Source organism: Manihot esculenta, chromosome 18, assembly GCF_001659605.2.
Source record: "Manihot esculenta cultivar AM560-2 chromosome 18, M.esculenta_v8, whole genome shotgun sequence".
Taxonomy (NCBI): Eukaryota; Viridiplantae; Streptophyta; class Magnoliopsida; order Malpighiales; family Euphorbiaceae; genus Manihot; species Manihot esculenta.
The window spans coordinates 32,918,190-32,979,053 of record NC_035178.2 but is presented as its reverse complement, the minus strand read 5'-3'; the positions used below and the strand labels follow the sequence as shown (position 1 = coordinate 32,979,053).

Genomic DNA, 60,864 nt, shown 5'->3' with positions numbered 1-60,864 from the left:
CCGTAGAGGTAATGCCGCCACAATTTAAGTGCAAAGATAACTGCTGCCATCTCTAGGTCATGGGTAGGGTAATTCAACTCGTGCTTCTTCAACTGTCTAGAAGCATAAGCTATTACTCTATCACCCTGCATCAATACACAACCCAATCCCACTCGAGATGCATCACAGAATACTGTGAAGTCCTCATTACTCACAGGCAGAGCTAACACTGGTGCTGTTGTCAATCTCCTCTTGAGCTCCTCAAAGCTCTCTTCACATTGGTCTGACCATATAAACTTCTGGTTCTTCTGAGTCAATTTGGTCATAGGAGCTGCTATCTTTGAGAAGTTCTGAACGAACCTCCTGTAGTAACCTGCCAGTCCCAGAAAGCTTTTAATCTCAGTCACTGTCGTGGGTCTGGGCCAGTTAGCTACAGCCTCTATCTTCTTGGGGTCTACCTCAATACCCTCTGCTGATACCACATGTCCCAAGAAGGCAATGCTCCGTAACCAAAACTCACACTTTGAGAACTTGGCATATAAACCATGCTCTCTCAGTGTCTGCAAAACTATCCTCAGATGCTGGGCATGCTCCTCTGCATCTCTGGAATACACTAAGATATCATCGATAAACACAATGACAAAGTGATCCAGAAACTCACTGAATACCCTGTTCATGAGATCCATAAATGCTGCAGGGGCGTTAGTCAACCCGAACGGCATCACTAAGAACTCATAATGCCCATATCTGGTCCGAAAAGCTGTTTTAGGCACATCTGCCTCTCTGACTCTCAACTGATGATACCCAGATCTCAGATCTATTTTCGAGAAACAACCTGCTCCAGCTAGCTGGTCAAATAGATCATCAATCCGTGGTAAGGGATACCTATTCTTGATAGTGACCTTGTTCAACTGTCTGTAGTCGATACAAAGTCTGAGGGATCCATCCTTCTTTCTGACAAAGAGCACTGGAGCACCCCAAGGTGAGGTACTAGGGCGGATGAAACCCTTATCTACCAAGTCCTGCAACTGTGCTTTCAACTCTGTTAACTCAGCTGGCGCCATCCTGTAGGGAGGTATAGAGATAGGTCTGGTACCTGGCAATAATTCAATTTCAAACCCTATCTCCCTATCAGGTGGTAGTCCTGGCAAATCGTCTGGGAACACATCGAGAAATTCTCGGACTACTGGTACTGTGGCTGGTTCCCTCACCTGACTGTCTAGCTCTCTCACATGAGCTAGAAACCCCTGACAACCCCTCCTAAGCAAACGACGAGCCTGAAGGGCTGAAATCATACCTCTGGGTGTACCTCTCCTGTCTCCTCGGAAGACACACTCTGACCCATCCTGGTCTCTGAGACTCACTAGCTTCTCTCGACAGTCCAATGTAGCACTATATGTAGATAACCAATCCATCCCTAGAATGACATCAAAATCTGTCAAGTCTAGAACCACAAGGTCAGCTGGAAGGCATCTACCCTCTATGAATACTGGACTGAAACGACAGACTGACACTGCCACTGATGGGTCACATCTAGGTCCACTGACCCAGAGAGGATACTCTAACTCAGAACTGATCAAACCCAATCGCTCTATGGCTCTCGAAGCAATAAAGGAATGAGAAGCACCGGGGTCCATCAAAGCATACACATCAGAACACCCAATGATGAGATTACCTGACACCACTGTGTTCGACGTGTTAGCCTCCTCTTGTGTCACTGTGAAAATCCGTGCTGGGGCTACCGGATTTCCACCTCGGGAACCTGCTGCTGAAGTAGAGGCTACCCCTCTCCCTCTACCTCTGCCACTAGTCTGAGGTATGACTGGAGCTACTGGCCGTACAACTGGCTGTACCACACTGCCTGAACTCATCTGCTGGGATGGTATAAAAGTCATCTGCGGACAATCCCGAGCAATATGCCCTTCTTGTCCACATCGAAAACAAGCTGTAGATCCCAACCGACAAACTCCGCCATGTGGTTTTCCGCATCGTCTGCAGACTGAAGCTGTGCCAGAGCTTGAGCCACTACCTATTCCCAGACCTGACTTGACTTTATTCCAGAACCCTTTCCTTGTTCCTCTCGCTCTATCCCATCTCTTACTGCCTGTAGAACCTGAACTGGGGGCCTTAGAACCCGAAGCTTGTGCCTGTGACTGTTTCTGAATATTGGCACTAGCTTCCATTTTTCTGGCTGCGTCTACTATCGTATGGAAACTCTCCTTTTCCGCTGGAAGAATCAAGGAAGCATACCTGGGATGCAGTCTCATAGTATATCTCCTTGCTTTCTTCTGATCAGTATCATAGGCTTGACCCACGTACTGAAGCAGATCCAGGAACTTATCTGTGAATTCATCAACACTCATTTCATCTGTCTGTCGCAACTGTTCAAATTCAATTACTTTCATCTCCCTCGAACTATCAGGAAAAGCCCACCCTGCAAACTCATTGGCGAACTCTCCCCATGACATGCTGTCCATTCTAGGCTCCACATAATTCTTAAACCATTCTCTGGCTTTCTTGCATTTTATTGTGAAACCTGCCATCTCAATGGCTCTCCTATCATCTGCTCCCAATTCACTGGTGATCATCCTAACTGCTCTGAGGTAATCAAATGGATCATCTCCTGTGTTGTATTTAGGAGCATCCAATTTCAAATACTCCGTCATGTGGACTTTACCTCCAGATGAGCTAGGTTCATGTCTGTCAACAGCAGGGGCTACTGGTTCTGGTGGTGGTACTGGGTCATTTGGCTCTAGGTGTGCTGCACTTGGACGGGTAGGGGAAGATGGATACATAGGATATGGTGGATAATAGTGAGGATATGGCATATATGGTATGTATGTAGGATATGGGTCAAAACGAGAGTATTCCGACATACCCTCCATCGGATACTCTGGCTCCTGAAACAAGGATGGATAGCCAAAATCTGAGGCCTGAACACCTCCCTGCGACTCTCCCATACCTTCCTCAAAACTGCCTATACCCATGCTATCATCTCTAGACTGATCAATTTCCATAGCTTCTCTCTCTTCCTCTGATCTACCTCCCCTAGCTGTACCTCTTCTGCTCTCGTCTACAGACCTTCTAGGGTCTATCGACGTACCTTCCCTGCTAGATCTCTGAGACCTTGCCCTTGGCAATGCAGGAGGACGAGCAGCTGGTCTCTCATTCTCTGGTGGGACTCCAGTCAATCGAGCTGACCGACGAGTTCCTCGCATCTTTCCTCTGGAAACACAACATATAACATACCACTTAGCACATAAACATCACATATCACTCATACACATGCAACACTCATGGTATATCATAGCAGATAGGACTCAAGATCCTATCCTAGTGGACATGATTTCCTATTGTGCTTGACCACTTCTAACCTGTCTGAGCCCAACACTGTCTCTATAGGTCCGATCATGTGAACCTAGGGCTCTGATACCAATCTGTAACGACCCCAAAAAGGACCGTCACCGGCGCTAGGATTCAGGTCGGCTTAAGGCCGCCAGAACCCGTAGCAAGCCTGCTATACTCTTTGTGTACCTGTAAACCTCATACATGATCATATATTTGAAAATAAAACTCTTTTCTGAACCAAGGCTTAACCTGTGCATGCACTATCTCTGTACTCTGTACTCATGTACTCTGTACTCTGTATCCCTGACTAGAGCTTGCTCTAGATGGATTTATTATACCTGTTAAGCCTGGTTTTCACATGCAGGAAAACATATATACATATACAGATCATGTACAACACATACATCACTAGGTCAAGCAACAACTATTACATCTCTTTAATATTACATGTCCATTCTAAGCTATTACAGATCTCTTTACTTTTTCTGTACTCTGCTGGACTGTCCCTTCCTATACCCTGTACACTGAATACTGAACCTGCAAAACTGGGGTTAAGGGAGTGGGATGAGCTCTATAGCCCAGTGAGTAGAACAGTAAAACATCTCAGTAAAATATGATCTCATGAAATGCATCATATCACAGACAAGCCACACCAAGAGTAAACCTGTCACCACATAGTCCCAGTAACTCTGTGCCAGGGCGTAGAATCGAGCACCTGGTCTTCCTGTCATATATGTATATGTGTATATAACACCTGTGAACTTACCATTGCCAGGGCGTAGTCAAAGGCTCCTGGACTTTGCTATATACCTGCCAGGGCGTAGTCAAAGGCTCCTGGTCTTTGCTATACGTGCCAGGGCGTAGTCAAAGGCTCCTGGTCTTCCTGTCTGTGACTATTGGATCATTCAGCATTTACTCACATCATCAAATAACAATGCAATGCAACATTTTCGTGAATACTAATGCAATCAACCTATGGCATAAACATGATGCATGAGATATGCTAAAAGCAGTTTGTGATTCAATTAAAAGTCATAAGTTTAGTTCCACTCACCTCTGGCTATCTGGATTGACTGACTCTGCAGGCTCTGAAACTCTGGAGCAGTACTCACTGCTGCTCTCTCTGGTTCCTCTGGTCTGTACCTATACAGATGGACTCAAATGAGGGACCAAACTAACTTATCAATACCTCTATTAAACTCTCCAAGAATCCCCTGAAACTCACTTAACTATCCATGCAAAGCATGCAAAAGAAAGCTGGACAGGACACTTTCGGCGGCAGGTTCGGCGGCCGAATGTCCTCTCCAGAGACGAAACTCAAGCACCTTCGGCGGCACCTTCGGCGGCCGAATCCCCCAAACAGAGCCGAACATGCAAAAACACTCGGGGGCAAGCTGTGGCAGCCTACGCTACCATGCAAGAGGTTCGGCGGCCGAATGAACTTTCGGCTGCCGAACCTGAGTTCATCCCGAACTCAGCTTCAACGGCAAAACATCTCCTCCTTCCCTTCAAGCTCTCCATACATGCATATACCAACTTCTCAACACACATATACATAAGTATATGATCACAGGGGTCCAAAACTATCTAATAACCCCAATCAACAAAACAAACATAACATATAAACATGTATACATGCATAACTCATCAAACCTATCATTAAGAACCTAAACATGCCTTTCCTTCCATACATCCCCCTAAAACCTTCAGAAAACATATTCAAGAACATCACTTACCTCCTGTAGTAAGAAGCTACACACTCTAAAATGGATCACCTCCTCTCACACTCTCAAACTCTCAAACGCGTAACTTTTGTTTCTCTCAACTCTCAACACCTTTGCAAGCACCTCAAGCTTCTGTATGATCACCCAAAACATGTACAGGTGAGTCATAGAGACGTGGCCATTCCATGGCAAGAATCTGAGGCCAACACTTGTCAAAAACCATGACTCAGCTCACCAGCCAACTCATTGTCGGCTGCCCAATCACATGCAAGACCATGCAACATTCGGGGGCCGAACTTCCCTTCGGAAGCCAAACACTTTCGGCGGCCGAACTTACTTTCGGCGGCCGAACTTGGCTCAACTGCCTTAGGTCATTGCAACTCAAAACTCACTTCCCTTAACCTTCAAACATTTAAACACATCATAACACCTAGTAAAACATAAATCCTACCCTTTTTAGAATTCCGACACCCCGGATTTCACCAGACAACAGGAATTCCGGTGCCGGATTCTAGTCGGGTATTACAATACCAGAGGTATGTGGATCGGGAAGAAAGATCTTCTCATTCCGGTGAGGGTCCCGAAGGTGAAAAGGGGGGTGATATCAAGATATACCGTGAGAATGAGGTTTTTATGTTGGACGGGGTAATGCTAGACTCTAGGCTAGCGGTACCAAGATCCTTAAAAGCTATTCATGGGAAAGGAAGAAAAGCGTACCTTGAAGATAAAAGCAGGGAAGTGAAGATGGCAGTATGTACGAAGAACAGAGGAAAGCTAGAAGTGGAAAAAGACAGAGAGGATTCGAAAATCAAAATGACAATAAGGTGAAAGGGTGTTATGAGGCAAGCTGTACATAAACAGGCGCGGTCATAATGATTCTTGGTATTTACCCTCTCATCAGTTGGGCAATAACTGACGAGAAGGTAAAGGGGCAATTAATGACCACTAGATTTCTTCACCCCGGTCTAAGGCCAGGCCCATTAGGACAGCCCATAATCTGAAGGTTTCTAAGTTTCCTCCAAGAGTCAGGTCCATCCCGCTCAGCTTAAAGACCAGGCTCCAGTCAGATTCTTCAACCAGGCCGGCCCAGCTCTTTCGGCCCAATGAACAGATCCCCTCTGGGCCTAGTCTTAACCTTATATTCCGGCCCAACTCGGAACCAGGAAGGAATTCAGCCCATTTGTCCCTCCGCATGCGTGCCCGTGGAGAATTAGGGGCCGTTACGTATGGGGCAGAGATCTGATTTCCTCGTACGTCCATATCAACGTGGTAGGGACAGGTGGCCCAGTGATAGCCAGTCTGTTATACGTCATTAGCAGACGGAGGAAACAGATAAAAGGGGAGATACTCCCCTCTAGGTCTAAGTTTTTTCTCAAGCTTACAGAACCCTTGTAAAACCCTATTTTTTTGGATCTCAGATCATTAAGAACTACTATGATTTAATATTGTAGACACATTTCATACATCAAATATTAAATCAGGACATTTGTGATGAAAGGATATTAATTACACTGATAAATCATGTACTGAAAGGTTAGGTCAAACCACTTTTGACATTCTGAAAGTTTTGACATATTGTTAGATAATGTTCTTATCATTAAATTAATTAATTAGTTAATTATATTTATTGCCAATTTAGAACATAATGGGTCACACACATAAAGAATTACAAGAGAAAATAAAACGAGAAGTTAAATCAAGTGGGATTCGATTGCATATAAATTGGTATTGGAATAAAATTATATTTGAAAGAATTACGATTTTGATCTAATTAATTAAGTAGGAATTTAATGTGTGGTATATGGTGGATATGGATTGGACAGGTAACTCGGCTTGAGTTAATCTCGCTTGGAGCCCAGTCCTTATAAAAATGGATAGTCGGGGTGGATCGGTTTGAGTTGAACTCGTTATCCCTCGCATTAGGAATTAAGAGAAATCGGCTTGAATTAATCTCGCTGGACTTATTGAATTATGAGAGTTGCGGTCGGAGTCAACTCCCATATATATATAATGTATGATGGATGCGTGCGTGAGTGCATGTGTGGCTCCTTATTATTTTTATTGTATACATTTTAGTATACTTTTAACTCTAAAACTCGACAGTGATCATAGGATTTAATACTTAGAAAGTGAGTATTATTCTTCTATACTAATATATTTTTGTGATATTGAGTTTTTTTTAGAGAGTTGAGCTCCCTATGGTATTATTACTATTTTATGATTATTTGAAAATGTTATGGATTGTGAGGGTGAACTGAGCTCCCTAGATTTTTATTCACATATAGATGGAGTGAGTTTTTTCTCTCGGTTGGTATGTTCAATTTAAGGCGGAACTCTATCCGTTTAATTTCTTGATTTTAAATTTTTTTTAAATTAAATTTTTGGTTTGACGTGATTTGAAACTTATTACGGGTTCTGAAGCCTTATGCTAGGCCAAGTCCTAGTGCCATTGAATTATAATAGATAGATTATTTTATTGTTATAATTTAACAATGAATTTTAATAAAAAAATTATTTTATTAATAGAATTAAATTTATAAACTAAATTGTTTTTCATTAAAATGGCCTGGGCTAAATTGTGGGTTTTTTTAACCTCAAAAATTATATTATAAATTACTCTAAACCGTTGTTTATAAAAATTTATTTTAATTTAAATATTACTAAAAAATAATCAAAAACAGGTTTATTATTTAGTGTTTTTAGAATTAATTAATTATATTAAAATAATTTTTAATTAAAATTTTAACTTGTTTATTTAAGAAAGTACTATTCTTAAGAATATTGAATAGAACCTAATTAGTGATGAAGAAGAAACTCCCTATGTCTTTGTTTTTTAATAAAAAAAGTATTGAAAACCATATAAAAAACCCCAATGGATTTTTCAAACTTGAGAAAATTCCTCCTTTCTTCAACTATAAAAAAATCCATCACCCCAACTATATTCATTTTTCAGTTTTAACATAAATAATTTACTTTTCAATTACTCCATTCATTCTATAATTTTTATTTATTTCTTAGTTGTCATAAAATTATTATCTTTTTTTACACTATAAAAATATATAGATGAATTATTATAATTCTATTTAATTTAATCATATTTTAATAAATTTCTCAAAATATTTATTAGTACATAATAAAATTTAATATGGATTAATTAAAAAATTAATAAAAATTATTTTTTTAAATGTATATAAAAAAATAAAATAAACAAAAAATTATAAAATGGAGACATATTTTAATTTAGGCCAAAACCTTGCAATGACATGAACGCCACAAATTAAATCTAAAAATCGATGATAGATAATATTGGTGATTTTTTTAATGGAAAAATTACTATTTTTTTAAATAAAAATTATTACTTTTGTAGTTATTATAATTTAAGAAAGCTAATTCATTCTTGAAAAATACATTAAAAATTATAAAAAAATTATTAATTAATCTCTTACTCAATTTTATCAGTTAAGTGTTAGAGAAAAATAATTTTTTAAAATTTAAAAAATATTTTACTATATTTTTTAAAATTAAAGAATTACATAATGAATTTTTTCACACCATAATAATTAAATAATATTTTGATGAAGTTTGTTTTGAATTTGAACAAGTTAGGGAAGACTAATTTCAATAAGTTTGTTTTAAACGAGTAATATGCTTGTTTAATTATGCATTACAACTCTTAATACACCATTAATTAACTCATCACTTATATTAGTACATTTCATTAAAGAGAAATAAAATATTAATATAAGAAAATTAATGAAAATTTTAATTTGTTATTTATAAAACCTATACAGAAGATTTCTACGAAAATATTAGATTTTAATCAAATTAATTATATAAAATTCTATTATCAACGAAAGAAATTATTCACATTGAATTATATGAATTAAAGTATCGTATACTTGATTTGCATTATATAATTTTAATAAAAAATTAAATTATTTTATATTTCCATAATTTAATATCTTAATTTTAGGCTTAAATGCAGCAAAGCCCAATGCTATATGATGCTTTCTTCTTCAGGAAGACCAGAAGCCGTATTAAGCAGTTGAATTTGTTCGTCCTCTCTGTGCCCTACTGCTAGGAAACATAAAGATTCAAAGATGGCTTCTTGGGGTTTGTTGTTTGGTTTTGCTCTTGCTTGTTAATTTTTGTTTACTTGTTATACTTAGTAATTGTATTGGGTGAGGGTGACTTCTTTCTCAAGTTTCTAATTTTGATGTATTTTTGTGAAGGGGCTTCAATACCATGTGGAGGATCCTTTACTCAGAGATGTGAAAACCCTCCAAGAAGGTTTCGAATTACAAAGGTCCTTATACTTTTTATTTAATTAACTATTCAAGGGTTTCACTTATTTGTAAGTATTCATGCATTAGATAGATAATTTCAGTCATTAACGCATTTTTAGTTATGTGGGTGTGAAAACCACAAGGTTTTCTGTCGAATTTGTAATTGGATTTAAAAAAAAAAAAAAAAAATCTCTTTTAGTTGTAAAGGTTTGAGTTTATGTGATATTGTAATGCATCATTGCGTGCGTGGATGCAGGCAACTTTGATGAAAAGAGTACAATGGTACCTTGTCGAGGGTTGGACTTCTGTGGAGTGCAGAATTGGGGACAAACAGCCAGTTTACTTATGTTCATTGAACCAAGGTTCAGTTTCCCTTGAGGTTGAATTTGAGGAGTCTGAAGATATCATTTTCAGAGCTAGAGGTTATCGAGGAGTTCGTCTTTCTGGTTATTATGTTAGTCAAAGTACTGAAACGTATCCTTTATATTCTCTTTTACTGTTTTAAAGTTAACACATATTCATCAAGTACAATTTAAATGGCATCTTCTGGGAGTTTGGTTTCTTTTACTGTTATGCAATCATTCAGTGACTTATGTGAAGTAAAAGCTGCTGAAGATGCTAGAAGCTATTACAATGCTCTCAGGCCATGCAAATGCATGGAAACTTGTACAAACGGAGGTATGTTTTGCTTAATTGGACTTAATTTTAAGTAGTAGATGTTGAATTTTCCTATCCGAGGCATACTTATTGAAGCAAGAATTTTTGTGGCGTTTGTTTATTGACTTGTACTTCAGCTGTTTGAAGTTAGTTTTCTCTCCTTGTCCTTTTCTTTGGTTTAGATTCAGCTTTTCTTTTCAGCAATACACATGTATTTATTTGAGTTAGTATATATTACCTGCTTTTTTGTCCTTTAATAGATTATGAGGAATACTATTACTGTGGTTGATTGGGTAATGCTGAATGATTGTAATTACACAGGACAATTTGTTAGTTGTCAAAATAGTGGAACTCCATTATGCTAACAGTGCCAACACTTGGGAATTTAAGTGGAATTTTTTTTTTATATTATTGATCTCTTAGAGGCACAAATTTTGTCAATTTATATGCATGGTTAAAGTATAACACCATTAATTAACTTTAAAGTGTTAAAGTGCTAAAGTGCAGATCCTTAGAATATAAGAGATTAGAGGTCTTTTTTTATGTGAAACTTTGTAGAGATTATGTATACCTGTCACTTTTGGAACCCTACAAGTTTCAGATCAATAAATTGGAAGAATAAAGATAACAATAAGTAAGAATAAAAAGCAATAAAAAACAGAGACAAGGTGTTTCAAAGAGAACTCAGGGATAGAGAAATAAGATATTATTGAGCAACCTTGCAGATACTTCTAAAGGATTGCAATTGAAAGTTGATTTTCCTCCAAAACTGTAACTACCTACTAACAACCTTTCTACAGTCAAACTAGTCAATCCTCAAGTCTTAATTTCCTGTCCTTCATCATTCGTCTTAGATATTGGAGCTGAAGCAGAATCTTTTTGAATAAATGATTGCTGATAGGTGTGCCAATCCTCCTTTATTTCCGCAACAGTCATATCCTTCAGAGACCCGAATATTCCCTTGTCCTTCTTTTGCTCTTTAGGCCTTCTAGAATAAACCTTAAAAGGCCTTCCAGATTTTCCAACTTCATTTTGGGCCTCCCTACACATTTGTTCTCTCTGAGACTGCTGCACTTTGACATTAGAACTGAAATATAACAGGACATTGAGTTCTGTATAAGCTCCTTTGAATCTACAAAATAATAAATGAGTCCTATCCTGCTTCTCAGCTTTGCTAAAAGGCCTTATGCACATCATGTATGTTAGAGAGATTGTCCTTTCTGGAACACGGAAATTTCAAAAATTTCAAAGTTCATCAATTCTTTATGAATTCATAACAATTAATTAAACTAATTACCTCACTATTTATAGAGTTCTTGAGTTGTAGGAACACGTGAGCATCTTCCTGTGGCCAATCTTGCTTTGTATCATCACTAGGGAGATTGCAATTAAGATGGCCATCCTTACTGATGTTATGTAGATAAATTTGCATTGTCTTAATCCACTCCAGATAGTTTGAGGCATAGAGTTTGAGCTTGTGTTTTGTGATTTCAGTTATCACAGGAATAATATCTGGAAGAATAAACTTTGCTTCACCCTTGCTCAGTCATGATGTATCACAACAAAAACTCAAAATTAAAAAATAGTCCCCAAGTAAGAGAAACAAATCTGAATTAGATTGAATCAAGAGATTTGAAATACCTCAGGATCTAAATATGAGAAAACAACCAAGAAAGAGATGGATAAACCCAAAATAGACCAAAGGGCTGAAATAACGCCACCAAAGCTTTGCTGGAAAAGGAAGAACAGGCGCTAGAAGATGCTGGATAACTGCACACATGCTGGAGCTTGGTGTTGGAGGGGAAACAGTACGGCAGTGCATGTGGCTCACATATGCATCGTCTGGTTGCTGAATTTTGACAGGTAGCCAATCTTCCGCTGGGTTTTCCAATGATGAGACTGTAATAAAATAAACTCACTGTAGATCGGTGATAGTGAAATGGCAGCCAAGGAAGAGAATAAAACCAAAAAAGAAAAAAAAAAAATTCTAGATCTGGTATTCAGCTTTTACCATGTGAGGAGAATATATTTTTTCATATATTTTAGAGAGTAAAATACAAGTATATTATATACAATTGTTCCTATTTATTTAGGAGTATAATCCTATGATCATGCAACTAACAAGAAGTATAATGAACCTATATTTACAGATTTGACTTTTCCTTAATAATAAGCATCTTAGGGAGGGCATTGCCAATAAGATAGAAGGTTTGGGACAACAATTTAACATTGTTGAGAGAATGATTGATGTTGAAAGGGATGAAGCACTTGAACAGGATGTGGAGAATTCAGAATCACCTGGTCATTTTTAATTATCCTTGAAGCTACATGTTCAAAATCTCTCTTTTTATTTTACAAGGTCCCACAAAGATGGGCTTACTGGTATTTTCACTTGGTTTAAGAAAATGTAGATAATATAGTCAAAACAATAAATTTTGCTTACTTGTTTTCTAATATATTCTCCTCTCCTGTTGTTCCATTAAACTTTAAATAATTCAAGTGACTAAACTATTTCTTGAGACTCACAAATTTTGTTTTTTCAATGCATATTAAATAGGTGCATATTAGTAAACTACTAATAAACTGCTATCTCAAAGAAGAAAGTGATCTATAATTTAGGACAGATTAAAAAGGAAAGTAAGCTTATCTTTGTGGGATGGAGTGAGTATTAAATTTAGTTTTATTTTTGTGATTGAGTAATATATTCAAGTTTCTTTGTTTGACATGTTCAAATTTGCATTTCAGCTATGTTAGAGTTAGAAAATGATAAGGTTGAGAGCACCAAGCATCTTGAAAATGGCACTGACAACAATGTAGAAGGATCGAGATCATGTAATATTCAGAAAGGTGAAGCAGTTATCCAAGATGCTAAGATTCAAAAGTACTTGATCATCATTTGTTATTCTTAGAAGCTACCTTTTAAATAAATATAATTTTTTACATAAATAACTCTTTTTTTTTTTAATATGGAAATATGGATAAGTTTATCATTTGAATTTTTGAAATTGGCATTTCCGTTACAGATGAGATATGTGAAGGTGAGGTTGTGCATAGCAAGCATCTTGAGGACATTGCTAGTGATATGGAAGGTTAGCAAAAGCAATTTAACATTTGTTTATATAACATGTGCTGTTGAAAAAGATTGATTTTTCCAAGCCCAAGATGCTAAGATTTCAGAACTTGGTCTTCTTTAACTTCCTTCAAAGCTACAATTTGAAAAAATCTCTTTATTTATATATATATATATATATATTCTATTCTTTTGTCATTTGATAAGTTTGATTTTAAATTGATGTTTTAGCTATACTTGCACTAGAGAATGATAAGGTTGCAAGCATTAAGCATCTTGAGGATGGGCTTAGTAATATAGAAGGTTCTCAGCAAAAAAATTGATATTGTTGAAGGAACAAGTGATTTTCAAAAAGATGGAAGTAGTTGCACGAGATGCTAAGATTCAAAACTGCCTTATCAGTATTTGCTATATTTGATGCTACGTTATGAAAACTTATGTTTTCTATTTTTATACTAAATTTAAATTTAGTTTTATGCGAGTAACATGTATAAAATTTGATCATTTGATATATTTGTAATTGATATTTTAGTCATTGTCGAACTTGAAAGTGTGAAGGTTGCAACCGTCAAGCATCTTGAGGATGACATTGCTGGTAATATAATGTTCTTAGCAATTAAATATTTTTTGAAAGAATATATGATGTTAAAAAAGATGAGACTTAGTTTAATGTGTTGAGGTTTCATAATAGCTTGGTTATCATTCATTGTCTTTTGAAGCTACATTTTTAAAACAATTTTTCTGTTTTTATTTTTTTTATTAAATTTGTTGCAATTTTTATTTTTTGAATTGAAATGTAGAACTGAATGATAGGCTTGAGTCAAGCTCGACCAACAATAGGTAAAAGCCTGAAATTAACCAATTAGTTGGTCCATGTCCCTTATAAGTCCCGTCAAAATTTTGTATTCTTTAGATGTGTGATTCTTGACACTCCCTCTCTACTAGCAACCAATTTGGTAGACGCTTGAAACCGAGAAATTGACTTGAACTAAATTGAAATTGCAACTAGGACCTGCTCTGATACTATATTACAATTTTGAATTGAAATATATAGATAGCTTGAGAAGTGTCCAAGAGTGAGAACATGCTAACTTGGGCTTGGACCAACCGTAGCTAAAAGGCTAGAACTAACCAATTAGTTATTTGGCTCATGTCCCTTGGGAGCCCTTTAGATATTTTGTATTCTTTAGATGAGGATTCTTGACAAAAATTATATTATTGATGTGTGTTAGAGATTTCACAATGTATCCCATTTTATATGATTGAAATGGATGTTCCAGCTATAGTTGAGGCTGGAGATGGCTTCTTCACAAAAGCGGCAGCAGATTTATAAAATTGTAAGGTTGTGTCATGAGGATGACTAGTGAGAAGGACAATACTAGTAGTGCTGAAGGTTCTCAACAACCATTTAGTACTGTTGGGAGATCATGTGATAAAGCTGTTGCCCAAGATGCTGAGATTTCAAAACCAATTGGTTGTGGTTATTTATCCATTGGAACTGCATTTTTTCAATAAAAAAATCACTTTTTTTTTCAATAAGTTGATTTTCTGGATAAAACTTGTATGGACAAATTTCATTTTTGATATTTTGGAAATTGACATTTCAAATATAGTTAGAGTTGAGAAAATGAAATGGTTATGCACAACAAATTTCTTGAGGAGGCATTGCCGCTAATAATAAGGAATATTTGCAGAAATGATTTGTCGTTACTAGTAGAACATGGGATGATCATGAGTTGTCCAGGCTATTGAAATTTCAGAACTACTTGATCATTTTCACTCTCATTGCATTTCTAACAGAAAATCTCTTCTATTTTTTTTGTGTTAAATTTATATCCACTCTATTTGAGTATATAATACTTGTTTTTTTTTTGTTGTTGTTGTTTTGACCTGTCTGAAATCAACATTCAGATACAGCTGGGTTAAGAAATAATGAGGTGGATTGTGTGCATCATCTTGAGGAGGATATCGTGAGTGATGTGGAAGGTTCTGAGCAGCAAATTGCCATTGTTGAGAGGACATGTGATGTTCAAATTGATGAAGCCGTCCAAGATGCTGATATTCTTGGAAGGTCGGGAGAGGAGTTTTGCAATGAAGATTAGTTTACTGTTTTGCCAAATGCCAACCCTGATAGGTAGGCATTTGCATATGGGTGGATTAGTTTTTTATATTTTTATTTTGTGCCGCTTTTGTTGTCGATCTATTTTAGGAATCTTCTTAATGTCATGTCAAAACATTTTCAACTTATTTGAGAATCCCATCACAAATTTGGTTGACATATATAAAAAAAAGAAAAGGCAGTTTCAATGCTTGAAACTTCAAGTCTCGCCAGCTCTGCGACAGTTTTGTTTGGGTCTATATTTGTGGATTTGCATTTATATGTTGTTGATTGGTTGACAGATATGATGCCGACCCTATATGATAGACAGAAAAAACAGTGTCCTTTTTCGATGCCTAAGGCAAATTTGGCAAAATGGAGAATTACTATAAAGTCCCTGAGTTTTTAATAAATTTACCACTTCATTCCTATTTCAAGCTTGCTTAATTAAAACGTCCCAGTGCTTTGTTAAATCAAACTCTTAAATCTTTTTGTTAAAAGAAACTGTTAGTCATTTAATTACTATTTATCCTGTTCTGCACAAGTTGTTTCCTTTTTAGAATTGTTCTAGAGTTTCTTCTAGTTTTCTCTTTTCCTACTGCTTCTTTGCTATTGCCACAGCACAAGTGTACACCAGAAACTCATACAACGCCATAAATCTGATTTTCTTTTTTGTTAATCTCAATTTGTTGGTTTATTCTTACTTTTTTGGTATGATTTCCAGTATTTCAATTCATTGTTACTCTGCCAACTCTATCTTACATCAATACAGTAAAGGAGACTAACATATATATAATATGTACATATATTGCGACGGCCCTGCAACACCTTCTCTTCTCTTCTCTTCTCCTCTTCTTACTTCCGAGAGAAAACTTCTCCAATTTGAGGAAGAGTTTGTCTGCCAATAATCCTTCCCCTCACTTCATCAAACTCAATAATCATTGAGTCCAGCCAAGAATTTAAAACTCCTTGTATTTTCCACTCATAATCATTGAACAAATTCAGGTCTTGCCAAAGTCTCTTAAAGATATTTAGATACCTTGTTGGGTTTCACCAATTTTTTGCCGCAATATGCATGTAAATTTAAGATTGGTTGCCCAAGTCTCAACAACAGTGTGGCTGAATTTGTTTTTTGGGAGAAAATAGGTGAAGGACAAGACTGAAGGGCTAAAAAGTACCAAGTCTGATACCATGTACTCAATAATGAATTAGAATCAAAGTTGTATGATTCTGTAATATATTTTAAACTGATTTACAATGAAGGTATTTATAGGATTTACACGGAATTAAAAAAAAAAAAAAAAAATAGAAGGGGATAATCTTCTCCTAGTTTCTAGGAATTGACAAATCTCCTAAATCATGTATAATTACTAAATCATTCTAATGTCAACAACTAGCAAATCTCAGCAAATTATTCAATTCAAAACAAATCAATTCAAATTTATGGCGTGAATCTTAAATATACTTAATTTTACAATTTAATATTATATTTTAATGATTCAAATATATAGACAATTATAACTAAATTGCTTCTATAATAAAAATCAAGTTCACTTGATTTAATCAATTATTTATATAGAATTGTGACACCTTATATTTTTAAAATTTAATATTTCATTATTTTTGCCATAAAAAAGTATATATAAATTTTTTTCTTAATTATTTGTTTTTTTACTATCCATTCTTTTTTATTTCCCACTTTTTTCTTTTTTTAGTTAATTTAATCAAATTTAAATGAATTTCAACATATATATAATTATAACAATTATCTACAATTCGACATGTATAATTATAACTATTATTTATAATTCGAGAATTTATACCATATAATATAAAACTATATAATACAGAAAATATATATTATTTTACTATAAAAAATATTTTTAATTATATATTTATTAAAATGTCTATTGAAAAAAAATTAAAATTTATTACTTTTCACATTTATATCGTAAGTTTAAAATCTTTAACGACTCTTTTATGTTTACCTCAATTTCAGCCATTAAGTTCCATCAATTTTTACAAAAAATTTTTTAGTCCATGCTATATAGGATTATTTTTAATGCTTATTAAATAAAAAAAATTAAATAATTATATTAATTCTTATTTATATCTAAAAATTTAAATTTTAGATAATAAAATCAAATCTTATTCAATTTGTCACAATTAAATTCAACATGAAAAGTTAATGATAAATTATAATATAGTCCCTAAAATTTTATATTAATAAAATATATAATCAAGTAAATAAATGTTATATTTATCATATGTGATATTAAATATATTATATTAAACAAATATTTATTACAAATAAAATTTCATTATTGTGTACAAATATTATATATTAAAATATTTCATTAAATATTTATACTCAATATTATAAATTATGTACGTACTTTTAATATATGAAAAATTATATCTTACATCAATAATCTTAAATAAAATGAAATATTATATGTTTTAGTCTATAAAGTCATCCCTTTATTATTTTTATAAAAACTCATATCCCTTAATCATGTCTTCCATAATTTGTTTGAATATTTTGTTTTGCTCACCTATATAATAAGTAAACTTGTAATGTATATGTAATACCTGACTAGACTCCGGCGTCGGAATTCCAACCTTCTAACGGAATCCCCGTTGGAATTCGGAATCTCGGATGCTGAAACCTTTTAGAAGGGTAAAATAAGTTTTCACAAAATAAATTTTATGGTTTTACTATTGGTTTTTGTGTTAAAGACTTTTAAAAGAAAGAAAAATATTTTGGAAGGAAAATCCAGGTTCGGCCGCCGAACATGGTGCTGCCGCGGGAGCTCTCCTTTCGGCCCCCGAAGGTGGTATGGCCAGCCATCTATAAGAGGCCTCTAGTCTGAAAATGGGAGAGTTTCTCTCTCCATTTTCAGGCAAAGGTGAGTTTTTGCCCTCCCATTATTGATTTTGTTGTTTTCCTTTCAAATCCTTCAAAATATTCATGAGTTTTCCCTTGTTTTTGAAGATTTGAGCTTAAATCTGAGTTTTGAAACCTTGGAGACCTTCGAAAACCGTTTGGACTCATCTCCACGTCGGGGTTGCTCTAGCCTAATTTATATCATGCTCTTCATCATCAAAACCCCCCTTTTACTTTCATTGTTTATTTTTCTAGTCATTATTTGAAAATTCTTAGTGTCAATTCCCTGTAGATTCGATCTTATTCACTCTATACACAATTCATATTTTTTAATTTTTAATAGGTTATTTTTGTTGGCTTCGACACCCATCATGCCCGGGTCTTCTTTTCCCCTAGTGGGATCGAGCATCATCTGATTAGACTCTTGTCACGTGGGCCTTTCTATGAGTGCCAGCACATGGCCTTCTTTGGGTGATTATTGTATAATATCAAAAGTCCCCCATTGGTCTTCAATTCTTTAGATTTGAAGATGATTCTTGTCTTCATGATCTGAGGTATGCGGCTCATTTAGATTGACCTTTCCCTATTTGCATCATTTTACCTTCTCTTGCCCATAAGTGACAATTGCCTTGTGGCTATAAAAATTAAAAAATAATAAATCAAACTTAACACTCGGTCATGATAATGAATTGAAAATTTTGTTAATCAAGGTTACCCCCAGTCGTTGGCCTAGTGGATACCTTTTTGGTGGCCTAGTCGCGAAATGTGTCACGGTTCTAGAGTGTAAATTATATCCACTATCCCAAGTGCGACCTTTAGTTCAGACCGTTGAACTAAGTTAGCTTCTATTCGGGCTAAGCGTGCACTGTCTCTGCTTCCTTCTTACTTGCCCTATAAACCAGCCTGGTCTAAGATCTTGTCCAGCGCATGACCAAAATTGATCCGACCAAAATAGTAATGCCTTAGTGAGTTTTCGGGCTTCCTATTGCCCCAACCAAACCTGGTGATCTTCTGGCTTTTTTTTAGCCCTAGTGAGCTTCCAGGCGTTCTCTAGCCCTATCGAGCATTCGAGCATTTTCCAGCCTTATCGAGCTTCCGGGCATTCTTTAGCCCTGACTAGCTTTCGAGCATTTTCTCGCCCCGACTAGCCCTGATGAGCTTTCGGGCATTTTCCAGCCTTGGCATACTTCCGGACATTTTCCAGCCTTGGCATACTTCCGGGCATTTTCTTGCCCTGACTTGCCCTGATGAGCTTCGAGCCATTTTCCAACCCTGGTGCGCTTTTGAGAATTTTCTTACCCTGACCTACCCTAATGAGTTTATGGTTTTTTTCCTCCTTACGGACTTCACTCGCTAGCTTAGCAGTCCGTCTTGCCTTTGCCGATTGTCAAAAAGTCTTGCCCGCCCACAATAGGCCTTCTTCCTTCTCAAAAAGTTTTGAATTTCTGGGAGTGATTGTAAGAACAATGACAAATGCCTTAGAGACTTTTTGTGAAACAGGGCTAACACCCAATTGGTTGGCCTGATGTATACTCACTTTATGGCCTAGCATACGATGCCTTAGAAACCCTTTGTGAAACGGGACTAACACTAGGTTGGTCACCCTGGCGTATACCTGACTTATGGCCTGACGTGAAATGTCTTGGTTTTGTGGGACTGATACCCGGATGGCCTGATAGATTCCCGCCTTATGGCCTGGCGTGAGATGTCTTGTGTTACGGGACTAACATCCGGATGGCCTGACAGATTCCCACCTTGTGGCCTGGTATGAGATGTCTTATGTTGCGGGACTAACAACTGGATGGCCTGATGAATTCCCACCTTGTGGCCTAGAATGAGATGCCTTGTGTTGTGAAACTAACACCAGGATAGCCTAACAGATTCCTACCATGTGGCATAGCATGAATGCCTTTTTTAGTGGGTGATGCAGAACTTGATAAAGAACAAAGTAAAAATATCTTCTAGAAGGTTGCCCTACTACACTCCTAACCTACTAATGTGATTAGAAACATAGATAATTGAGCGAAGGTTGTTTTACTACACCTCTAACCAACCAATGTGATTAGAAATGTAATACCCGGCTAGACTCCGGTATTGGAATTCCTACCGTCCGGTGGAAATCTCGGATGTCGGAAACCTCTAGAAGGGTAAAATGATGTATTTATAAAATATTTTGATGTATTTTATGATTTTAAGTAAAAAGGAAGTTAAGTTTTGAATGAAAATGGTCTTGAGAGGAAGACTCAGGTTCAGCCGCCGAACGTGCATGCGTTTCGGGAGCACTTTAGGCCCCCGAAAGCATAAGTGAGGGAAGTCCAGGTTCAGCCGCCGAACCTTAAGTTCGGCCGCCGAACATGGCATGCATACGGAGGCACGTTAGGCCCCCGAAAGTGGCCTGGCCAGCCACCTATAAAGGGGTCCTCATGTCCGAACGGGAGAGCTTTTCTCCCCGTTTTCGGCCAAGGTGAGCTCTCCGCCGTCCCTCATCGATTTTGAGCTTCTTCCTTTGAATCTTCATGATTTTCTTATGAGTTTTCATTTGGTTTGAAGATCTTTGAGCAAAAGAGCAAGTTTGGAAGCTTGGAGAACAAATAGTGGATTTCTCCCTACCTCCAAGCTAGGATCGTCTTCCCTCTCGATCTTCAAGAGGTAAGCTTAGATCCAACCTTTCTTGCATGTTTTAAACAAGTTTTATGAAAATCTATGGGGTAGAAATGCATGTTAGGTTTTTGTTATGTGTATGGGTTTATGTATGTTTATGAGCAATGTGGGTTGTTTGATGTGTTGTAGTTGGGGTTTTTGATGGTTTAAAGCCCCTAGGAGCTTGTATGCTTGAGTATGCATGTTGTAGAGTAGGAAAATTCATGTTTGAATGAGTTGGGAGGCATTTGTGCATGTTGGAACCAAGTTCTGCCGTTTGGGAGAAACCAGGTTCGGCAGCCGAAGGCTCTTTCGGCCGCCGAACCTGCCTATGGTAGCATGTATCGGCTGCCGAACCCTGCCCCCAAAAGTGGACTTTCGGCTCTGGAAGGGAGTTTCGGCCGCCGAAGGTGCCGCCGAATATGCATGAGTTTCGTCTCTAGAGGGAACCTTCGGCCGCCGAAAGTGCCGCCGAAGGTGCATGACTTTCGGCTCTGGAGGGCCTTTCGGCCGCCGAACCTGCCGCCGAAAGTGCCCTGTTCAGCCCTCCTTTGCATGAATTCCTTGATTTTTTTGAGGTGTTTTATGGGGTTTTTGGGGGATGTTTTTAGAGTTATGTTTATGTATGTTAGGTCCCTCATTTGAGTCCACCTGTGTAGGTTCGGACCCGAGGAACCAAGGACCCCAGCAGTGAGTTCAGCTGCTTCGGTGTATGTCAGAGTCAGCCAGAGGTGAGTGGAACTAAACTTAATCTTTTAAATTAAGAAATTAAATGTTTTATCATGTTTCATGCATCATGATTATGCAATAGGATGATTGCATTAGATTTCACGAATATGTTGCATCGCATTCTTTGTTGTTGATGTGGGTGAATGTTGGATGACCCAATTAGTCCCTGAGGAAAGACCAGGACCCCATTCTACAGCCTGGCACGGATATGGGACTCGAAGACCAGGTGCCCAGAGGAGGCCCTAGGGCAATGGTAAGTAATGTATGATATGATAGGAAGACCAGGACCCCATGCTACGGCCTGGCACGAAATGATGCTGGGACTATTTGGTGACAAGTTCACCCAACCCTTGATGTGAATTGTCTGAGTTATGATGCATTTCATATGAGCATGTTTGTTAGCATGTTTTTATGGTTCTACTCACTGGGCTTGTTAGCTCACCCCTCTCCCTTAACCCCCAGGTTTGCAGGTACAGGATAGAGCAGGAGGTTGGATAGAGTAAAGTCTTGGTTATAAAATAGCTAGCAGTGGACATGATGGTTATTGTAATGTAATGTTGAGTTATGTAATGTAATGATGATATTGAGGTTTAGAAGTGTGCTTGACCATAGTATGTTGTAAATCCCTTTTTAGATACATGATCTTAAATGTTTATGGATGTTTATGTTTAACCAAACTTAATGCATGATTATGTCACCCCATTGGAGCATTGATGAAGACTCCAAGGTGGGGTTAATGTTAATGTCTATGTTAATGCATGCACAGGTTGAGTTTGGTTCATGAATGAAAAACAAAAGTTCAAATTTTTATGTATGATGTTGATCATGTATGGGATTAAACAGGTTCACAGGATGTATGTTTGGCTTGCTACGGGTCCCGGTGGCCTTAAGCCGATCTGGATTCTAGCGCCGGTAGCGGTCCGAATTTTCGGGTCGTTACAAGAAACATAAATAATCAAGCGAAGGTTGCTCTACTACACTCCTAACCAACCAATGTGATTAAAAATATAGATAATCAAGCGACTTCAGCTGTTTGTGGCTAATTGTGGCTGCCACCTTAAGGGTGTTTGTAATACCCGGCTAGACTCCGGCGTCGGAATTCCAATCTTCTGATGGAATCTCCGTTGGAACCCAGAATCTCGAAACTGAAATCTCCTTAGGAAGGGTAAAATAAGGTTTTTATAAAATGAATTTGAAGATTTTAAGATTTTAAGTTAAAAGAAAGAAAGAAAATAGTTTTGAAGAAAAATCCAGGTTTGACCGCCGAACCTTCAAGTTCGGCCACTGAAGGTGGTGCCGCCGCGGGACCTCCACTTTCAGCCCCCGAAGGTGGTTTATCCAGCTACCTATAAGAGGCCTTCAGCCTGAAAATGAGAGGGTTTTTCTCTCCATTTTTGGGCAGAGGTGAGTCTTTGCCACCATTTGATGCTTTTGTGGTTTTTCCTTCAAATCTCTTAAGAAATTTATGTGTTTTGCCTTGTTTTTGAAGATTTGAGCTTGAATCCAAGTTTTTAAACCTTGGAGAGCTCCGAAGACCATTTTACCTCATCTTCAAGTTGAAGTTGCTATCACCCTTAGATCTCCAAGAGGTAAGTCTAGATCTTTGCCTTTTCTATATTTTAATCAAGTTTTAAGAAGGGTTAAGGGTTCATAATGCATGAAATGATTAGATCTAAAGTTATAGGATTTGAATGGGGTTATTAATGAATGTTTGCTCTTTTGTGTTTTTGTTGTTGCTTGTTGGGGTTTAAGCTAGTTTTTATGCCTCTTATACATGATGGGTGAGTATGCATGTTTTTGAGTTGTTGGGTGTGAGGATTGGAGAGTTGGGTGGCTGTGTGCATAGGGCAGAATCGGGTTCTGCCTTGCTGGAGAATCCAGGTTCGGCCGCCGAACTTGCTTGTGGAAGCAGCCTTTTGGCCGCCTAACCTGCCCTCGAAAGCATGAACTTTCGGATCTGTGAAGTGGTTTTGGCCATCGAACCCACCCCCGAAAGTCCCTGACTTTCGGATCTATGAAGGGCTTAGGCCGCTGAACCTGCCCCGAAAAGTCCTTGACTTTGGGATCTGTGTGGGACCTTCGGCTGCCGAACCTGCCGCCGAAAGTCCCCTGCCCAGCCTTCCTCTACTTGTTTTATGTGCATGTTTTGTTATGTTTTAGGGGGGATTTTGGGGAGTTATTTAGAGTCATGTAATAGTTATGTTTGGTCCCTCATTTGAGTCCATCTATGTAGGATCGGACCTGGGAGACCGTAGAGGCCTTCAGTGAGTTAGCTACGTCATTGTTAGGCGAGCGTCAGCCAGAGGTGAGTAGAACTGAACTAATCTATTGTTTTAAAGTAATCCAATTTTTAAGCATGTTCATGCATCACGAATGCCATGTTTATATATTAGGATGTTTGCATTAGAATTCATGAATATGATGCATTGCATAATTTACTGTTGATGTGGGTGGATATTGGATGACCCACTAGCCCTCGAGATGATATGATATGATACGATACAGAAGTCCAGGTGAGGCCCATTCTATGCCCCTGGCATTTTGGATACATTATGTTATGTTATGTTTAAGCGAAAGTCCTGAGGAGCTCCATCGAGGGCGGGCACATTGGAATATGTAGAGGGTTACTAGTGACAAATCCATCTTGATGTGAATTATTTGTGTTGTGACGCATTTCATACAAGCATATGTTTATTAAACTGTTTTTATGTTCTGCTCACTAGATTCTTGTAGCTTATCCCTTTCCCCTAACCCCAGGTTTGCAGGGTCAAAGATAGCTCGGGAAGTCGGCATAGTAGCTGGTATAGTTCATGTAATAGTATAGTGTGGACATGTAAAATTTAATGGATTAGAATTGTGCTTTGCCTTAGTTTTTATTTCTTGTAATCCCGGTTAACATGATCTTTATGTAAAAGTTTTAATTATAAGTTATGTTTAAACCAAGCTTGAGGCATGTAATGTTTACTATACTAGAGCATTTGATGAGGCTCTAGTATGGGTTTTATGTTTACATTTTTTATACATTTACAGGTTGAGCTTGGTTTTATGGAATGTTTAAGTTTTTGTTAAAATGTATGATCATGTATGGGATTTTATCAGGTACACAGGATGTATAGTAGGTTTGCTACAGGCTCCGGCGACTTTAAGTCGATCTGAACCCTAGCGCCGGTAGCGGTCTGGTTTCCGGGTCGTTACAGTGTTTTTCTACCTTAAAACCCTAATTCTATCGTAGGAAGGCGTAATTACAATATAGGAAAGATATCTAGTTAAATAGTCAAACCTAGATTACATTAAAGATCATTTCCCTAAATTGTCTCGGAGAAATCTCCTTCCTAAATGGGCTGTACAAATTTAACTTCTAATATAGGCTAAATTTAATTTAAAATAAATTCTACAAAATACTAAAATACCAAAATAACAAAATTGGTCTAAATGCAATTTGGGTGTACATGCATTACGTGATCTGAAATTGTGTTGCGCGTCCACAAGTATTGAACAGTGTATTGCTTATTTCCTTATTCTCCCATACTTTCCAAATATAATTCTCACTGTAAGATAAACTGAAATAAAAAAATAATAAGATAAATTTAAAAAAATAAAAAAAAACTTATGAAACAAATAAATATAGATAAGTAGGAATTTATTTATCACCATGCTTTGATACCAATCGATGCGGAACTCAGGATCAACTCATGATCAAAAATCCCGTCACTCAACTTGATAAAAAACAAAGCAAAGATATCTTTCAGAAGGTTGCTTTACTACACCCCTAACTAACCAATGTTATTAAAAACATAGATAATATAGCGAAAGTTGCTCTACTATATCCCTAACCAACTAATGTGATTAGAAACATAAATAATCAAGCGAAAGTTGCTCTACTACACCCTTAACCAACCAATGTGATTACAAACATAAATAATCAAGTGATTTTAGCTTCGAGAAGATCACAAGAAATTCTTGATAAGTTAACTAAGTATGGAGGAGATTCATATTAGAATGCTACAAGATTAAATCTTGATAAGTTGCTAATAATGGAGAAGGTATAATTACAATATAAAAAGGTATCTAGTCAAATAGTCAAATTTAAATACATTAAAGATTATTTTCCAAAAATGTCTTGGAGAAATCTCCATATTAAATGAGCTACACAAATTTAGCTCTAATATAGGCCAAATTAATTTAAAACAAATCCTACAAAATACTAAAATACCAAAATAATAAAATTGGCCTAAATACAATTTGACCATACATGTATTACGCGATTTGAAATTGTATTGCATGTCTACAAGTGTTGAAGAGTGTGTTTCTTATTTCCTTATTTTTCGATACTTCTCAAATATAGTTCTCATCTCGTAAGTCTTGAATTAAGCGATGGTAGATTGATTTGTCATGATTTGGAGTTTTTAATTTTAAATTTTTGAAGCATCGTGTCATTTTATTGTTCGTATCACTCTCTCTTTCGAAAAGATTTATTTTCGAATATTCAACCGTAATGAAAAGAAAAGGATCGACATACATGGGATTCTCTTTAAATTCAGTATGACATTTCACGAATGAAGCACCAAACTTTGATATCTCTCTTTTTTCCTTGTTTTTTTAAATCAAAAAATTGAAATGATTTTTTTTTCTTCACTGTTCTTTTTTTTTACCTCTCCCTTTTTTAAAAAAAATTTCATACAACTGAAATAAAAAAATTTATATATTTTTGTTCTTTTTTTTTTTAAAAGAAAAACTATGAGATAAATTGAAATAAAAAAATAATAAGATAGACTAAAAAATATTAAAAAAAAACTTACCAAACAAATAAATATAGATAAATAGGCCGTGCTCTGATACGAGCTGACATGAAATCCTATGACACAAGTCTCAAATCCACACACACAAGTAGATACGGAATCGAAAGATTTGATAAACCTCACACTCACAAAAACTGAAACACCAATGATAGAAAGATTTAGATGAGAATCCGACAAATGCCACAACGAATAGTTGATAAGTTCATCAAGATTCTTGATGCAATTGATTAAAGAAAAATCATCACTCTCAATTAAAGCAATACACGCCACAAGTATAAAGAATTCTGAAAATTTTAATTTAAAAGTTTCATCTTACAATTGTTTCTTATCCTTATATAGTAAAGAGAAAATTAAAATCCTAAAACACTCTTCTTAAACTTGCAGAATCACACACAATATCCAAACTCAATTATACACTAAAATAATATGTTAAACTCATAAATATTAAAACATAAGTTTAAAATATGATCCAACACTCTAAACTTAAAAGATAAAATATGACCAGAATACAAGGTCAAACAAAACTAAATAAAACAAGTGCTTAATTAATAAAATATAGCAAGCCCATAATAAAATTGAATATTCATAAAAATATTTCTTGATCTTCACTTTAAACTTTCTTTTGTATAGTTTTCATCTATAAGTTTGATTAAACTCTTTAAACCTATGATTGTAAGTTTTACACCAAATTTACCTCATATGAATTGAAAAATGCCCCAAGTGTATTTGGATCTGAAATTTTTTTTAGACCCATAAAATGATATAAGATTGATCCGCATCAATTGTATAAAAATGTTATTTGAATTTTTTCTTACAAATTTTTTTTTTACATGTCTAACAAATACTGCTTAATTTTGGCTGCTGAACTTATGATGAGTCTTGTCCCAGTGGATAAAGCACTACTCACAAAGTAGTTAAGCGTAAGTGGGAAAGGAAAGCGTCCATAATAGCAAAGGAGGTAATTTCGGCTCTTCATTTTACAAGAAATCGTTTCTGAATAAATATTTTTCATAATTTTTATTGTTTAATATAATAGAAAGATTAGTATTCAAACAGAAAATTAGACTATTTTTAAGAACATTGCTTCCTTTTTTTTTTTTAAAAAAAAAAGGTTTTGTCTAGATTGTGATAATATTTTTAAAATTATGGAACTTTTTATACATAAAATTTTACTAATATATAAATTAAATGTATTTTTTTTTAAATTTTGCGACAAATAATGAAAACTAATTATTTTAATAAAAATTAACCTCATCTTTCTAGATAAGCTTATTGATTTGAATATTAGAGTAGTTACCTTTAGACGCCTGCTACTACTTAACATTAATAGATCATATTCGGCTCCCTTTCGACCACGTTGCGGACAAATTAAAAAATTCCAGAATTTTACTTGAGACAAAGATAATTATTTATTTTTTTAAATTAAAAAAATTCAATTTCAAAACTATATAAAAAAATATCAGATTTATATTTCTTATTCGTATATGTTTTACATATAACTCACAATTATATTTCCGAGACCAACATATTTAATCGACCAAAACTCTATCATTTAGTAATAGTATAGTTGCTAAATTTATTATTAACAACAAATTCAAATATATATTACTAAAATTACTTTTTTTTTAAATAATTCTTCAAATGCGCTTTTTTTAATTGTTGGTTTTTAATTTTATTATAGATTATAATAAAATACAATTTAATAGAATTAACGTTAATGTATTCAATAATTTTAGTTAAATATTAATATAGGTTTATAATAATTTTACTTTAAATCGAACATCAATATATATAATTATTTAATTAAATTAAAAAAAATTAAATAAAATAAAAAATTATTTGTAATTTTTATATTTAGGCTTGCGTATTTTTGGTCATGCTAATATTTTCCCATGTATATATTCTCATAATTTAGATAAAATTAGAATTTATTTATTTTTGAATTTCTCATTCTTTTAGTTTAAATATTTTAATACAATTTTAAAATTAATATTAATTAACTCATCTAATTGAATTATTAAATTGTAATAATATATTATTTTACTATTTTGAAAAATAAATATTCACTGTTAATTATCACTTTTCTTTTTTAAATTATTCGAAATCTCTTCTATTAGGTTTCATTTTAATTTTATGATGAAAAATAATTATTTCCAATCCACTTCATATTTAAATATATTTGTAAAAAGCTTAATATACATTATATTTGATGTGATATTAAAGTAATTAGATGAATTTCAGTATTTCAATTAATTAATTAAATTTACTTTTCTAAAGCCATAAAAATATAATAAATTGAAGATCCAAATGTAATTTCGTACCTTTATGGAAATTGGCCAAACACAATATAAAATCAAAAAAGAATTCTAAACGGAAGTTGGCCAAATTTAAGCATATTTATTATTGGAAACATAATATGAATTCTTTTTATAAACAGATTTGGTTCTGTAAATATCATAAATTGATTTTTGAAAATTGATAGCTTTTGATATTGTAAGGAATATAAAAATTAAGGATATCTCGTAATTTTTAATTTCGTAGCTATATGATTTACATATTAATTTATTACAATAGAATTTTTATTTATTATTATTTTTATTTCCTATATATATATATATTCCGAAATCATAATCATGGGAATTAAATTTTCTCTAAAAAGGAAAATTCCATAATGGTAAACCCTAAAATTAAAGTGGGAGATTAAATTTAGGAAGAAAAACTTTTCAATTAATGAATTGTCATATAAATAAGCTTTATTTTTCCTTGTCTCCTAAGCTCTCTCTGATATTGTGACGTATTTTGTCGTTTGTTTTGTGTAGAAGAAAACAATTAAAAATGGAATTACTAAAGAGAGAGGAGCCATTCTTTCATCATTTTCTATCAAGTGGAATAGGCCTATTCAGTGAGTATGGTTACAACTTGGAGAGTGGAGTGTGCAACCATGGGTTTTTTATGATGGCTCCCAATCGTTGGTGTCCTCAAACTAAGACTTTGCAGCGTCCTCTTCGCCTGTCAGATGGCACCACCTCTGTACTTGCTTCTATCACTCACACTCCTGATAAGCCTTATGTTAGCATCAATGTTTATGGGGTTGAGCACCTTTCTGATGAGGACGCCGCACTCATTGAGGTAACCATTTCTATCTTTTATTTGCTTATTAAAAGGTGTTCTTATATATATATATTCACTATTTAAACTTGGCAGAGCAAAGTTAATCGAATGCTAAGGCTAACAGAAATATTGGAAGAATTCCATAAAAAACACCCAGAAGCTAAGAAGAAAGCATTTGGTCGGCTCTTTCGATCACCTACTCTTTTTGAAGATGCTGTCAAGTGTATTCTCCTCTGTAACTGCACGTAAGTTAAAGACTCTTTTTTCTGTTTTTTGTATAATCAGAAAATAATTTATTTTATTTAATAAAACAATATAGGTGGAAGAGGACATTGAGTATGGCTGAAGCTCTTTGCAAACTTCAACCTCAACTTGCTTCTGTGTTAGAGTATGAAACCAGCAAAGCTAGAAAACAAGGAAAAAGATTTGAACCACATGCAGGACCTGTACTCAAAGGAAAAACTAGATTCAAGGTTAATAATAAGCGTGCAAAACTCGAACCAAATCCATCATTGGAAGGAATGGCTAATTTTCCAAGCTCCAAAGAACTGGCTCTGGTGGATGTTGATTATTTAAACATGCGCTGCAATCTTGGCCATAGAGCAAAAACTATTATTGATTTAGCTGTATCTGTTGAGAGTGGAAAACTAAAGCTTAAAGAGCATGAGAGTTCTGTTCTAACAATTGGAGGCGTTGATGATTCACATGTGGACATAAGCAATCAACTTAAGAAGATTAAAGGGCTTGGTCCTTTTACTTGTGCGAATATATTGATGTGTATTGGATTTTACCATCAAATTCCAACAGATACTGAAACAATCAGGCTTGTAAGAAAGTTACATGGCAAGGAAAATTGCACAAGAAAGACCATTCAAAATGATGTCAAAGAAATTTATGGCAAGTATGAACCATATCAATGCTTGGCATACTGGTATGTTCAGTTAATTAGTTTGTTTTTTATTTTTTTTTAAATTTAAATCTTTCAAAATTTTTTTTTTTTAATTTTTTAGTTTTTTTGGCAGGTTTGATCTTTTGAATGACTATGAGAGCATGTTTGGGAAGCTAAGTGAGTTGTCTAATTCTAACTATCATACTGTCTCTGGAAGTATTAAATCCAAGGAAAATGTTACTGAAAGTAATAATGGAGAATTAAATTGATTGATTGATGGTTTTTTTTCATTCAATTAAATTGTTTACTATAAAATCACATTTGGTTTTATAATTAATTTATATGAATGAATTCCAATTTCTACAATGCAGTTTTCCAAGTCAAAATAAATAAATAAATATATTTTTTTCTCTTTCCCTTTCCTCCTCATATAAATTTTGTTTTTATTATAATATTCTTTTAATTCTTTAAGTAATGGTCAATAATTTTAATTGCACTAGACAGGAAAAAAAAATAGAAAAAGAAGGCGAGAATTAATGAATCTAAAAGAAAAAGTTAAAAATGGTAGAGGCAGATCATGAATGCCATTGAAATTAGAGAAGCAAAGTTCAAAAAGATTAAAAAATAAAATAAAAATAATTTGAGAAGTGGGATTTATATATGAAATCGGTGTTTTTTTTTTTTTTTTTTTTTTTTTTTTGCAAATTTATAAATAGATTTACACATGGACAATCCGTATATTATGCAAACTGATTACGAAAAAATAATTCAAAAATAAATTATAAAAATATCTATTTAATAAAATTTTGAGTTCGTAATTTAAATTTAAAATAATCATAATAAAATCTTATTGATTAATCGAATTTAAATTCAAATAAAAAATAACTTAACTAATTAAATTAAAATATTAAATTAATAATAGATTATTATGTTATTTTTTAAAACTAATTAAAATAAAGAAAAACTTGTAATTATTTAATCTAACTAAGAGTATTTTAAGTAATCTTAATATTTTTCTCTTTTCACTTGTATATATAGAATAGTATGGAAAGCATAAATAAATCAAATATAATAAATATGATAGTAGAATATATTTTTTACTTTAAAACTAAAAATTAAATTTTATTATCTATTTTTAAGAAATTATTTGTCCAATTATAATATTAAATTGTATGCATAAATAGTTTATTGCTTAAATTTATATTAATTCAATAAAAATATTTAAATTAATAATTCTATATTTTTAGTTTATTATTGAATTTACTTATTTATAATTTAAAAAAATTAATTTTTCAACATACTGAGAGTTTTTACCTGGAAGCATTACAAGGTGATTATATTTGAAGTATTTGTGTAGTTATTTTAGCTGGAAGAGATGTTGGTGAGCAGAAAGGAAATAAACATCGTTGGATAATCGATACTTAATATGCTAATAGTTAATTGCTAATTACAGTTGAAATATCGAAAACGTTTGATAAATTACTTTATAGTTAAAAGCTAATAGTTAATTACTAATTACAATTGGAATATCCCAAACGTTTAATAAATTATCTTTAATTGTTTAGTTATTACCGTTTATATGTAAAATGATTAATATATATATACATATTATATAATTGATTTATTATTAAAATACACATAAAATTAATAATTCATCATATTATATATATAAAATTTTAAAAATATAATTATTAATAAAATAAATTTTATTTTATGCATATATAAGTTAATTTTATAACATTTATAATATATATATAAATTATTAATATCGATGATCGTTGGACCTCTGCTACTCAAGTCATAGTTGAGCTCTTGTAAGAAAGTCAGGTCCAAAATCCATCAGAGTCCACTATGCAAACCGGTCCATTAGCACACAACTCAGACCATTCGAGCAGATCCGGCAGACTGAGACCCAGGCTCAACAAATAGAGATCCAACTCACCTGACTTGATGGATCAGTGGGGAATGGACCTATCTACATCATTCAGTCATCCCAACTTCCCAACATGCATTCAACTATTCTAAAACATGCATAAACACTTATTCATGCATATAGGGGCATAAAACTAGCCTAAACCCCAACAAACATCAACATGGCATCACATAAACATACATTTATCATTTAACTAACATAAACCCTAACATTTTACATATACTCTAAACATGCATTAAACACCCTTAAAACCCCTCAAAACTTACTTAAAACATAAAAGAAGGTGAGGATTTACACTTACCTATTGAAGATCGAGAGGAGATGCGATTTGAAACTTGGAGATATGGAGGAACGAGCTCTGGGGGTCTCCAAGCTTCAAAACTTTGATCTTAGCTTAAAATCTTCAAAACATGGTAAAAACTCATAAAAATCTTGAAGGATTTGAGGAGGAAATACAAGATCAACAAGGGGGTGGCGGAGACTCACCTTGCCCGGAAATGGAGAGAGAAAACTCGCCCATTTTCGGACAGGGGGCCTTTTATAGGTGGCTGGCCAGACCACCTTCGGAGGCCAAAAGTGCCTCCGCAACTCCACCATGCATGTTCGGCGGCCGAACATGAGGTTCGGCGGCCAAACCTGGGTTTCTCCTCCAAAACGTTTTCTTTCAAAACTCAATTTTATTTCTTCATTAAAACCATAAAAACATATAAAACATTTTAGAAAACCTTTATTTTACCCTTCTAGAAGGCTCCGACATTCGAAAAATCCCGGATTCCAACGGATATTCTGCCGGAAGGTAGGATTCCTGGTGCCTGGGTCTAGCCGGGTATTACATTCTTCCCCCCTTAAGAACATTCGTCCCCGAATGTTCAACAAACAAGCATAGCATGGCATAACACACATAACAACAAGAAAGCACACATAAAAACATAAAACACTAACCTTAGAAGAGATAAGGGTATTGCTGGAGCTTGGACTCCCGTGTCTCCCAAGTACATTCTTCTACATTATGGTGATTCCAAAGGACTTTCACCATCGGGATTTTCTTGTTCCTCAGCTTTCTGATCTGCGTGTCTATGATCCGCACTGGCTGCTCAATATAGGTGATATCTCCTAGGATCTCTACATCTGGCTCACTAAGAACCTTGCCCGGATCTGACACGAACTTTCGTAACATGGAAACATAGAAAACCGGATGGATTCTCTCCATTGAAGCAGGTAGGTCCAGCTTGTACGATACATTCCCAATCTTCTGCAAGATTTCAAAGGGTCCGATGTACCGTGGAGCTAGCTTACCTTTCTTCCCAAAACGAATCACCCCTTTCATAGGAGACACCTTGAGCAACACCATATCTCTCTCCTGAAACTCTACATGCTTCCTGCGGACATCTGCATAGCTTTTCTGCCGACTCACAGCAGTTCTGATCCTTTCTCTGATAATGGGCACTACCCTACTAGTGATCTCTACTAGCTCAGGTCCTGCTAAGGTCCTTTCTCCAACTTCTTCCCAGCAGACAGGTGACCTGCACTTCCTTCCATACAAAGCTTCATATGGAGCCATCCCTATGCTAGCATGATAGTTGTTATTGTAGGCAAACTCCACCAAGGGTAGATGCTGCCTCCAAGAACCACCAAAATCTAGCATACACATTCTGAGCATATCTTCAATTGTCTGGATGGTCCTCTCTGATTGTTCGTCAGTCTGTGGATGGAAAGCAGTGCTAAAGTCTAGCCTGATACCCATAGCGTTTTGCAGACTCCGCCAAAATCTGGAGGTGAACTGGGGTCCCCTATCAGACACTATTGAAACGGGAGCCCCATGCAACCTGACAACTTCATCAACATACACCTGCGCCAATTTGTCCACAGAGTAGCCACTCCTGATAGGGATGAAGTGAGCAGATTTGGTCAGTCTGTCCACAATCACCCATATGGAGTCCAATCTGTTGGACGTTGCCGGTAACCCCACCACAAAATCCATAGCTATATTCTCCCATTTCTACTCTGGAATCGATAGTGGATTAAGCATTCCAGCCAGCTTCTGATGTTCCAGCTTCACCCTCTGACATACTTCGCAGGCGGACACGAACTGTGCCACTTCTCTCTTCATAGCTGGCCACCAATAAACTCTTTTCAGATCCTGGTACATTTTGGTGGCTCCAGGGTGAACACTGTATCTGGCATTATGAGCTTCCCTCATAATGTCTCCCTTCAGACTCACGTCATCTGCTACAAATAACTTGTTCCCATAGCGGAGGATCCCTTTGCTGTCAAATTTGAACTCATCATTCTTGCTTGACTGAACAGTCCTGGCAATTTTCACCAACTCGGGGTCCTCGTGCTGTTTCTGAGCCACCTGCTCTAGAAACACGGGCGTCACTCTCATCTGGGCTATCAAAGCACCTATACTAGACAACTCCAACTGCAGTCCTTCATCAATGAGCTTATAGAATTCCCACACCACCGGTCTTCTCTTTGCTGTAACATGGGATAAACTGCCAAGTGATTTCTGGCTTAGGGCATCTGCCACAACATTTGCCTTTCCCGGATGGTACTGAATTTTGCAATCATAATCACTAAGCAGTTCTACCCATCTTTTCTGCCTCAGATTCAACTCTCTCTTACTCAAGATGTACTGCAAGCTTCTATGATCTGTGAAGATCTCATATTTAACCCCATAAAGGTAATGCCTCTACATCTTGAGTGCAAAGATCACAGCTGCCATCTCTAGATCATGTGTAGGATAATTCAACTCATGCTTCTTCAGCTGCCTAGAAGCATAAGAAATTACCCTCTCATTTTGCATCAATACACAACCTAGTCCCACACGGGACGCATCACAAAACACTGTGAAGTCTTCATTACTGGTAGGCAGAGCTAACACTGGTGCTGACGTCAACCTTTTCTTCAGCTCTTCGAAGCTTTCCTCACACTGCTCAGACCACACAAACCTTTGGTTTTTTCTTGGTCAATCTGGTCATAGGAGCTGCAATTCTAGAGAAGTCCTGAACGAATCTCCTGTAGTAACTTGCCAAACCCAAAAAGCTTTTGATCTCTGTTACTGTAGTGGGTCTGGGCCAGTTAGCTACAGCTTCCACCTTCTTGGGGTCCACTTCAATCCCCTTTTCTGACACAACATGTCCCAAGAAGGAAATGCTCCTCAACCAAAATTCACATTTAGAGAACTTGGCATACAAGCCATGCTCCCTCAGGGTCTGCAAAACTATCCTCAGATGATGGGCATGCTCCTCTGCGTTTCTGGAATACACCAAGATATCATCAATGAAGACAATAACAAAGTGATCCAGATACTGGCTAAAAATCTGTTCATGAGGTCCATGAATGCTGTAGGGGCATTGGTCAGCCCAAACGGCATCACTAGGAACTCATAATGCCCATATCTGGTCCTAAACGCCGTCTTCGACACATCTTCTTCTCTGATTCTCAGCTGGTGGTACCCGGATCTCAGATCTATCTTGGAAAAACAACCTGCTCCTGCTAGCTGGTCAAATAGATCGTCGATCCTGGGTAGAGGATACTTGTTCTTGGTAGTGACTTTGTTCAACTGCCTGTAGTCGATACAAAGTCTTAGGGATCCATCCTTCTTCTTAACAAACAACACTGGAGCATCCCAAGGTGAGGTACTCGGTCGGATGAAACCCTTATCTACCAACTCTTGCAACTGCTCCTTTAGCTCCTTCAACTCTACTGGTGCCATCCTGTAGGGAGGGATAGAGATTGGTTTGGTTCCAGGCATCACTTCTATTTCAAACTCTATCTCCCTCGCAGGTGGTAGTCTTGGAAGCTCGTCTGGGAAGACGTCTGGAAACTCTCTGACTACAAGTACTGAGGCGGGCTCCCTAACCTGACTATCCAGCTCTCTCACATGAGCTAGAAACCCCTGATAACCCTTCCTGAGCAACCTATGAGCCTACAGGGCTGATATCAGACCTCTAGGCATACCCCTCCTGTCTCCCCTAAAGACAACCTCTGACCCATCCTGATCTCTAAACCTGACTACCTTGTCTCTACAGTCCAAGGTAGCATCATGAGTAGATAGCCAATCCATCCCTATAATGACATCAAAATCCGTCAAATCTAGAACCACAAGGTCGGCTGGAAGGCATCTACCCTCAACAAACACTGGACTGAACCGGCAGACTGACTTTGCCACTGATGGGTCACACTTGGGTCCACTGACCCAGAGGGGACACTCTAACCCAGAGACTATCAAACCCAACCTCTCTACGGCTCTCGGAGCAACAAAAGAATGAGATGCACCAGGGTCCATTAAAGCATACACATCAGAACATCCAATGATGAGATTACCTGACACCACGGTGTTTGACGTGTTTGCCTCTTGTTGTGTTATAGTGAAGACCCGAGCTGGTGCTGATGGACCTTCACCCCGGGAACCTGCTGAAGAAGAGGCTGCCCCTCTCCCTCTGCCTCTGCCACTGCCCTGTGTCATGGCTGGAGCTACTGGCTGAGCCACACTACCTGAAGCCATCTGCTGGGACGGTGCCATAAAAGCTGCCCTAGGACACTCCCGAGCCATGTGTCCCTCCTGCCCACACCTGAAGCAGGCTGTCGTCCCAAACCGACATACTCCCTTGTGTAGCTTACCACACCTCAAGCATTCTGAACCATCTAAACCTGAGCTCGAGCCACAACTTAATCCCAGACCTGACTTCAAACGGTTCCAGAACTTATTCTTCTTTGGCTTTTTAGTGGTGCTGCCCCACTTTTTACTGCCTGAAGCTGCTGCACTCAGAGAAGAGGAATCTAACTTTCCCCTGCCTGGGGTCTTGGAACCCGAAGACTGTGCCACTGATTGCTTAACTGACCCCTCAATGATGGCACTAGCCTCCATCTTTCGTGCTGCATCCATAATGGTGTGGAAGGTCTCCCTCTCTGCTGCAAGGATCAGGGAGGAATACCTAGGGTGGAGCCTCATGGTATACCTCCTAGCTTTCTTCTGATCTGTGTCATATGCCTGACCCACATACTGCAGCAACTCCAGAAACCTGTCGGTATACTCGTCAACACTCATATCCTCTGTCTGCCTGAGCTGCTCAAACTCAACAACCTTCAGCTCTCTGGAACTGTCTGGAAACGCCCATCCAGCAAACTCATTTGCAAACTCCTCCCAGGATAAGCTCGCCAACCTCGGGTCCACATAGTTTTTGAACCATTCTCATGCCTTCTTGCATTTCAATGTGAACCTCGCCATCTGAATGGCTCTACTATCATTTGCTCCCAACTCATCTGTTATCATTTTAACCATTTTGAGGTACTCAAACGGATCATCACCTGTCTTGAACTTGGGAGCATCTAGCTTCAGATAATCTATCATCTTTACCTTGCTCCCCACAGATGAGCTAGGTTTAGGTGTTTGAATTTCAGGGGCTACTGGTTCTGCTGGTGGGGGAGAAGGTGCAGCATTCCCTGGGTTAGGGTTTGTTGTATTTGGGTAGAAGGGTGAGGGTGGATACATAGGGTACTGGAGATATGGTGGGTAAAAAGGAGGGTAAGGCATGTAGGAGGGATATGGGTTAAAGCTGGAGTAATTCGATGTACCGCCCATCTGATACCCTGGGCCCTGTGGAAAGGGTTGATATTGGGGTGGGTAACCAAACCCCGAGGCCTGAGCGCCTCCTTGAGACTCTCCCATGCCCTCTTTTGACATGCTCATGCCCAAGCTACCGGCTCTTCTCTGCTCATCCTCCTCTGATCCCCTCACATTAGCTGACATACCACCCTGAACTGTTCCCCTCCTGCTTACATCAAAAGACCTTCTAGGGTCCCTTGATGTTCCCTCTCTACTTGATCTACAAGACATAGCCCTTGGCAAAGCAAGGGGACGGACATCCATGCCCTCATTTTCCGGTGGAGCTCCTGTCAATCTAGCGAATCGACGTGAGCCTCTCATCCTGCTTTTGAAAAAATGACATATTGATAGAGCATATTTTAGTCCATATTTTCATGATCTTATTGATGTTTATTTGCACCTATTCTACCTAATTTTGTGGTTTTAATCATATTTTGCAAATATTAGGTGTGAAGAAGCAAATTGGAGAAAATGCTCTTAAAAATGCCAAAGGAAGCCAAAATTCAGCAACCTTCGGAAGCACTTTCGGAAGCCAAAAACCAGTCACCTTCGGCGGCACTTTCGGTGGCCGAAAGAGGACTCCAGAGACGAAACTCTACCACCTTCGGTGGCACCTTCGGCCGCCGAACCTTGCGTCCAGAGCCGAAAGTTCAGCCTCCAAAACTCATTTTAGGCAGCCGAAAATCCCTCTCAACACTCTCTTTCCTCATTCAAGAAGCCATATCTCAAGTTGCCATATTTGAGGAGCCAAACAAGTGAAGTATTTTGAGTTCCAAATCTTCAAGATTCACATTCAAATATTGGATTTCAAGATCAAGCTATTTAAGGAAGCCAAATCCAAAGATCACATGTATCATGCACATTCAAAATTCAAAAGGAGGCTCCACCTTCCTTATTAGTGCATGGGCAGCCTCTTAACTCTTAAGGCAATATCTTGAAGACCTTGGGCAGCAATTAAAAAGACTAAAGGGCCCCCACTTGTCCCCCATCACATGCATCTCGTTTTTGCCTTCACCCATGCACAAAGAAGGCACATATGGGACCAAGGGCACTTTGGACAGCTTCTAAAAGACTCATGGACTGCCACCAAACCCTAAGGAGCCTCTCAAGATCTATTTAAAGGCTTCAAGAAGACAAGAAAGGCAGATTTCATCCACCTCTCCTTCAAGAATTCGGCAAGGCTCTCCAAGCCTCCCCACACTTTGGTTCTTCATCTTTTCTTCTTCTTTTCTTTTATTTTCTGTTTTGGTTCAGCCATGAGTGGCTGAAACCCTTACTTCTAGTTGAAGTTTGGTTGAAACTAAGGTTGTTTAAAGGGTTGTGAGATCTGAACATAAAGTGTTTACTTTTGGTTTATTCAATATTCATGCAATTGTGCTTAATTCTAAGATTGCTTTGTTGTTTTGATCAAATTGGCCACTTGATTCTTGATTGCAAAGTTAATTAACTGTTGGATTAGGATATTTGTTAGTCCATAATTGCTGGAAATATTCTGTCCATAGAACACTTGGTGTAAAAACCAAAGAATTGCATGATCTAGCACTATCTTCAAGTGTTTAGAGTAGCTAGGGTTGGATCTTTCTAGTTCTTTATGCAATTGACAATTGTTTTGATGCTTTAGGCCCAAGGACGTTCCTTGGCAATTTGTTGATTAGTAATTGATTAGAGGACGTTCTCTAATTAATTTGTTCATAAGGAAAGACAAGGTGGTGTAAAGCGTTTTCCATCCCCATAACTAACCTATTGAATCAATCAAGAAAACCTAAGTTTCAATGATCAACCCAAACAACCAAAGTGGATCCATATCTTCAACTAGACCTTTCTCATATTGATTTCTTGTTCAATTTTGTTTACTTACTGTTTTAATTGCTTTCAATAGTTAGCCAAAACAATCTCAAAACCCCCCTTTTTTACTTTCTTGCACTTTACCTTTGTTCTACTTTCAATTACTTACTTTCAATTGTATTTTCAATTAGTTCTCTTGGTCTTGATTGAGAAAAATAAATAGGTAATCAATTCTCTATGGATTCGATCCTTCACCACTATCTACAGTTGTAAATTGTTGATAACCAAGAAGGTTATTTTTGACCGGTTTCGACAACCGCTCTGTCAAAAATTGGCGCCGTTGCCGGGGAATTGATTTCACTTGTTTATTTTCTTTCATGACCAGATCTGAACATAGGGACAGTCTGCCCTTTGATCCATAAATTGAACGCACCCTCAGAAGGCTAGGAAAGCAAGCCTCTGCACCTAAAGAGTATTCTGCCCAACCTTCGACCACCGAACCATCCCAACCTTCGGCCGCCGAAAGTCCTTCACTCCAGCAACCGAACTTTGCACCAATGGCAGAACCTCAAGCACCAGCTGCTGCCCCCAATGGACAAGTTGTCCAGAATCAAATAGTTCAAGAAAATCCAGCAATTAGGCCCCAAGAACAAAGAGAAAGAACAATGAGAGAATTGGCAACTTCTATAGGTGACTATGCACCACTTTGCATCACCTACCCATCTCTAACAGTTCCCTTTGAACTCAAGACAGGTTTGATACACATTCTCCCTAAGTTTAGAGGTAGAGAAAATGAAAATCCACATAAGCACTTAAAGGAATTCAATATTATCTGTTCATCTATGAGACCTCAAGGTATCTCCGAGGATCAAATCAAGTTGAGAGCCTTCCCCTTTTTATTAGATGACTTTGCCAAAGATTGGTTATTTTATTTGCCACTTGGATCTATAACTTCTTGGGATGATATGGTCCAAACCTTCTTGGACAAATACTTCCCACCATCTAAATCAATTGGCATAATAAGAGAAATCACTATCATAAGACAAAAGCAAAATGAGGACTTATATGATTATTGGGAAAGGTTTGAAAGACTATGCACAGGTTGTCCACAACATGATATGTCAGACAGAGCTCTCATACAGTTCTTCTATGGAGGATTGATTCCCTCAGAAAGGAAACTCATAAATGTAGCTTGTGGAGGATCCATCCTAGACAAGTCACCAAGGGAGATGAAAGAGTTAATATCTACCCTTGCAGCCTCATCTAGGCAGTATGGAGAAGAGAAGCAACTACAAAGAGCCAATGAGGTAAGTTTTCCCACTATTTCTGAGCTAACATCTGTTATAAAAAATGTTATCGTTGATGTGGTACAACAGATTCAAGCACCCCAGCCACCTAGGCCATGTGGGATCTGCTCATATGTAGGACATCCAACCGATCAATGTCCTACACTCCAAGAAGACCATCATCAAGCAAATGCCATTGGAGGATACAACAACCAGCCAAGACATGATCCATATTTCAACACATACAATCCAGGCTAGAGAGACCACCCCAATTTTAGCTATGGGAGAGCTAACAACCATCAGAACTACCAAAGAAGCCAAGCTCAACTAGCACCTCCCACTGACAATAACACTCTTAATGAGGTAGTAAAGACCTTGCAAATGATGCAACAACAGATGGGACAAATGGCCACCTCCATAAACAGATTGGAAGCTCAAGGAAAGTTACCATCCCAAACTGAGGCAAATCCCAAACAAAATGTAAGTGCCATTACTTTGAGAAGTGGGAAAGAGCTTCAAGATGCTTGTTATGAGCAAGAGAAACAAGTTGCGCAAAGATCAATCGATCCAGAAGCCACCTCGACGCATTTTAAAGAACCATCTGCGCAAGGGCAAGCCTCTGCAACACCTCCAGCGCAATCTGACACCACTCCTGCGCACAAGACTGATCCCAAGGTAAGTTTTCACATCCCACCTCCTTTTCCAAAAAGATTTGAAAGAACACAGAAAGAAAAGGAAGAAAAGGAGATCCTCGAGACTTTCAGAAAGGTGAAAATCAACATACCACTACTAGATGCTGTCAAGCAAATTCCTAGGTATGCAAAATTTCTGAAGGAGCTTTGCACCAATAGAAAAAAGCTTGCTGAAAGAGAAAAAGTAAGTGTAGGTGAGGTAGTTACTGCTGTTATTAAAAGAGAACTCCCTACCAAATGCAAAGAAAAAGGTATGTTTGCTATCTCTTGCAAAATTGGGAATGTTGGTATCAAGAAAGCCATGTGTGATTTAGGTGCATCTATCAATGTCATGCCTCTCTCCATCTATAAATCTCTCAATGCATGTGCACTAAAAGAAACAAGAGTTGTGATACAACTAGCTGATAGATCTGTGGTATATCCCATAGGTGTTTTAGAAGATGTGTTAGTCCAAGTAGATGAACTGGTCTTTCCTGCTGATTTTTATGTGATTGATACCAAGGAAGATAGTTGCAATACTAGTTCTGACATTCTTCTTGGACGTCCTTTCTTAAGCACTGCTAGAACTAAAATCGATGTGCATGATGGTACTCTCACCATGGAATTTGAAGGGGAAATCATTAAGTACAATGTCTATGATGCCATGAAATATCCACATGATATGTCCCCAGTTTATGGTCTTGATATTATTGATTGTTTAAGCCAAGATGTGTTTAATGAAAATCAAAATTGTATTTTGGAGGATGATCTTTGCAGAACTGAGAACCTGAAACTGAAAGAAACCATCTGCAGCATTCAGCAGATAGAGGTTGTGCAAACAGAAGACATTCGGCCGCCGAACATAGCCCACCTTCGGCCGCCGAACCCTACTGCCCCTCAGAGACCCGATTCTGTTGCGCCTCTTTTGCAACACATTGCGCAAAAAGAAGACGTCCTTCGGCCGCCGAACATCTTTCGGCCGCTGAACCCCACTGACTTGCGGAAGCCGAATCCATTGCCACAGCTCGTTCCGCAAACTGAAGAAATTCGGTCGCCGAACTCAGAACCTTTTCGGCCGCCGAACCTCGCACAGCAGTCTCCATCACGAGCAAGCTCCTCAAATCCATCTTTACAACAACCTTCAGATCTGAAACCTCTCCCAGACCATTTGAAATACATGTACTTAGGAGCTAACAAGACACTACCAGTAATAGTGTTCAATGAATTGAGCCAACAAGAAGAAGCAAGCCTCTTAAAGGTACTACAGAGACACAAAGGAGCCATAGGATGGACCATTGATGACCTCAAAGGTATTTCTCCCTCCACCTGCATGCATAGAATTCACATGGAGGATGAATGCAAGCCAGTCAGAGATGCTCAAAGAAGACTGAATCCCTCTATGATGGAGGTAGTGAAAAAAGAGATAGTCAAACTCCTTGATGCAGGCATCATATACCCAATCTCTGATAGCAATTGGGTGAGCCCTGTACATGTAGTTCCAAAGAAAACTAGAATTACCATTGTTCCAAATGTTGAAGGAGAGCTTGTTCCCACAAGAGTTCAGAATGGATGGAGAGTATGCATGGACTATAGAAAGCTCAACGCTGCAACAAGGAAGGACCACTTCCCACTTTCCTTCATTGATCAGATGCTGGAAAGGCTTGCAGGTAAATCTCACTATTGTTGTCTTGATGGCTATTCAGGTTTCTACCAGATTCCAGTTGCTCCAGAAGATCAAGAGAAGACTACCTTCACTTGTCCTTTTGGCACTTTCGCCTTTAGGAGAATGCCATTTGGACTATGCAATGCACCTGCCACCTTTCAGCGATGCATGATGAGTATATTTTTCTGACTATGTGGGTAAGACAATTGAGGTATTTATGGATGACTTCACAGTACATGGAAACTCCTTTGATGAATGCCTTACTAACTTGGAAAAGATCTTACAAAGATGCATTGAGTCTAACCTTGTGCTTAATTATGAAAAATGTCATTTTATGGTTAATCAAGGTATGGTCTTAGGACATGTTGTTTCAGCTAAGGGCATTGAAGTGGACAAAGCCAAGTTGGATACCATCAAAAATCTGCCCTACCCCACAAATGTTAGAGACATCCGCTCGTTCCTTGGCCATGCAGGATTCTATAGAAGATTCATCAAAGATTTCTCAAAAATTACTTTGCCATTATGTAGATTGCTCCAACAGGATGTAACATTTGATTTTGATGCAGATTGCAAAAAGGCATTTGATTTAATTAAAGAATTGCTTGTGACTGCCCCAATTATTCAAGGACCTGACTGGAACTTGCCCTTTGAAATCATATGTGATGCAAGCAATTATGTAGTAGGGGCAGTCTTGGGGCAACGCATGGGAAACTCACCCCATGTCATTCACTATGCATCTCGCACACTGGATGCTGCACAAAGCAACTACACAACAACTGAAAAGGAGTTCTTGGCAGTTGTGTTTGCTTTGGAGAAATTTAGACCTTACCTCTTGGGAACTAAAGTCATTGTCTACTCTGACCATGCAGCCTTGCGATATTTGATCAAGAAAAAAGAAGCAAAACCAAGGCTCATTAGGTGGATCCTACTTCTACAAGAATTTGATCTAGAGATAAGAGACAAGAAAGGCAAAGAGAATCTTGTGGCAGACCACCTCAGCCGACTTCCCTCTAGCTCTGCACCATGCCCAGTCAAAGAAGAGTTTCCAGACGAACATCTGTTCGTCACTCATTCTGTCTAAGTGATCATGCCATACACACCACACCCCAGGGGAGTATTCAAATTCCTTTGTTCTCTTTTTCTCTCTTCTTTTACATTGAGGACAATGCATGATTTAAGTGTGGGGGTGCATATCTCTCTCTTCTTCTTCCTCCCTTCTTCTTCTCCCCTTCTCTTCCTCTTTTTCCTTTATCTTCTGCAATTTTATTGCAAAATTTTTTTCTTTTCTCCTTTCAGTTTTGCATTGCTTTCAGTTAATTAGCCACAGTTGAATTTTAATTTGTTTATGCTTTCAATAAAACACACACAACCACAACCACAACCTTCTTCTTCTTTTTGTTTTGCTCTACTCAAACTGATGAACTATGTTGGATGAGTTTTTCTTTCCATGACCCCATTAATGTGATAACTCTTTAAACTTATGTTGAATCAATTGCAGTGGGTTATATTCATGTTTGAGAATTGCCTTTTGAATTGAATCCTTGAGTTTGCCAATGGTGAAAAATATATTGATGACCCTCAATTGATGAGAATAAATTGAAAGTTGTGTGAATGAACTTAATGTGACTTGATTTAGCAATTGGTGTTGATTTGCCCAAATCATTGAGAGAAAGAAAATTCAGCAAAGGCAAAGACCTCAAAAGCACAAATTCAAAAACTGTTCCAATGGTCAAAAGACTATGAACAAGGCTAGTAGCCACTTGGATAGGTGACCAATTGAAAAATATAAACCATGACATCAAAAAATAGGTTGGTGACCTTTCCAAGCAAAATCTAAAGTGCAAAAGCCTAAATAAAGTACTTCAAGGTAAGGGCAAGTCAATCCAAAAGCTAGAAAAAGTCTTAACAAATTAATGTGTATGTCTCTCTTGAGGAAAACAAATCCTAGCCATGGTAGGCAAAGGGAAACAAGGAAAAGGGGTAAGTAATCTTCATGCATATATTCTTCACTGCAATGCTTCAAAATAAGTGTCTAGAGTATGAGCTTAAGTGGTAATAAGGATCTAGAGGAAGAAAACTTATTTGACTATGTTTATTTGCTTGAGGACAAGCAAAAGCTTAAGTGTGGGGGTATTTGATAGTGCATATTTTAGTCCATATTTTCATGATCTTATTGATGTTTATTTGCACCTATTCTACCCAATTTTGTGGTTTTAATCATATTTTGCAAATATTAGGTGTGATGAAGCAAATTGGAGAAAATGCTCTTAAAAATGCCAAAGGAAGCCAAAATTCAGCAACCTTCGGAAGCACTTTCGGAAGCCAAAAACCAGTCACCTTCGGCGGCTGAAAGAGGACTCCAGAGACGAAACTCTACCACCTTCGGCGGCACCTTCGGCCGCCGAACCTTGCGTCCAGAGCCGAAAGTCCAGCCTCCGAAACACATTTTAGGCAGCCGAAAATCCCTCTCAACACTCTCTTTCCTCATTCAAGAAGCCATATCTCAAGTTGCCATATTTGAGGAGCCAAACAAGGGAAGTATTTTGAGATCCAAATCTTCAAGATTCACATTCAAATATTGGATTTCAAGATCAAGCTATTTAAGGAAGCCAAATCCAAAGATCACATGTTTTCCACTTAGTATCATGCACATTCAAAATTCAAAAGGAGGCTCCACCTTCCTTATTAGTGCATGGGCAGCCTCTTAACTCTTAAGGCAACATTTTGAAGACCTTGGGCAGCAATTAAAAAGACCAAAGGGCCCCCACTTGCCCCCTATCACATGCATCTCGTTTTTGCCTTCACCCATGCACAAAGAAGGCACATATGGGACCAAGGGCACTTTGGACAGCTTCTAAAAGACTCATGGACTGCCAACAAACCCTAAGGAGCCTCTCAAGATCTATTTAAAGGCTTCAAGAAGACAAGAAAGGCAGATTTCATCCACCTCTCCTTCAAAAATTCAGCAAGGCTCTCCAAGCCTCCCCACACTTTGGTTCTTCATCTTTTCTTCTTCTTTTCTTTTATTTTCTATTTTGGTTCAGCCATGAGTGGCTGAAACCCTTACTTCTAGTTGAAGTTTGGTTGAAACTAAAGTTGTTTAAAGGGTTGTGAGATCTGAACATAAAGTGTTTACTTTTGGTTTATTCAATATTCATGCAATTGTGCTTAATTCTAAGATTGCTTTGTTGTTTTGATCAAATTGGCCACTTGATTCTTGATTGCAAAGTTAATTAATTGTTGGATTAGGATATTTGTTAGTCCGTAATTGCTGGAAATATTCTGTCCATAGAACACTTGGTGTAAAAACCAAAGAATTGCATGATCTAGCACCATCTTCAAGCGTTTGGAGTAGCTAGGGTTGGATCTTTCTAGTTCTTTATGCAATTGACAATTGTTTTGATGCCTTAGGCCCAAGGACGTTCCTTGGCAATTTGTTGATTAGTAATTGATTAGAGGATGTTCCCTAATTAATTTGTTCATAAGGAAAGACATGGTGGTGTGAAGCGTTTTCCATCCTCATAACTAACCTATTGAATCAATCAAGAAAACCTAAGTTTCAATGATCAATCCAAACAACCAAAGTGGATCCATATCTTCAACTAGACCTTTCTCATATTGATTTCTTGTTCAATTTTGTTTACTTACTGTTTTAATTGCTTTCAATAGTTGTTAGCCAAAACAATCTCAAAACCCCCCTTTTTTACTTTCTTGCACTTTACCTTTGTTCTACTTTCAATTACTTACTTTCAATTGTGTTTTCAATTAGTTCTCTTGGTCTTGATTGAGAAAAATAAATAGGTAATCAATTCTCTGTGGATTCGATCCTTCACCACTATCTACAGTTATAAATTGTTGATAACCAAGAAGGTTATTTTTGACCGGCTTCGACAACCGCTCTGTCACATATACACATAAACATTAACATCATATGGTTCATGTGGAAACACATGAACCCACATCATACATAGCATATCATTAATGCACATGCATAACATCATGGCATTACACATCATCCTCAAGACAGGACTCTACATCCTATCCTAGTGGACATGATTTTTCCTATTGTACTTGCCCTTCTAGGACATCTATGAGCCCGACACTCTCTAGGTCCGACCATATGAACCTAGGGCTCTGATACCACTCTGTAACGATCCAAAAATCGGACCGCTACCGGCGCTAGGATCCAAATTGACTTAAGATCGCCGGGACCCGTAGCAAGCCTACTATACATCCTGTACACCTGATAAAATCCCATACATGATCATACATTTCCATAAAAATTTTAAACTTTCCATATACCAAGCTTGACCTGTGTATGCACCATAACTTTATACATACAAACCCCATACTAGAGCCCTCATCAAATGCTCTAGTTGGGTCAACATTACATACATCAAGCTTGGTTCAACATATATCATCATTAAAAAGATTTACATAAGGATCATGTACAATAGGGATTAACCATACATTAGGGCCAAGCACAATGCTAATCCTCATTACATCATTGTATAATACCTTACATTATTTTACATATCATTACATGTCCACTAAAACTCTATTACATCATGCTATACCAGAACTCTGATGACTCTCCCATAGCTACCTGTGCTCCTGCAACCCTGGGGGTTAGGGGAAAAGGGGTGAGCTACTAAAGCCTAGTGAGCAGAACCATAAAAACAGTTTATAAACATATGCCATCATGAAATGCATCACATCACAAACAATTCACATCACGGACGGACTTGTCACCAATAACCCTCTACATGGTCCAATTGTGCTAGGGGCGTAGAATGGGCCTCCCTGGTCTTTCTCTTAACATAACATAATATAACATATCCAATGTGCTAGGGGCGTAGAATGGGCCTCACTGGACTTCCATACCGTATCATAACATGTCATATCGAGGGCTAGTGGGTCATCCAATATCCATCCACATCAACATCATATTATGCAATGTACCATATTCGTGAATTTCTAATGCAAACAACCTAGTACATATCATGGCATTCATGATGCATGAACATGCTAAAAGTTTCATTGACTTTAAAACATAGTTCAGTTTTACTCACCTCTGGTTGACTCTGAAACAGCTAACACTGCTGGCCTCCTCGGTTCCTCGGGTCCGATCCTACACAGGTGGACTCAAATGAGGGACCAAACAAACTCTAAAAAACTCCCTAAAAACCTCCTTAAAACATCATAAAACATACATAGAAAACATGCAAAGGAAGGCTGGGCAGGGAACTTTTGGCGGCAGGTTCGACGGCTGAAAGTCCCTACAGAGCCGAAAGTCAGGCACTTTTGAGGGTAGGGTTCGGCGGCCGAAAGTCCTTCCAGAGCCGAAAGTCACCATCCTTTGAGGGCAGGTTCGACGGCCGAAACTCCCCTCTAGAGCCGAAAGTTCAAACTTTCAAGGGCGAGTTTAGGCGGCCAAAACTGCCTCCACAGGCAGGTTCGGCAGTCGAACATGGCTTTGGCAGCCGAACATGGCTTCGACAGCCGAACCTGGGTTCTCCAGAATGGCAGAACCCGATTCTGCCTCATGTATTCAGCCATCTCAACTTCCCAACATGCATTCAACTATTTTAAAACATGCATAAACACTTATTCATGCATATAGGGGCATAAAACTAGCCTAAACCCTAACAAACATCAACATGGCATCACATAAACATACATTTATCATTTAACTAACATAAACCCTAACATTTTACATCTACTCTAAATATGCATTAAACACCCTTAAAACCCCTCAAAACTTACTTAAAACATAAAAGAAGGTGAGGATCTACACTTACCTCTTGAAGATCGAGAGGAGATGCGATCCGAAACTTGGAGATATGAAGGAACGAGCTCCGGGGGTCTCCAAGCTTCAAAACTTTGATCTTAGCTTAAAATCTTCAAAACATGGTAAAAACTCATAAAAATCTTGAAGGATTTGAGGAGGAAATACAAGATCAACAAGGGGGTGGTGAAGACTCACCCTACCCGGAAATGGAGAGAGAAAACTCGCCCATTTTCGGACAGGAGGCCTTTTATAGGTGGCTGGCCAGACCACCTTTGGAGGCCAAAAGTGCCTCCGCAACTCCACCATGTTCGGCGGCCGAGCATGAGGTTCGGCGCCGAACATGAGGTTTGGCGGCCGAACCTGGGTTTCTCCTCCAAAACGTTTTCTTTCAAAACTCAATTTTATTTCTTCATTAAAACCATAAAAACATATAAAATATTTTAGAAAACCTTGATTTTACCCTTCTAGAAGGCTCCGACATTCGAGAAATTCCGGATTCCAACAGAGATTCCGCCGGAAGGTAGGATTTCTGTTGCTAGGGTCTAGCCGGGTATTACAAGTCTCTAAGAGAATATGTGGCCAGATTCAATTCTGAGGCCCCGCAAATTCCCGAGCTTGATGAGGCAAGGGCAGTGGAAGCCATGCAGAAATGGATCACATCCCCTGAGTTTTTTTGGCTCATTATGCAGAAAGTCGCCCACTACCATGGTTGAACTGATGAAATGGGCTGAGAAGTATATCAGGCAGGATGATGACTTGACCACAAGTAGGTTCGCTAGGGAAGGGGGAGATAGGGGATAGGCAGTGGAAGACAGACAGCCAGAAAGGCAAGAGAAAAGATAGAATCGAGGGCTAGAGATGCTGAACAAATGCCCATGGAAAAGGAAAGAGTAGAGGCCATATCAACTCTGAATCCCCGAGGTAATCACTCCTCTAAATGTGTCTAGAGCCGAAGTGCTTGTAGCTGTGCAAGACAAAGATTTCATACAGAGTCCCAAACCCATGAAAGCTGAAGCCAACCGAAGGGATCTGGACAAAACTGCCAGTATAGGTTAGTGAGGGATGACACACTTCAAAGGTTTGCCATAAAGAGTAGGGAAGAGAGGAGACCTAAACCCGAGGTAACAACTCTTGAAACTACCTATGGCAGAGAACTTGTAAGGGTTATTCATGTAACTATAAAAGGACCCAGCGATGGAGACTCTGTCCTTAAAAGAACAAGATGTAATAGATGCCAAGTCTGGTAAGTTGGGCGAAGACTGAAAAGGACCATTTAGGGTGGTAAAATTATTCGTCCACGGTCTTATAAACTGGTCAAGCTAGAAGATCGAGTCATTCCCTACTCCTAAAAATATTTATAATCTAAGAAAAATTTATTAATAGTTAATGATATATATTTCATGTGTTGTGTTGTTAGTGATAAGGAATGATGGGGTTGCCTTCTTTAAAAGGATAAAAAAGCACTAAAACAAAGGCCATAAGATAAATTGCCAGGCCATCTGAGCGTTAGACCCACTAAATAAAGGCCATCCGGGCATTGGACCCATTAAACAAAGGCCATAAGACAAATTGCTAGGCCATCCGGGTGTTGGACCCACTAAACAAAAGCCATAAGGCAATCACCAGGCCATCCGGGTGTTGGACCCACTAAACAAATGCCATAAGGCAAATCGCCGGGCTATCCATGCATTGGACCCAATAAAGAAAGGCCATAAGGCAATCGCCAGGCCATCTAGGCAATGGACCCACTAAACAAGGGCCATAAGGCAATCGCCAGGCCATCTGGCCATTGACCCACTAAACAAAGGCCATAAGGCCAATCGCTAGGTCATTCGAGTGCTGGACCCACTAAACAAAGGCTATAAGGCAATTGTCAGGCCATCCAGGCATTGGACCCACTAAAAAAATGTCATAAGGCAATTACTAGGCCATTCAAGCTAGGCCAGGTCACAAGGCAATTTTTGCTAGACCACTCGAAACGTTGATCCCTTAAGTAAGGCCATAAGGCAGTTTTCGCCAGGCCAAGTCACAAGGCGATTTTCGCCAAACCACCCGGGCATTGGTCCCTTTAGTCAAGGCCACAAGATAGTTTTTGCCAGACCACTCAGGGCATTGATCCCCTTAAGCAAGGCCACAAGGCAGTTTTCGCCAGGTTAGGTCACAAGGCAGTCTTCGCCAGACCATTCAGGGCATTAGTCCACAGAAATAAACATTCATAAAGGCCACAAAGCCATTTGGGTGCTAGTCCCATATAAGAAGGCATTTAACCGGGTATTAGTCTCAATGAACAAAAGTTTTTAAAGCAATGCATGTCAGACCGCAAGGCAGGTATACGCTAGGCCAACCAACTGGGTGTTGGTCCCTTATCACAAGAAGTTTTTAAGTCATTTGATGACAGGCTGCAAGGGCAGGAAAAATGCCCAGAAGCATGATTAAAAGGAGCTTGCAAGAGTAGAATTGCTCGAAAGATGCTTAAGGGAAAAAGAGCCTAGGAGATACTCAAAAAATGCTCAGAAGATGCCGAAGGGCAAAAGAGCCCATAAGGTACACAAGAGCAAAAGATCTTGGATGAAAAATCAAGGCTATGAGCTCGAAAGATGACAGGGAACAAAAAAAACTCAGAAAAAGTCCAAGGCAAAAAGCCCGAAAGACGTGCGAAAAAATTCCTAGAAGATCAACAGGGCCATGGGAACAAGAAAGTGCTCGAAAAAAAGTTTGGACTAAAAAGGCCTGGTAACTCGTAAAAGCTGTATAAGGCCAAGGAGCTCGCAAGGTTTAGACAAATGTCTGAAAATTCATAAAGACTAGAAAAAGTCAAGGAATTCATTAGGAAAATGCCTAGAAGCTCACAAAGGCAATAAATGTCCGGAAGCTCAGCTAGCTTGCAAAGGGCCTGAAAGCATGTCAAGGCTGAATAAGGCCCGGAAGCAACATCCTTAGCATGATAGGGCTAGGAAATACCTGTAAGCTCGAATCAAATTTTGCTAGATAAGGTTTTGGACCCGATTGGTCGACAAGGTAAGTAAAAAGAAAGTAAGGACATTAAGCGCTCAATCCGAACAAGTAAGCCATATAACTCAGACTAATTAAGTATTTTATGCAAACTGATTACGTAAAAATAATTCAAAAATAAATTATACAAATATCCATTTAATAAATTTTTCTGAGTTCGTAATTTAAATTTAAAATAAACATAACAAAATCTTATTGATTAATTGAATTTACAAATAAAAATAACTTAACTAATTAAATTAAAATTTTCAAATTAATAATATATTATTATGTTATTTTTTAAACTAATTAAAATAAAGAAAAAACTTGTAATTATTTAATCTAACTAAGAGTATTTTAAGTAATCTTAATATTTTTCTCTTTTCACTTTTATATATAGAATAGTATGGAAAGTATAAATAAAAATATAATAAATATGATAGTAGAATACATTTTTTTATTTTAAAACTAAAAATTAAATTTTATTAAAATTAACATTAATATCTATTTTTAAGAAATTATTTGTCCAATTATAATATTAAATTGTATGCATAAATAGTTTATTGCTTAAATTTATATTAATTCAATAAAATATTTAAATTAATAATTGGAAAAATTATTTTGTAGTCCCTGAGATTTAACGTAATTAACACTTCTGTCCCTCTATTTTGGCGACCCAACACTTAAGTCCCTCACTTTCTCTTCCGTCCAAATTCGTAGTCCTTCCGTCCATTTAAACCGTTTGGTCAAAGAGTCAAAGGTGAGATGTGATAATTTTTTCCCAAAATACCCTTCTCTCAATGTGAAATCCTAGGAGAAGAAGAAGAAGAAGAAGAAGAAAGAAGAAGAAGAAGAAGAAAGAAGAAGAAGAAAGAAGAAGAAGAAGAAGAAAGAAGAAGAAGAAGATGCAGAAAGGATAGGAAGAAGAAGAAGAAGATGCAGAAAGGATAGGAAGAAGAAGAAGAAGAAGAAAGAAGAAGAAGAAGAAGAAGAAGAAGTTGCAGAAAGGGTAGGAAGAAGAAGAAGAAGAAGAAGAAAGAAGAAGAAAGAAGAAGAAGAAGAAAGAAGAAGAAGAAAGAAGAAGAAGAAGAAAGAAGAAGAAGAAAGAAGAAGAAGAAGAAGAAGAAGTTGCAGAAAGGGTAGGAAGAAGAAGAAGAAGAAGTTGCAGAAAGGGTAGGAAGAAGAAGAAGAAGAAAGAGGAAGAAAGAAGAAGAAAGAAGAAGAAGAAAGAAGAAGAAGAAGAAGAAGTTGCAGAAAGGATAAGAAGAAGAAGAAGAAGAAGAAGAAGAGGGTTAATTTTGTCAATTCACGTATTCCAAACGGCTATTTTGGACGGAAGGACTACGAATTTGGACAGAAAAGAAAGTGAGGGACTTAAGTGTTGGGTCGCCAAAATAGAGGGACAGAAGTGTTAATTACGTTAAACTTCAGGGACTATAAAGTAATTTTCCCTTAATAATTCTATATTTTTATTTTATTATTAAATTTATTTATTTATTTATAATTTAAAAATATTAATTTTTCAACATACTGAGAGTTGTTACCTGGAAGCATTACAAGGTGATTATAGTTGAAGTATTTGTGTAGTTATTTTACATCGAAAAGATCTTGGTGAGCAGAAAGGAAATAAACATTAATGCCCGCCATCAATCGATACTTAATATTAATAGTTGAATGCTAATAGTTAATTGTTAAGTACAATTGAAATATTCAAAACGTTTGATAAATTACTTTATAGTTGAAGGCTAATAGTTAATTGCTAATTACAATTGAAATATTCAAAATGTTTAATAAATTATCTTTAATTGTTACTGTTTATATGTAAAATGATTAATAAGAATATATATATATATATATTATATAATAATTGATTTATTATTAAAATACACATAAAATTAATAATTCATCACATTATATATATAAAATTTAAAAATATAATTATTAATAAAATAAATTTTATTTTATGTATATATAAGTTAATTTTATAACATTTATATATATATATATATATATATATATGGTGTTCGGGCTGTAGTTGAGCACTCGTAAGAAAGTCAAGTCCAAAACCCATCAAAGTTAACTACATAAGCCGGTCCATTAGCACACAACCCAGACCACATTCGAGTAGACTAAGCAGACCGAGATCCAGACTCAATAAATAAAAATCCAACTCACATGACTTGATGGATCAGTGGGGAACGGACCTATCTACACCATGACCCTGTCAGCACGAGCGCTTAAGGGGAATTAAATAGTCGCCTGAAGATGGAGAGAAAAGGGAGTACGTCTGTACGTACAACTCTGTATGATAGCGACAGATGGTACTGTAGCAGGGTGGCAGTTATATGTCACTAGAAGATAAAGGAAAAAGGGAATAAAAGAAGGCATGAACCATTCAAACTAAGCTCACTTACACATACCAAAATCCTACCCCTTCTGGATCTCAGATCATCAACTGGCGCCGTCTATGGGGACGAAGGAGATTTTTTCATCACTGGAGTTCTCATCCTTATTACACCCACTGAGATCCATATAGCCAACCACGATAAAAACCACACCGGAAATACCCCAAACGACTTGAGTTCTACCCATGAAGGTCATCAGTTTTCATTCTCCAGTCCTATAGCCCTATCTAGCCAACTACCTGCATTGCTCAACCCCTCGCCGAGTTCGGTAGAAAACATGTCCAGAACTACCTTTTCCGACTAAGAACTACAAAATATGGCTATCCAACTATAGAACATCGCCCACCGACTAGGGCAAATGTTATAGCAAAGGGGAGTTAGCATCCCATTGAGTGTAACACCTATGGCTGAGGGCTTCAACGTTAATGAGCCTCAGCCTACCTTGAACCACCAAGTCCCGTAGCAAAGCAGCAGGAGGACCAACGAAGGAGGTGAAGAGGCCTGCAGAAGAAATGAGCCAGCAGCCAGAATGGTTAGAGAACTCATCGAAAATGATGAAGTCAAGAGCTATTCCTCTGAGCCTATGTGAGGATCGGGAGGGGAGGAGCTGGAAGGAGGATATCGCCTAGAAAAGAGGCTGAGATAGAAAGAGACAGATGTGGATGAAAAGCTGGAAAGGTTGAAGGAACAGCTCCTAGTAGAACTGGGGACACGAGATAATAGCAACCCCCTACTGTCTACATTCTCCCCATTCACAAGATGGATGTAGCAGGAGACCATTCCCAAGAAGTTTATGATGCTGCTGATGGTAGCTTACGATGGCACGAAAAACCCCCGAGAGCACCTCCTCAATTACAAGACGTTTACGTAGCTCCAGACTCATTCAAATGCCATGATATGCAAAGTCTTCCCCACTACCCTCATAGGGCCAGCTCGGGCATGGTTTAACAGCCTAATAGCAGGAAGCATCAAGGCTTTGTGGATGTGGCCAACGTCTTTATTAGTAGGTTCATTGTGGGAGTCCCAAAACCTCAAATCATGCATATAGCTCAACTAAAACATGCATACAAGTTCCTAGGGGTCTCAAACAATCAAATACCCCAACTACAACACTTCAAACACACACAATCATCACACATTGCTCAAAACATCAATATTAACCCCTAACTCAACATACATCCTAACATGCATTTCTACCCAAGGAACTCATAAAATCTTACTTAAAACACATAAGGAGCTTAAGATCGGCTCTTACCTCTTGAAGATCGAGAGGGAGACGACCTAAACTTGGAGATCTACGAAAATGAGCTCCTGAGTTCCCAAAGCTCCAAAACTTGTTTCAAAAGTTCAAAACCTTTAATGCAAGCTTAAAACTTCAAGAAAATGGTGAAGATTTGGAGGAGAAACACTAGATTTGGAAGAGGGAGGTTGGAAGCTAGCTGTGGCCGAAAATGGGAGAAAGCTCGCCCATTTCGGCTAAGGGTCCCTTTTATAGTGGCTGGCCAGGCCACGTTCGGGGGCCGAAAGCGCTTCCGCATGCATGCCATGTTCGGCGGCCGAACTTGAGTTTCGGCGGCCGAACCTGGGTTTTCCTCCAAAGACTTTTCATGCAAAAACTCATTTAATTTCATACTTAAAAACATTAAAATACATGAAAACATTCTATAAAAACATGATGTTACCCTTCTAGAAGTTTCCGACATCCAAATCCCACCGGACGGTAGGGATTCCGATACCGGAGTCTAGCCGGGTATTACACAGACACTTTCGGGGGCAGGTTCGGCGGCCGGAGGTCCTTCCAGAGCCGAAAGTCACAACCTTCGGAGGCAGGTTCGGCGGCCGAAACTCCCCTCCTGTAACGACCCAAAAATCGGACCGCTATCGGCGCTAGGATCCAGATCGGCTTAAGGCCGCCGGGACCCGTAGCAAGTCTGACATGCAACTTGTAAACCTGTTTAATCCCATACATGATCAACAACATACATAAAAATTTAAAACTTTTCTTTCATACATTCTATCATTCACCAAACTCAACCTGTGCATGCACTGAAGCTCCTAGGGGACACAAACTAACTTAAACCCCAACTACAACACACATACATAAGCATTTGCAAGCCACATTGTTCATGAACATACATTTATACCCATAAACATAACTAAAACCTAAACATGCATTCTACCCCCATGAACTTCATAAAACTTGCTTAAAACATAATATAAGCTAGAGATCGACTCTTACCTCTTGAAGATCGAGAGTAGAGGCGACCAAACTTGGGGTTGGGAGAGATTTGAGTTCTTGAACCTCAAAGCTCCAAAACTTTGCTCAAAAGCTCAAATCTTCAAAACAAAGTCAAAACAAGTGAAAAACTTGAAGGATCTAGAGGAAAAGCATCAAAGATCGGAGAGTGGCGGCGGAGAGCTCACCTTGGCCGAAAATGGGGAAAAGCTCGCCCGTTTTCGGCTAAGGGACCCTTTTATAGTGGCTAGCTAGGCCACGTTCGGGGGCCGAATGTGCCTCCGCATGCATGCCATGTTCGGCGGCCGAACTTGAGGTTCGGCGGCCGAACCTGGACTTCCCTCACTTATGCTTTCGGGGGCCTAAAGCGCACCCGCAACGGATGCATGTTTGGCGGCCGAACTTGAGGTTCGGCGGCCGAACCTGAGCTTTCCTCTAAGGTTGTTTTTATTCAAAACTCATTTCCTTTTCATTCAAAATCATCAAAAACATTAAAACATCTCATGAAAACATGGTTTTACCCCTTCTAGAGGTCTCCGACATCCGAGATTCCACCGGACGGTAGGAATTCCGATACCGGAGTCTAGCCGGGTATTACACCTCTAGAGCCAAAAGTCCAACTTTTGGGGGCGAGGTTAGGCGGCCAAAACTGCCTCCTCTGGCAGGTTCGGCGGCCGAAACTTGCTTCGGCGGCCGAACTTGGATCCTCCTGGGTGGCAGAACCCGATCCTGCCATCCCACATCTAGCCTCCTAAAACCCTCCAACCTCATACTCAACACTCAAAAGCATGCATAAACACTTACTCAAGCACATAGGGGCATAAAACTAGCCTAAACCCCAACAAACATCAACATGGCATCACATTTATCATCAAACTAACATAAACCTTAACATTTTACATCTACTCTAAACATGCATTAAACACCCTTAAAACCCCTGAAAGCTTACTTAAAATATAAAAGAAGGTGAGGATCTACGCTTACCTCTTGAAGATCGAGAGGAGAGGTGATCCAAACTTGGAGATTGGGAGAAATCGAGCTTCAGGGTCTCCAAGCTTCAAAACTTTGGTCTAAGCTTAAAAATCTTCAAAACGAAGTATAACTCATCAAAAACTTGAAGGGATTGAAGGAAAACACAAAATCAACCAAAGGGGGGCGAAATCTCACCTATGCCCGAAAATAGAGAGAGAAAACTTGCCCATTTTCGGACAAGGGCTTATAAGTGGCTGGCCAGACCACCTTCGGGGGCCAAAGGTGCTCCCGCAAGAGAGCCATGTTCGGCGGCCGAACCTGGCTTTTTCCTCCTTGGTCTTTTCTTTCAAAACTCAATTCCTTTCTTCATTAAAACCATACAAACCTATAAAAACATTTTAGAAAACCTTTATTTTACCCTTCTAGAAGGCTCCGACATCCGAGAAATTCCATATTCCAACGGAGATTCCGCCGGAAGGTAGGAATTTCGACGGCGGGGTCTAGCCGGGTATTATAGCTTTTCTGCCTACTCACCGTTGTTTTGATTCTCTCTCTAATAATAGGCACTACCCTGCTGGTGATCTCTACTAATTCTGGCCCTGCTAAAACCCTTTCTCCCACTTCTTCCTAGCAAACAGGTGACTTGCACTTCCTCCCATATAAAGCTTCATAAGGAGCCATCCCAATGCTAGCATGGTAACTGTTATTGTAGGCAAACTCTGCCAATAGTAGATGTTGCCTCCAAGAATCACCAAAGTCTAGCACACACGTCCTTAGCATGTCTTCTATAGTTTGGAGGTCCTCTCCGACTGTCCGTCAGTTTGTGGATGGAAAGCAGTGCTAAAATCTAGTCTTATGCCCATGGCTTTTTGCAAACTCCGCCAAAACCTGGAAGTAAACTGGGGTCCCCTATCTGACACTATAGAAACTGAAGGCCCATGCAGCCTGAGTATTTCTTCCACGTAGAGTTGTGCCAATTTGTCCACAGAGTAACTGCTCCTGACAGAAATAAAGTGAGCAGATTTGGTCAATTTGTCTACTATTACCCATATAGAGTCATGCCTCTTGGACGTTGCTGGTAATCCCACCACAAAATCCATCGCTATGTGTTCCCATTTCCACTCTGGAATTGGTAGTGGGTTGAGCATCCCAGCCGGCTTCTGGTGTTCTAACTTCACCCTCTGATATACCTCACAAGCAGACACAAACTGAGCCACTTCCCTCTTCATCGATGGCTACCAATACACTTTCTTTAGATCTTGATACATTTTGGTGGCTCCAGGGTGAATACTATACCTGGCATTATAAGCCTCTCTCATAATGCCTCTTTTCAAGCTTATCTCATCTGGTACACATAATCTATTCTTGTAATGGAGAATCCCTTTGTTGTCGAATCTAAAATCACTATTCTTGCCTTTCTGAACAGCTCTCGCTGTTTTTGTAATGACCTGAAAATCGAACCACTATCGACGCTAGGATTCAGGTCGACTTAAGGTCACCAGAACCTATAGTAAGCCTACTATGCATCCTGTGTACTTGATAAAATCCCATATATGGACATACATTTTCATAAAAATTTTAAACTTTTCATACCCCAAGCTCGACCCGTGCATTCCTTATAAACTGTAAACATAAAACCCACACTAGAGCCCTCATCAAATGTCTTAGTGTGGTCAACATCACATATGTCAAGCTTGATTCCACATATCTCATCATTTAAAACATTTACATAAAAACATGTTCACTGGGATTAACAAAATATAAACTAGGGCAAAGCACAATTCTAATCCATCACATAATTACATGTCCACTACTATCTATTACATAAACTATACCATCAACCTTGGTGACCTCCTCGCTCTAACTCTGATCCTGCAAACCTGGGGATTAGGGGAAAGGGGTAAGCTACAAGAGCCTAGTGAGCAGAACATAAGAAAACAGTTTAATAAACATATGCTTTCGTGAAATGCATCACAACACAAACAATACACATCAAGGATGGACTTGTCACCAGTAACCCTCTACATATCCAAGTAATGCCCGACCCTCGATGGAGCTCCTCAGGACTTCCTCTTAAACATAACATAACATATCCAACTGTGCCAAGGGCGTAGAATGGGCAAGCCCTAGTCTTTCCCTTACATCGTGCCAGAGGCGTAGAATGGGCAAGCCCTGGACTTCCATATCATATCATATCATATCGTGTCATATTGAGGGCTAGTGGGTCATCCAATATCTGTTAGTGTATATGCCCTAGGCCATTATCTTGTACCTTTTTGTATGTCATTTTTGTTATAAATAAAAGAGGTTTTTATCATTATTATTTGTTTGCATGTTACATAATAATGATTATCATCCCTGGTTACTTATTATTATGTTGATAATAATAAAATATAACTAGTATGATTATTGATTGATAATCATGAGATGATTATGTATATGTTGATATAAATCAATAATCATAAATACTTGTTAGAGAACAAAGTATTGGATGGACCTGCATTGAGATCACTACATGGGTCATTGTCATAAGTGAATATCAAAGTAGTTATGTCTTAATCCTTTGACTTGAGATTGTCATAGTTTCCAACATAAGGACTGTTATGTTTTGACATAATCAAACGTTGTCTTTAATCGGACAATCATAAAGGTTATGATTGAGCATAATAGAAATTATGTAGAGGAAAATGAACAATCAAGATAGGATTTGTCCCTCTCTATGAGAGAGATATCTTCTGGGCCCCTCGATAAGTGAGACTGAGAAATGCATGGCCGTGCTCAAATGAATTGATAGTGTGATCAATATCATTTGAATTTATCAGTCTACTTAGAGATCGAGAAATCATAAGTTTGAACATTATAAGTTTGACATTGACCATGACTTATGTTCAAACTAGATATCGTGAGACAAAGGGATTAATACATGTTCTATTTAATAGGCTTTATCGGACTATTGATCCTCATATTAGTTGGGTAGTCATAATGTCTTGCTAGAGGCCACTTATGACTTATAGGCCTTGTTGGACTGGGCCTATTGCCAATTAATATGAGCCTATTGGGTCACACACAAGAACGTTGTTGATGTGCTATATTAATGGGCTAAAAGCCCATTAGTATAATTAATAATAATAAAGTGTTATTATTATTAATATTATTATTAATATTAATTATTAATATAATTAATAATAATAAGTGTTATTATTATTAATAATAATAATTTATTATTATGAGATAATAATATTTAAAAGATCTGCAGTCTATCTGTAAGTGTTACAGATAAAGGACTCTATCACATAAAGATAT

The 60,864-nt window shown here is 37.8% G+C and overlaps 2 protein-coding genes across 4 annotated transcripts; both read left to right on the top strand.

Moving 5' to 3' along the window:
• The first annotated feature begins 9,034 nt into the window (after positions 1 to 9,034).
• LOC110606098 lies at positions 9,035 to 15,395 on the top strand. Of its 3 annotated transcripts, XM_021744851.2 has the most exons (8): positions 9,035 to 9,164; positions 9,284 to 9,357; positions 9,594 to 9,811; positions 9,924 to 10,015; positions 12,740 to 12,841; positions 13,018 to 13,083; positions 13,597 to 13,659; positions 14,976 to 15,395. In XM_021744851.2, exons 1-8 carry the CDS (start codon positions 9,152 to 9,154, stop codon positions 15,164 to 15,166), a joined length of 819 nt encoding a protein of 272 aa, XP_021600543.1. In that variant the 5' UTR covers positions 9,035 to 9,151; the 3' UTR covers positions 15,167 to 15,395. The 3 variants fall into 3 exon arrangements, with proteins under 3 accessions (XP_021600543.1, XP_021600544.1, XP_021600545.1); XM_021744852.2 differs by lacking the exon at positions 13,597 to 13,659; XM_021744853.2 differs by lacking the exon at positions 9,035 to 9,164 and having other exon boundaries at positions 9,293 to 9,405.
• A 13,657-nt stretch (positions 15,396 to 29,052) lies between these two features.
• Positions 29,053 to 30,486, top strand: LOC110606290. The gene is made up of 4 exons (XM_021745037.1): positions 29,053 to 29,346; positions 29,422 to 29,573; positions 29,648 to 30,259; positions 30,351 to 30,486. The coding sequence occupies exons 1-4, from the start codon at positions 29,053 to 29,055 to the stop codon at positions 30,484 to 30,486; spliced, it is 1,194 nt and encodes a 397-aa protein (XP_021600729.1).
• The last annotated feature ends 30,378 nt before the right edge of the window (positions 30,487 to 60,864 follow it).

Excerpts from the sequence above, each read along its gene's own strand:
- LOC110606290 (XM_021745037.1), top strand. The coding sequence starts at position 29,053 with ATGGAATTACTAAAGAGAGAGGAGCCATTCTTTCATCATTTTCTATCA. Across the intron at positions 29,574-29,647 it reads ATTCTCCTCTGTAACTGCAC|GTGGAAGAGGACATTGAGTA; the intron begins GTAAGTTAAAGA and ends AAAACAATATAG. Across the intron at positions 30,260-30,350 it reads TATCAATGCTTGGCATACTG|GTTTGATCTTTTGAATGACT; the intron begins GTATGTTCAGTT and ends TTTTTTTGGCAG.
- LOC110606098 (XM_021744851.2), top strand. Across the intron at positions 10,016-12,739 it reads GGAAACTTGTACAAACGGAG|CTATGTTAGAGTTAGAAAAT; the intron begins GTATGTTTTGCT and ends TTTGCATTTCAG. Across the intron at positions 12,842-13,017 it reads ATCATGTAATATTCAGAAAG|ATGAGATATGTGAAGGTGAG; the intron begins GTGAAGCAGTTA and ends TTTCCGTTACAG.